Source organism: Corvus cornix, chromosome 3, assembly GCF_000738735.6.
Source record: "Corvus cornix cornix isolate S_Up_H32 chromosome 3, ASM73873v5, whole genome shotgun sequence".
In the NCBI taxonomy this organism is placed as follows: domain Eukaryota; kingdom Metazoa; phylum Chordata; class Aves; order Passeriformes; family Corvidae; genus Corvus; species Corvus cornix.
In genome coordinates, this window is record NC_047056.1 from 89531321 (window position 1) to 89585659 (window position 54339).

A 54339-nucleotide genomic window follows, 5' to 3' on the forward strand; every position below is an offset into this window, starting at 1 on the left:
AGACATTCCCAGGTTTAACATTTCTATAATAATTACTCACTGTGACACCATCCACACGAGAAAGTTTTTAGTGCTCCAGGTTGCATGATGTATTTGAAAGAAGGCTGGGAGTTCAATAATGGTTACTTCTTCCAAAGACGGTGCCTAGAATGACTTTTGGGTTTGTAAGGCAGTTTGAACTTGTACCCAAAGACTGCATTATTTGGAACTCTGTTCTGTGAGTTGGATATACATATTGAACCAGTGCAAACAGCCCACTACGAGTAGTGGGGGATCATAGGAATACAGACTGATATTTTTCACTTGCTACTCTCAAGATTCATTTAGATATCTCAGAGCCTGTGTAAAATCCCATCAAGGGAAATGCATTACTTTTAAATAAATTGAGTGCTAGGAAATTTCCAGCAATAATAAAATTTACTTTACTACTGAATAAGACAGAAACATTCCTGTAAAACATTCTTAAGCAATTCTTTCTGCAGAAGATAACACACATCAACAAAAAACAAACAAAAAACCCTACTGATAGAAAACAGCTGTACATACTGGTTTTCTATATGCTTACAATATTCAGCCTCATATACAGAAATTGTGAACAGAATAGGAAATAATATTATGTATTAACCATATAAAATATAGAAATAAATGTTAACAGGCAATAGATGACTCACCTGATATATTTGTTACTTGGTCCAGAGCCTATGAATTTCCCCACCCTCAAAACTCAGTGTCTGAGTATCAAGCCACCTGATACTGCTTGAACACTACCATGGACTGCTTTCCCCTCAGTAGCTCCTGCCTTAACCCCAAACTCTCACTTCCAAGTATTAGCAATTGTACTGCTATAAATTTGAAGTGTACTTTCCTGGGCATTATTTCACCCATATTGTTTACCTCAGACACTGCTTCTTAGAAGAAAAGGCTGCAGACAATAACTTGCCCCTTAAGCAGCTCACAGAACTGATGATGTTGAATCTCCAGCACTTAAAAAATCAATGACTTCCCTGTCACAGGGTAGTTAAAGATCAGGCTTCTTATAACTCCAAGATACCATGGCTCCATACAGCATCAGCACAGCAACAATATTATTTAAAAAAGAAACAAATTGAGAGTCTAGACACTTTTCTGCATGTCCTTTCAGCTGGATATATATTAAAACAGTATGTGGAAGATATTTACTTACCAATTCTATTCTGTTCTATTCTATTCCTTTCATTTTATTTAGTCTGTGCAATTTTAAGATGTGTTCTTCCTTCCAGGTATAAAAAAATTCTTTTTCTCTTTTACTTTGTTTTTTCAGTTTGTCCAGTATTCAAGGCTGTTGGACTGCAGCTTGTTCACCACCATGAGAACAATTATATTGACAGAGAAGTGCCTCTGACAAAAAAGTATTAATGCTTCTGAAAGTATAGCACTAAGTGCATTGGTATATACCTCAGGCTTCTTTGGGGCTAATAATAATAATAACAACACAGAGATGTGTGATGCTCCCATGATGAGAGCTCTGGGCTCTAAGAGCAACTCACTAGTTCAGCTGCTTTTCTAACCTCCCTGCTTTGTCATTCCAAAACAGTAGCCCAGCAGTGAGCTGCCATGGCAATACACAACATTTTCTGGAAGTAAGTGAAAGACAATGTTACATCCCTGAAGAAAAAAAAAAGGCTTAATCTAAACATGTCAGCAGCTCCGTGCATGGCCAGAGGGCTGCCTGCATTCAATCCTCAACATGAATTTTGTCTTGAGAATTGGTAATGGAAGTTGCTCTCAGCACCATGTTTTAGAAACCCATGGTCACTTTGGGGCTTGAAAGTGGACTGGTTTCATACTTTTACAAACAAACAAAAAAACAAACAAGAATTCTGAAAAACTGTATTTTTTTTAAAAAGCATAAAACCACACAGTGAGATCCCTAGAAATTCCTGTATGAAGCAGGCCTTTTGCTAATATAATGCTTCGTGTATAAACTGAATTGGCCTACAATAAATTTGCACAATTTCATTAAAAGTTATCATATAAAATACAGAGATTACATAACAGAAAAAGATATCTAATTGATGTCGTATTTATATAATCAATACTTTTTTACAGTATAGTTCTAACTTTGTCTGGTTTTAACAGCATAACTTCCAAACATAGCATTTCATAGCTGCATATGCATATTTTTAAATATTTTTGATGTTTTAATCTGTATACACTTGCACTTATGTATGATGCACTTGAGGTTTGTGCAGTGGAAGACATTCTACCCAAAAGGATTTGTGTCAGCTAATCTCATATCTTTAATGGCAGCAGATCTTCTGCTGAAGAAGTTATGTCTTCAGCTTACAGATAACCTGTTCCATTGAAGTGGCTGCAATTAAGGCTTTGCACAGTGTCAGAGCAGTGGCAGCCAACAATATATTGCAGTTCAGCTATGCAAAATCAAGAGCCTGTGCACTAGAAGAAACAGTCCTTCAATCCTCTTATGAATAAATAACTTATATTATTGTGCAGCTAATCATCCATCACCTTGCAAGAAGAAAACATCTGTAATGTTCACTTTTTAAACACTGTCCACATGGAGTTTTCATTTGCTTGGTTAGTTCATGCTTTTTTCAGACATTTCATAACAGTGCAATAGAAGTGAACACTTTTTTGTTTCTGCATAAAGCAGGACTGCAGAGCAAGATTACATCTGCCAGAAATGGTGTGTGTTTGCCTCCATGCAATGCACGGACAAACAAAACCCATCCCAGTCGTGTCACAAGTCTGTACAGGTGTGAGGGGGTGCTGCTTTTCACACAGCACTCTGATTTATCTCACTGCTATGAAGAAAAGCCACAAACAGCAAGGCAGTTTAAGGGTGACCACATCCTCAAACACAGAGAAACACACACCATTCCAGCTGGGAACAACACAAGTGAAATTTCTGCATGTGGCCGTGCTGCTCCCACGGCTCTTGTAGGGCTTGATCCCACCCTCCCTGCTCACATCCCACTGACTGAAACAGGAGTGAGGAAGAGCCTGAGGGGATGAAGATTTTACTCTTTGTGGACATAGGTGAACACTTCATCTTTATATCCTGCATATAAAATTATCATGAAGCCTGAGTAGTTGTGTTTCGTGTGCACAAACAATAGTAGATATTTATATGGACCTGAAGATGAGCCCTTTCAAAGAAAGGTGTTACTATGAAGAGAATCCTACTTAAGACATTGAATATTTTAATAATGTCAGTCTTAGGGAGAAAAGCATTATAGAGTTGACATTATTATGTGGACCAGCCAGAAAAAAGTGTTTCAGGGATGAAAAATTGTCTTGTATTATTCAGTGAGGCAATAAAAGTGACAGCATCAAAAGTCACCCCTTTTTGCTGTGTAATTCTGGATGAGCTTTGTCAGAACACACGATCAGAAAGATATAACAATTTAGCATTGCAAAGAAAAAAAGTGCAGTGGATCTGCTCACATTAGATTGCCTGCAATGAAATGGCAGTAACTATAAGAAGGAAAATTCCAGAGAATTTGAGACACATTTTACGTAGATGTAACTGCAGGATTTTCCCTTTCACCTCTGAACTCAGTGGACATTAAAGGTGCTCAGCACCCTGCAGGAGCAAATCCATTCCTTCCTCTGCTTGCCATGCATCCCTGCCTTGTGGATATTCTCTGCTGCCTCTGTGACTTCTCCCTGCTACCCCTTATTCCTGAAACAAGTTCTGTTTAGGTATGTACTCCAGTGCATGCCACAGGCAGCTCTGCTCACACCTTAACTGCAGGTTTTCTTTTCAACGCATGTACATGTCAAATTTTCTGTTGGTTTTGTCAAAACACAGAAGTACTCCCATTTCAAGTACTTCCATTTACCCTTTCCTGCAATCCCTCTCGGCTGCTGGAGCAAAAACACAGCTGTACTGGTGGACACAGAGTGCTCCAAACGCTCACTGCTAGCTGTACTATTTACACCAAAGACCAAGCAGTGAGCACATGTCCAGGAGGAAGCATGTGCAGGATGATCGCCCTGCTCTGTGCCAATCTTCATCAGCAATTTTACAAGAGATGATTAACTATCCCACACTGCATGATGGACAGGCCTGCTTTCACCCTAGCTTTTGGTTTGTGCATCAAGACACATAATGTTACTTTTTGGGTGTAAATAAAAAATATGGAAAGAAATCCAGATTTCTATGGCTTAACTTAGCACACTTTTGTCAACCTTCACTTTACCAGAAAAATGTAATTAAAATGTGCAATGACATAAAGTTCACAGTGCCAAGAATCATGCAAGCAGAAACCATTTACCCCAGATCTTCCACCTTGCATAAGGGCAGCAAAGTCTCTTAAAACAATTCGTAGCAGGATTATTTTATGTCTTGAGTAGGACCATCTACATGTCCTCTAAAACAATCCCTGTGGCACTGGAAAGAGTGGAGTGAGTGCAGGGTTGGCAATTGGCAGCAGGGAAGTCCTGAGCTGTAACTAATCCGACACAAGCAACTGATTCATTATGTGGCCTTAGGCAAATCCCTTCATTCCTCTGCTTTCATTTAGCCATCTGTAAAGCGAGAACAGCAACATGCACTTTGCAGGGATGCTGTGACCATGGGCTGCACTTGTGTCAGTGACTCCCAGACACACTTTCCAAGGAAACTTTAGCCCACCCGTGCAGAAAGCAAAGCCAGTTTGTTCCCATGGTGCAGGCTCAGCAGAATAAAACCAGAATTGTGTGGAGGAAATTACCAAATTTGAAAGTAGAGAGCAGAGCCTGGAAAACAGAGGCTGAAAAGATATTGCATTCAAAAAGGCACCAGCTTCTCTGGGATTTACTGAGCCTCTGGTGGATCATAAATACCTCTACCTCTGTTTAAAAGTTTTGGCAAAGTCCATGAGGTGAATATTTTACCCAAGGTATAAACATAAAAGCCATTTGATGTGACTATGATTCTGACAAAAGTCAAAAAGGAACTTTTTATGCAGACATTTGAGCCAACATTATCAAATCCATAAACAATATCCATTTTCTGTGTGTCATGTTTCTCTTCTGACTGGTTCTCGCTATAAGCAAAGAGCCTTCATTTTTTACAGAGTACTGAAAAATACAATAGGTATTATCAAGAAGAGAAAAAAACAATTGACATAGTCTATCAAAGCTTGTTGTGCTACTGAGTCTCAACCACAGTAAACAACAAAATGTTGCCACTCAACAATGACAGCAGCTCAAGGAAGATGCACTTACAAGATAAAGTCCAGGCTTCTCCATGATAAACCACCCACTTAAACAGAGAACGGTGTACATGATCATTGCTTGGAGCATATGGCTGGCAAGAAGGTGTTCCTACAGCCACAATATAGGGCAATAATTAGACATGTCTGCCCATTCTCGATCCCTATGTGACAGGACACCTGTGATGTCTTCTGACTGCCATTCTCCGCCAAGCCAATTTTCTCATTAGTTTAGTTAAACACCTTTCCATGACAGAAAATAATTCTGAAACAGCAGCATCAGTGCGTTACACAACCCTCTTGTTACAAAGCCAGCTACGAGCACCATGGACCTAAGAGCAAGGTGCACAGGCTGAACACTGTCATCTATTTTGGCCATTTCCCTGTCCTTAGTGGCTTGATCTTATAAAACTAAAAACTAACAGGCCTCCTATTTTTCTTCTGGTTGTTGTAGGGAATGCCAAAATCATTAGGGTGAATTATTCCAAACAGCTAGCCCACAGTTTATACAGCCTCAACATTTATTCAAAGAAGGAAGAAAAATTTTCAGAAAAATGTTTTACATATAACTGTACAATTACTTGCATGTAATTGTACTGAAAGTGCTCTTTGATGCAACTCATTTTTGTCCTTTTTGGAAGCTTCTTTACAGGCTACTTTGATCCCTTTCAATGGCTTGTGAATGATCTTCTGTACTTACCTGACAGATAATGCTGTGACTCAAGTGATTCCCGTACAATTATGATAATTACACCTATTAATCTGCCAATACCCCTACAGCTCATGCTCCTGCCTTCAGTGTCATTCATCCCATCTATTTACAGAGTCATCACCTTTTTTTTTCCCCACAGCTGAGTCACTAGTCTGAACACAGTGACACTTCAGGTTTCTTTGAAATCTCCTTCTGACATCAACTCTGTACCTGTTATATGATTTTTGAGAGAAGATCCGTTGTGACTTTCTCAGGGTAGATTTATAGAAAACCCTCTGTTTCTTCTTTCAACTAGCATTGATTCATTGGGAAAACAAGGTGGAGGGCATATTCCTCACATGCCTGACTAGGTCATTTACACAGAATAAGCCTTTTCAGGAATCTACCGAATTAAAATTACTTCATTGCAGCAGCAAGTGGCATAACAAATGTCCCAAATCACACAACCATCAGACTGGCATTGCAGCTGCCTAACAACATTAGAAGACACTTACCATTCAAAGCAGGGAAATACCATCTGACAGCATGAAGGTTTAACCAAAGACAAAACTATCCATGTTACAACCAATCACCCTGCATCACACGCTGTGATGTTTGTGTACACAGACCCCTGTCTAAGTTAAACAGCCCTTCTGCTATAATTTTCTCTGCAGTGGGAACTCCATGTTAGATTGTGACAGGAATAAGAGAGACTGTGGGGGAGAGAGATAGCTGTTTTCATTCTCTTTTACTCGATGCATTAAGTGTAGTTTTTATTACTTTGGTTCAATAATTTATAGTAATTGTATGCACTGCCTTTTGCAGGATGTTAGGTCTGAGATCATTCCCTTTCAGTTGCACAGCAAATCCTCCTTAGAGTCCTCAACCCTGACTCTTTGTACTAGTTTGAAAACAAACCAGTGGAAGGCACCAAGTCAGAATAACAATTTAATGGGGAAATTAAAGAAAAGGAAAAAAAACTAAAAGAAAACAATGGTTCAAACTGACAGAGTCAGGATACAACCTGTTAATTAACAGCCACCCTGTTAATCAAGGTAGTGGTAGCAGTCCTCTGAAGCAGTGATCCTGTAGAAAAAAGGGTCTGCTCTTCCTCAGGTCCAGTGGTCGCTGTATAGCTCCTGTCCTCTGGAAATCCAGTGGAAAGGTGTTGTCTCTGGTGTTCAGCATCTCAGATTACATCCAGAATGGGATGCTTGGTTTCTCCCTCTGGGTGGAGCATCTCACAATGGGGTAATGAGTCATGAGACCAAGTGTTGATTAGGCTCATTAACAGAAGATGGTCCGGGGGGAGTTATCTCTGAGTCATGTGGCAGGACAATGATGGGCCATTAACAGCAAGATAGTCTGGGGGGAGGAGGCAAGGAAACACTGCCCCACCTGATCTCAACATCTCATGAGGATGGCAATAGGATACACTGCAACTCAGGACACTCTTTCATCCCTACACAAAGGGCTAAGGATAAGCCAGCTGCTCATCAGGACATCAGGAGGACCCAGAGGGATTTGGGAGTATCACAGAGGAGGATAAGAATAAATCATCAGAGGCCTTTGTGCACAACCATTGGAAACCCAGCAGGCCCAAAACACAGGAAGAGTTCCTTTATCTACCACTGGGGTCTGAGGCAAGCCACTGCAACACATGAGGCCCTTCTAAGAGGTTAAGCAATTTATCTTTCATGTCCATGAAAGTACCTGGGCCTTGGGAATAGTTTCCATCTCCCTCATCAGCTCAAGCCTGCTACACATTAAAGTACATAATATACAGCTAAAGCCATTGCCATAGCCAGGCTGACTCACAGCTCTCTGCCTGCTTTTCCAATTTCAAAACATTAACCATCTTTGAAAAATGTGCAGAAGATGTATTTGACACATATTCAAAAATAAACAGCTGAAGGGATAAAGGGGTGGCTGTGCAGGGACTTCTCATTATAATTCCTACTATAAAGAGCCTAGAAAAAAAGGAAGATTAAATTGTTGAGCAATTGTTTCAAAACTAAGATGCAAAAGGAGGTGAAGAAAGTGGTACTTCAGTTAAAACTGCATGTAGTAGCAGCTATTGTCAGTGCATTAATCACAATCTCTAGTACAGCAACAACTGATGCCTTCGTTTTGTCACAAGGACACACTCAATAGCCAAGTGGTGCTGTACCACCACTAATACTGTGGGATAGATACAGTGGTTCAGGAGACTCTTGATCCTTCCTGGATTCCAGAAGAAAGAGGTTTACTGCTGTAGTGTATTTATGCTAAATTGTGACACCCATGTTGACCAGGGGAAGAGCAGTGTGATTCTACCCACTCTTCTTCCCTTGTCCTTTTGCTCTCAAGTGATGGAAAGAAGAAAAATATTTCCCCATTTTTCCCAGACTGACCAAGCAATTTCTTAAGCAAAAGGCAGGTAGCCCATAGTCACAAGACCCAGATCTTTCCTATGCCTGAGTTGTCTGATGCTGTTCCAAAAGAAGAGTCTTGCAATTCAGGTATGATGCTGATGAAATATTACCATCATTCCTCCTGGAAGTGGATCGATTTATCACAATGTTGCTGGCTTTTATTCCATAAATTCCAGATACTAAGTGAAAATACCATGGTGCTAAATATTTTGCAGTAATACATTAATATACTTACTGATTTAATACTATCTATAAAAAGTTTTTAGGAGAAAACTGGTATTTTTCTACCATCACGATATTCCTGGCAGTTGATAGAAATGCAAAATTAAACAACTGAACTTCCTTTAATTTCACAGACTGTGATTCTTTCATAAAACTTTTAAAGATCAATTATGTCCCATCACTGCAGAAGTCAGGCTGAACTAAGTGATTTATGCATAAATAGCCTTATATAGTCAACTACTGTAAAATGAGCAACTCATCTGTTCAATGTACATGCAAAGACTGTTATTTTTGCACATATTTTACCATTACATTAATCTTTCTGATGCTTCATTTTTTCTGTCATGCAGGCATCTTGTTGTACACGTAGCTCTGTGTGACTTTCATAAAACATGTGTAGTTGAACAAAATAGAAACTGGAATCCAAGAGCAATTGTTTATGGATGGGCCTGTAAAATATCCCAAACACAAAATGAAAACAGTGAATTAATGCTCTTCAAAGTCACCCTCAAAAATTTGCTTTCCTTTCCTGTGGAAAATAGAGGAAGAGTTTGCATTCCGGTAGAACGGATGGGTGTGGCTTTTGAAGAAATGACATTGCAATAGCTTGTTGGGCCTTTCAGATTAAACTGATGGCTTGCCTAAAAACTGAAGGCACTCCTCCTCATCTGGAGCAGGGCTGGCGATACTCAGACAAGACTCTGAAAACTCATTCTCCAACTCAGAGAGGCTGGAAATACTAAATAGCCAATATATGATGATGGAGCTTATGTGTTCTGGTGAGAGCTAAAGAAAATTTTGTCCGCCTTATTTTTGGTCCTACAGTCCTAGCAGTCAGTCATTTTATCACCAGGTACACCTCAATGCTGGTGTAACAGCAGCAGCACCGTGGGCAGTACCCGCAGCTAATGGACAGTGGGGAGGAGCAGGGAGCCCTTCTGGATCTGTCATTTCCCTCCTGCTGCAGGGAAGCTGCCAAGCTCCTAGGCTGCAAAGACAAAGTCAGGAGAAGAAATGAGGGGCAGGCTATGTCCCAGTGGGTGGCACAGCAGAGCTCTGTCCCAGTAGAACAGAAGACTGTTTGTTGTCTACTCAGAGAAGCCACAAACTATCATAGCAAGGTGCTGGAATTCACTGGAACTTTTGTGAGTCTGAGAAATTGTCTACTAAGTCAGAATCCAACCTGAGATCTTCAAAAGTATTTTTGGGCTAGCTTATAAAATACACCTGCACAGCAGTGAAAATGCAGATTCATTAACAATTTCATTTCACATTTTTAACTGAAGAATGAGAATCATATTCATGGTGGATCCCTAATCAGGCAGAAATGCCATTTTATTTTGCTTTTGAAGAGTCCTGAAAGTCTAAACTCAAAACAGTACACAATGCAAATGTTAAAGTAACAAAGAAATTCTGTGACAGAGAAGAATAAGCAATATCTATTTGGGCAATAACTAACAGAGGAAAGAGTCAATGTTCAGAAATCCTTTGTGTAGTCTTGGGTCTTTGATCATCCAATGGAGTAAATGAGTTGAGGTGCATCTTTAAAACCCACCCGTAAAGGATTGACGCACACTGATGCCAGACAAAGCTTGTCACACATCTAAATCTATTATCTACAAGGAGCAGCTCCAGCACTGTCATACCCAACAAAACCTCCCTGGAAAACCAGGAAAGAACAGGTTTTTCTGCCAGCTTTAAGAAAATATGTTTCTCTTTGGGCCTGATGTATTGTTATTTATCCAACAGCGGTATGGCTGAGCCCCTGAGCACTGTGGTCTCTCTGGACCCTAAAGACTGCTTTGTGCCATGTCAGTGGATGTGTCACCACTCTGCTCAGTCTGACTCAGCTCCCCTCTCTTTTGTAACTGCAGGTAGGGAGAACAGAATGTCACTACCTCAGTGTGTTGCAAGAGGTTGTAATCAAAACTGAAACAGAAATAACCATACAGGCTTAAGAGCCCTGTATCCAGCACCCACCAGTGCTTAGGAGGATAATGAGCGACCGGGAAAGGAATTAATCAGAAAACTCTCATCATAAGGACACAGCCTTTTATCAGAGGTACTTCCTCTGCTATGTCCTTGAACTCTCTGAGCACAAGATACTTACTGAATTTCATGTTTTATTGGGCATCCCATAGTTAAATTCAGCTAATGGATGGTACCAATCATTCAACCAGTTGGTCAAGGAAAGATTTTAAATCGTGCTGAAACAGCAATGACTCACAAATCCATACTTTGCAGATTTTATGCAAGTGCTAGAGCATCACAGCTTACAGTTCAAACTCAGAAAATATTGTGAAAAACAAAGAAGAATGGTCTGACTCCACAGCACTCTACAACCTGCAACCTTTTGTATATAAAACACAAAATGCAGCCAAAAAAAGCGCAGTATTTTTCATCCACTTCCCAGTGACATCAGTGAGGTACCTATCCAGGCAGATCATCTAGAACACATACAACTTTCAACACACAAGCAACATAATGCTACTTTCACCTTCCCAGCAGGGTAGACAGAGCTCCTGCTTTGGTAGATTCAGCTGTAAATAATGACTTGCATAGAAGACAAAGGAAAATACAGTATAATCTATTAGATAAGATGTATTAGACCAGGAGGTTTCCCACCCCTCATCAGATGCAGGGGAGTTAAGCGGCCAGTGCTACCCCCTGACAAGACACATATAAACAAGGGTCTGAGGGCAGAGATGGCAGGAAAGGGTAGTAACCCCCTTATTTTCTGAAAGGGCTGAGGTAGGATCATGTGTGAGATGGCCAGTAACACCCCTATGGTAAAAAAAGGTGAAGTCTTCGTGATTATTGTGTTACTTGTGTTACTATATACTAAAGACACAAGCAGCTTTTTTTGTCCCTATTTCTCTGCTATGCTGATCTTCTTCCTGACTTGTTCCTTGCACAATTTTTTTGGTTTTGCTTCAGTTTTGCCTGTCTTTGCGAAGCAGAAGAGCACCAACATCTCCTGTGACTTAGAAAAAACCGTAAAAACACTGATTTGAAAGGACCTCTGGGTCTGCTGCCTGGATACTTCAGGCAGCAAAGGATTTGCATGCTATTCAATTACGGTCCTCTGTGGCTGAAGGGCGCAGCAAGGGAATGCCACTCTCACTGGGTGGTAGCACAACTGCTGAAGCATCTTTTTACAGATTTTAAACATCAGGTCTCTCTTCTATAGGAGCAGTGTTGCAGTAAACAGCACAGGCTGTGCCTTAGCTTTCAACCTTCCGTCTGCTGAGAACAGCTTAGCCTGATGTCTGGAGAGGTTACTCTGAAAGTATATACAACACTGCATTACAGAATTATGTCAAACACATATAATCCTGCAACCATGCATTATATAAGGTAAGCATGTTTGCATGATGTATCCCAAGACACACACCTCTAAAGTCCTATGGAAGCATCCATTAGTACAACCCAACATCTGATACTATAGAACAGAACTTATTTTTGTATTATTTATAGCTTTTTTAAAAAAATTATACAGGTTTATATTATCCTTAAAAATGATTCAGTTATGCACACCAGTGTGAGTCCATATGCATATACCTAAAAGATCACATGTGTATATATGCTATACATATAAAATTACATGCAGTGTAGATATAGATTATATAGATAGATATAGATACACATTCTCTGTAATATGAATGTCTTATTATATTAAAAGAGAACATAACAGCTTGTTTCCAGTGAAATTACAACTAAGGTCCTTAAGCACATCTCTCCAGCTGCCAGTGACTGCTGAGCTCAGATACTGTGACCCAGGAGACATTTCCTCTCATAGAGACAAGATACCACTAAACTGTCGGTTGCTCCCATCTTGCTCCTCAGCAAAGTCTTCCATCAAATTGAAGATCTGGCAGTGTTTTGAAGGTAGCAGTATTTCAAAAGCAGCAGTACCGTGTAAGTGATTCTACTTTCCTCCTTGTTTTCAACCTTACATACCACACACTGATACACAAAGCAAATAATCTACCCCTATATTTGTGAATGTATTTCTCTCACGCCTGCACACATACACACCCAACACAGAGTGGCTGTACAGGAGTTCAGGACAAATGGCTTTTAAAGCATGTAAATACATATGCACTCCTACATGTGCAGATTATCCAGGACTCTGCTACTTATAAGCAGAACAAGTGCAGATGAATGGAGAAAACTGCATAAAGCTGTGTTTGTCACCTATTTTATTTCTTTATAACATTTACAGAGGATTTTGCAAAGCTAATTCTCAAGCGTTACTTGCCATTTTGCAAACATGTTTAACATCTGCTGCATCAGGTAAATGTGTGGCTATTTACCCTTCTGTAGAGATCATGCTGATTACATAAAGGAGCAGGTGTATTTCTTGGGTAGTGCAGCTGAAACAGAAATATTTTGTGCCAGGGAAAACCAGCCATGATGTATGAAATGTGCTGAGGATACAGGATCCAGTGCTTACTAGGAAAGTCTCAACCAATTCCCTTGCAAGGTGTGCAATCCCTGTACATCAGGAGCCTCACCAACTGGTACCTGAATGTGCTGTAATGAAATTATTACACAAATAATTGCAGACTCTGTGCTTTTAATGGGGAGGCCAACAGCACTTTTTTTTCTCAGCAAGAGGGACTAACTAAACCCTTCTATTTCTCTCTCTGTCTCACACAAATGGAAAGACTTTGCCTAGAAGAGCCCCTTATACACTCTTCTTTCTTTTGGGAAACATAGATATCCTAACTCCATGAGTGCAGGCAGCAGGTCAGTACACGGCTGTGCAACTTTGTTACTGCAGTGATTATGAACCATGTCAAAATCTACCACTTTCTGCTCCTGGCCCAGTACCATCATTTTTTGTAGGTGCTCTTTGCCATATTTAATCTCAAATTGCAGCCCACACCCAACACTCTCTGCCCTGCTGTTCTCGGCTGATCAGCATTCAGGTCCCAGGTCACACTCACACCTGCCACTGCAACTTCTTCATTTCAGCTTAGCTTAGCTTTCCTTTCATTCAGACAAAATAGAGCACCTCCAAGCCATATCACACATAGGTAGCCTGCCTTTGGATGAAGTTACCTCACTGTATTTACTACATAATTTGGTAGCTTACTCCTTAATGGGCTCTACTCTGGCGGCAGGCAGATCTAGTCGAAGTATGTTAATTAGAAAGCAGTCAGACCTATGAAATATTGGCCTTGTAATTATCCATTGAAAATTTTCATCTTACTGAACCGCTTTTGAGCCCATCTAAATTGCTTCCCATCAGCCCAGTGGGGTTGCTGGAGAGGTAGGGACTGGTACAGTACAAAGAGGGCAAACCTCACTAACGAAACCCTTCCTGAGAGTAGTATGCAAATGAGATTTGTTTCATCCTTTATAGTCAGCAACTCTAAATGCTATATGGCTGCCCCACTCATTAGAGCAAAGGCATCATGCTGGATAAATACATTGCCCTCTATCCCTGTTGCTTCATTCCTCAGTAAAATTCAAACTCTGGAAGAACTGAGCAGTCAATATTATTCACTGAGCAATGCAGCATAGAGGAACAAGGCTCTTGCAGAGAATACAGAGTCATGCTGCAGCCTTCTCACTTCTGAAAGCCAAAGTGGTTTCCAGATGTTGTGCTTGCAAACTCTGCTCACAATCTGGAAATTAATGAAAGGGCTTTAGAATTGCACAGAAAGGGCAATGAAATACTGCCCTGCTGGCACAGTTCAGCATTTGGTGCTGCTCTGACTTAATAAATTGTGAGAGACCACAGGCTCCTGCCTGATGGAGAACTTCCTTGGTGGGTTTTTAACAGCTCTTTGATCTGAGGCTTCACAGTGTGATGCACAGATTGACTGAAAGACACAATGATGTTACTGAAGTTTGAATGTTGTTTGATTGCTACTGAATTGTACTAGCTCCCCTTGTCTCCTGTGTCACTTAATTTGATCTTTCTTGATCTTCCTCCCTGACATTTCTAATCACATAGCACACTTATGTAAAGGCCAGGGGTGTGGAGGGGGATGCAGGACATGGGATTGTTTTCAGCCTTTTGCAGATCCAGTGGCCTACCACAGTATTTCTCTCTTTTGCAGTGGTGCTTTCCTAGAGTTTTCCTCCATTCTTGCATCACATTTGTACAAGTACATTCAGAGATGAGAATTCAGAAAAAAAATATATAAGAGCACAGACCTTGCAGGAGGTGAGTTTGTCATTATTCTCTTTAATGGCATTGATTTCCTTTTCATTTTCACTGCTGAAGAGAAAGGAAGAACTGTAAATAAGAGAATAACGCTACTGTCATTCTGACATCCTATAATGAACACACAATACACCTTGAATGAAGAACACAGGAAAGCAGTTCTGTAAAATTACCATTTCCAGGGTCATAGGTGATATATTATGGAGTTTTAGTTTTTTCTGGATTATCATGTAATGTAATCATAGAAATATAGAACCAGAATATGCTCAAGGGGTCCTGTAGGACAGCCCCCAGTGAGACACTGAATGTCCTCCTCCGAGGATAGGGGAGTGTGGCATCTCCTACACCTCTCCTGGCATGCGAGGACCGAGGCTCAGGTGCAGAAAACCCAGTTTATCAAAGTGCAGGATGAGCTGCATCTACCCAGCATGTTCTTTCTGTCCCTACAGCAGTCCTGGACCCATGTGGCAGGGGCAAGCTGAGGACACTTTGGCCCAGAACAGACCACTGTTGCACCAAAATAAGTCACCCTAGCCCCCTAATCAACTCTTAGGCAAGCCAGAGGCAGACACCAGGCTGAAAACTATCCCTCCTTGTACCACACACAGTTCCCTGTCTCCAGATCCCCACACATCCAATTTGTTTGCATAAGCTCAACAAAAGACACTCTATGACTATGCATTCTGCATTTACCCTAGAGAGAAACCTTGTCCTAATATCAAAACTAAATATTCTCCTAATGTAAATTAGACTAATTTATTCTGGTCTCTCAGCAGAAAGTAAACCATGGCATAGTTCCAGAGAGATCCTGTTTCATGCTCCTGTCATACTTCAAGATAAAGCCTGACCCTAAGCAATCTGAGGCATATTTTTGACATAGGACTGTCACAATATAATCCAGCAAGAGGGTAAGGACAGAAAGCTTTTCCATTTCTTAATGAGAAAGCTGCCTGGAAACACCTCTTTTTGGGGTGATGCTGAGATACAGGAGAGTAACTTGCAGCAGTCTTACATTGTGGGGTTAGAGACAACCTGACAAGACGACTTCAAAAACTTGATCTAGTGATGAACTGTGCCAAGAAAAAGTAAGTCTGTTTTAATTGAAATATTTCCTGAAATAACTTTTTGGAGATACCTGAGTTCATCAGTGAGTCAGACACAAAAGGAATGAAGCCATTTGCACTTACTCAACCAAAACCCATTAAAAAAAAAAAAGAAAAGCTTTGTTTTTATGAAAGAAAAAGCTGTATTGCAATGGGAGAAATCAGGCTGGGGAGAGGCAGGGGAATAACCACCAGGTTAAGCTAATTAATAGTGGTTTTAAAAATTTAAACATTTTTTAAAGAAAAAAAACAGCCAAAAACCCCCAAACCCTCAAATGCATTTCTTTGCATTGCAGAAGAAGCCCAGAGGATATTGTGAATTCTTCTAGATTTCAGCAGACTATCAGACACAGTGATTTTTTCCCTCTCCCATTTAGCAATCAAATGCTCACATTTTACTTGATCCCAGACACAGTTCTTTAATCCTTCTTACAGAGAAGGCTTTACCAAAACAGACTGTTGTACAGCCAGGTCCTTGGTATTTCTATTGCTGTATTTATCTCTCCATGCATTTCTGAACGAAAATAATCAGAGCATCAGCTTCTTTCTGTCTGCACAGAAACAGGAAAGGTTGCGCTTCACTGCTCAAGACTGCCTTATAGTTCAGTACTTTAAATGAGGCCATTTGAAAAAGAACTAAATGTCTGAAAATGCCATAAACTTCCTCAAAGAGAATGCGTTCTTCTGCAAGTTAAACTTACTTGCAAGGCTGAATTTACAGGTAACTTTAGTATAGACTTGCAACAGAGGGAGGGAGTAAATGCCATGATGCCATGCTGAGAAAGGCCTTTATGTGAGAGAAAAAAATACATATGTGAAATTCTGAAGTACTTGAAAAGCGGTGATCTAAGAGTTAGTGTCTAGAGAGGGAATTTATGTGACACACAGATTTATCTGCCCTTAGGAGGTCAAGTCTTTTATACTGGTGGCTTAACAGTAGGAGTTCAGTTTTCGTGCTAACAGGAGTTTTATGACACTGGCTTTCTGAATATCTCTCTGCCTATCAAGCACTCACAGACAGGAATAAAGATCAATGTATTTTTAACTTACTTACATGGTACATTTGTTACAGATTATGCCATTTTGAATACAGACAAGAAGCCTCAGAGCAGGACTGTGAAACAGACCTTCAGACAGAAGATGAGTTCTGCCTATAGGGAAAATATGCACAAGAAAACTTAAATGAAGAATTGTTGTATGTCAGAAAATAAAAACACAGAAGGAAAACCACAAAGAGAAATGAGTTAACTGTACACCATGAAATGCAAGCTGGGTCTAGTCAAAGACCATCTGAGGAGAACCTAAAGAGCTGATACACCAGACAGTCACTGGCTCTTCAATATTTCCGCTCTGCTTGTGCCAGACAGTGTGATTATGGGCTACTGACCAGGTCTCTGTAGAATAAGCTCTACAAGTAGCTGGGAATTTTTCGACATTTATGTTAGTCATCAAAGAACCAAAAGGGCAGAATGAGGAGAGCAACCACTGAGCAGCAGGAAAGACCAGGTCCAGGGTAGTAAGGCAAGCAGGAGGTGGTGGGAGCTGCAGGAATAGGAGCCTGGTGCTCTGGGCCAAGCTGAGTGTGCAGAACACAAACAAGAAGAGCTTCAAAAGCCTGATCATCCCACAGAAGTCCAAAGTAAAGCAGATATTGTCTGAAGTCACAGCAGCAACCCAAGGAGCTGTGACAGACTAGCTGGGCCTGGAGCAGCAGCCCAGCAAGGTCCAAGGCAGTGTGAGATTGTCATATAGAAAATGGGCTCTAACTCTGTGAGGTCAAGTCTGTAACAGGGATTTGTTTGGATGATTGTAGGTGAGTAAAAGATAGTGCTGACCCTAGTTTTATCAACTTGAAACACTGTCTGCTTCACCAGATGAAGTGGGCTGCACAGAATTTCCAGGTCCAGTGTGAACACACCAGCACAGGGAGGTACCAAGGAAACATCACCATCTTTCCCATGCACTGCAATTCAAACTTGGCTACATTACTCTGAACCCCTTTCCCAAACCAGCTGCACTTACAACATAAGTAACTCACACTTGCAGTTCATATCTATTGGTCGCTTAATCTCTAATGCTTCTCTTAGGGAGTTTCTAGATGTCAAGACTGCCACCCTGCAGATGAGGGACCTGGTACCTGGAAATTGGTGTAATGTGTTTTAGAAGCAAAAGACAAGCAGTCCAGCTCTCCCTCACAGCAGAGTCAATACAGCAGCACAGTATTAGCAGGTAGTTTCAGTGACATGAAATTTAACTGATGTAAAAATGTAACTAAATACTGTAACCGAATAGCTTGTACGTGTCTGCCAAAATCGAACTGCCTCTCACTCCTGTGTGCTCAGACGCGTCACAGGCTCCTGAACAAGAGGAGTACGTCAGCACCACCTCCTGGCAGCCAAAAACTCCAAAGATTTAAGAAATAAAACGGAAGCTAAGATAAAAACTCTCATCTCTTTGTAGGAAAGACAGCAAAATCATGCTGTCCAAGCACTAATGATAATATTTCCAGTTCCCATAATTGTCTTTTGGTACCAGGATATATCCCTATTGTTTGGGAATGATGGTCCAGTCAATGCCTTGAATGAATACAGGGCACCTTGGTAGGGAGAAGGATAAGACAAACACACGAAGATACATATCTTTGACACATTAGCATAAGGTTGAAGTAACCCCAAAAACGCTCCTCACATCAAATGTTGTCATCTGAAAACCAAAGCACTCTGAAACTTTAATGGAATGGCCTGAAAGAGGATTTGGAATGTGCATAAGCAGTCTTTGCAGTGTCTGAGTACATTCGTGCTTTACTTGCTCCTCACAGCAGCTGCAGCTGAGACTGTGGTCTCCTTACAAAAGTCAAAAAGGCAGTGTCAACATTTGTCTTGAGCAGAGGAAAAGCAATTCAAAGACAAGTGCTGGCAGCTTTCTTCAGACAGTGTTGGATCCTGTACTTGAGCATGATGGCCTCACAAAGGGCAGCATGTTGATCATCAGCACTATAAAAGGACAAAGACAGCTCTCTAGCTTTCTTTGCCCACATGACAGTGCAAAATGATGATGTAGGAGGAAAATCACTGATCATAAACTGCTCCCTGACTCTGAAAAACCACATGGAAGAAAAAAGGAAGAAGTACTTGCAATACTAAATGAAATTATATTATTCTTATGCCAGTTCTTCAAGATGTGAGATTACTCAAGCAGAACTACTGGTAATCAGGAGGGCCAACTGGCAAACTGAAACCTGTTTATATCTATGGGAAAGATAAAGGTCCTAAAATAGACAGGAAATAAACCTTATCATTTTTAACTAAAACTGAAAAAATGGTTTTGGGAGAAATCCTGAACTGTCTCAGAAAGAAGCTGCAAACTTCAGCATTTCATGAAAGGTAAACAGTGAACTCTCAGGATCTACACAGAGGGCTTCTAATTTGGAGGTTAGACAATTAATTTTCTCATTCCCAAATTTCAGTGAAAGGTTATCAGGAGTCCTCTTCTTTTCTTGGTTTATATAGCTCCCTTCATTTTCTTGTGGCCAAACGCAACTTCTAATTTACATCAACAGAAGAGCTATTTGCCAGCATTAGCAAGGTCTAGCATCTTTTTTTTTCCTGACACGGAAACAAGAACTATTTTAAGAGTGGATTAACCTATTCATAATTTTCAAATGTTTTTAAGGATAAAATCTGCTCATTCCCTAAAAAAAGTGTCACAGGTGAATTTGGGGGTTTTTTTGAGTGTACAAAGACAGACTTGGTCCCTCTGCTCTTCAGCTTTCAAAGAGTCAGCTGGGTAAACCTCATGGCAGAGCTGCTATGGGCTATCGTGTTACATTCTATTAAACCTGGCAAGAGACATGTTCAAAGCTAAATCCCACAGATCCACCTCCAGAAAGTTAGGCTGTTCAGAGAACAATTCAATATCTAAATTTTCTTGGAATCAGGAGGAGGGAATATTCATAAGTGAGACGAGTCACAAATTCTTTGCCTCACCTACCACTTCCCAAGCATACTAAATACAAGGTATACCATCTTTATCCAAAAATTAACTGAATGAGTCTGTTTTACTACACAGAAACAATCAGAGGGGGTGGCTACACAGCACAAACACCCAAAAAAACCCCAGGTCAGCTTTTGCTAAAGTACAATACATTTTGTACCTTCTGTTAAAGCTCAATATCTCAGAGCAGTATCAAGCTGATTTCTTGACTGGACATCCAGCCCCTATTCCAAGTTTCAGCACCTCCTCTCTTGTTGATACTGAACCTTAAAATTAAGGAGGAGGGGATGGATCATTCCCAGAGCTGTCCATGGCTTCATCTCAGGTGGGCACTTGTTGGTCACAATGAAGACCATAAGGTAGAAAGCACTTGCATTTACCATCTCTACCCAAATTCCTCTCAAATTGTTCAATGTTTTCAAAAGCTGGGAATGCAGTTTTGCTTTGTTCTGTGCAACAAACTCTTATGAAAACCAGAGGTTTTGTGGGACAGAGCTGAGACAACTTTCTTCACTAATATGCTCAAAGCAAACAATCATCTAAAGACATCAGACTCCTCATTGCAGCAGATGCTCCTTTGCTATTTGTGTCTTTAAACATATGATAATGTATAGTATATGTTTGAAGAAGGAATATAAGCATTCATGCTCCCAAGCTAAGGGATAGTTTTTCAAAAGCTATAAAAAGCAGTATGCAAGAATTAGTATTATTCATCAGTCCTATAAAGAAGAATAACTATCTCTGTTAAAAGGCCTAGACAGATGGAAATTAATTCAGAGGAAACTGGTGAACAAAAGCACAGATCCCAAATGCTTTGCTTACACCACTTTGGTAAGTTATAAATAAATAATTTCTTAATGACAAAGAGACAGCTATAAACATAATAGTTATTTTCTCTTAAATGGAGTACAAAGATCAGCTGAGAAGTCTGGCTTAATAAAACATGCTCAACTTTTGCAACCAAATTATATAATTCAAGTTTAAAACTTTTAATTAAAAGTGCTTTATAAATTGCATTCATTATGTATGTTTGCAGTGATATATTTCTTTGCCCTCTAGAGCAATCTGTTCTCCTTAGTTTCTTCTTTTTTTCACTTAATAAATTATCCTCATTTACACAAAAATGTTAACACCAAACTCTTTATTAATAGGATAAATACGGACTTCAGTAACAACAAATTATGTGGTGTCACTGTTAAGTGATCTGCCCCTTCCCAGCCTGAGTTCACTGTTCAACACCAAGCCTGCAAATGGTTTGGCAGCTGCTTTTTTCAGCACAGCACAAGAAATGTTTAAAGCAAAGATTTCAGGAGTTACTCCTTTGGGATGGTCTAGAACGATTTGGGATTTCCTGTGCCTTATTTTGAAACAGGGCAGTGAATGCTTTCCTTCACTGCATTGGTTTTCTTCCCATGGTGCTGCAGCAGATTAGGATGCACAGGAAAGTGAGTGGCAGGGCAGATTGTCTCTGTTTCTCAGCTGACATGAACAACTTGACATTTAAACAAATTTAGGACATGAACCCCCAAATATATTGTGTTTTCTCACAGATTTTGGCTACTATACCAGATGTCCCATCCTTACAGAGACCACACGGAGGCAGCTCAGTGGAAATGGGCAAATTCTGCTTCCATGGTAGAATTACAAGTGGCAGGACATATCCAGAGATAGCAGTGTGTCATGCTTTTCTTATAAAAACTTACTAAATTTTTTTCACAAGAACAAAAATTCAGGGCATGGTCTTGAACCTTCCCAACTCTGGCACTCAGGCAACAAGGAGAAAGCTACCACTTGATGCAAAACCAGGGACAATAAGGACACAGTTGAAGGACTAGGTTAGGACAAGTAATGGCTAAAGATCCAGGAGAAGCTAGTCTAGCCTGAGATTAGCTAAAAAAGAGAAGTGACTTCAGAGGACTGAGGAAAAGATCATGATAGATGTAGCAAAGCAGGATCTCTAACCACCAAAGGATCTTTCTCTTCAAGATGCAGAGCATAATTCTAATTTCCCAAACCTGGTATCAGCTATGGGCTATAAAGCACCTTGGAAAGGGCACTTTTCATTCTGCTTTACTGCTAGTAAACAGGTGATGACAATCTGATACTGCTATCAGTTATTCTGCTGCTGAAGTGACAAAGATCTCTGCAATAGAAGGCTCTGATTCTGTCAACAGACAATTTCTCCTGAGAAAATTTCTGTTATTTCAGTCTGCTTTCTGAAAACCGAAGACTACACAGACATTTCTTCTGAAGAATCAGTCAGGTTGCAAAGTCAAGGATTTAAAAGTTAATAAATTGTTGAATTAGGGATTTATAGACAGCAATCACTTTGTGCAAATTCTCCATTACACAGTTAATAACTACAGGGTCAGAAGAAGCCAAGGTGCAAATGTCAACACATAGTTGGATAAATCCCTTATTCACAGACATATATTTTCCAGAGTCTGGATGCTTATCTTAAGAATGTTTTTTAATACTTTCAGTTGCAGTTGTTGGGTGCTCAGCAGCTTTGAGCATTTAACTTAAATGTGCTCAGTCAAATACTAAAATGTGAGACCTTTCCAGACAATAGCTGTGTGAGAAAAGTCAATGGACAAGCAATGGCCAGGAGTTTTGTGGTGGAGGCCAGGAGAATCTGTCCCTCCAGGGCAGTAGCACTCCCTCATCTAAGAATTTGGTTTTTTCCTTATTTACAGTTCTCTCTACTTCCTTTTCTAGGATTTCCTTTTTCTAGGTGATTTTGCAGCTCAGTGACCTTTAGGATGTTGGCCATGCTTGTGGATAACAAAGGCATGAGAGGGAAGAAGAGGAAGCTGCTTCACTGCTGTTACATGTGAAGACACTCCTGGTGTGAAGGGCTTGAAGCCCTCTGTGGCCAACTTTGAGGAGGTTGTCATCACACTGGCATGCCTTATTTGCTCTACAGACACAATGGATGGTTTATAGCCATTTCACGGGTGTTTACTATCTTCACCCTTATGGAGAACAAGCAGGTTGGAAAGTGATCAAATTGTAGCCTGAGAAGAGAGACAGACACGGTTGTAAAGACCTGCACAAAATCACATGCTTAGTTCCCTTAAGTAGGACCCTCCTTCTCTTGGCAGGACTGTTTCTTTCTGTCCCTGGCCTGACCTCAACAAAAAAAACCCCACAATTTTTCCTTCTTTATAGACATTGATTTTAATACAATTTTGTGGTGTGATGACCCTGGTTGGGTGCTCGGTACCCAGCAAAGCCACTCTGTCACACCCCTCCCCATCTGGACAGGGGAGAGATAAAACGCTGAAACACTCATGGGTGGAGACAAAGACAGGGAGAAATCACCCACCAGTTAGTAGACATGGAAAATGAACTTCCTTGAGAGAAAAACTGAATGTAACCACAAAGATAATGGGTACTATAACTATGTGTTTGTTCATATTTCCTGATGACATCTTTGACATGATGCTTAGCCTGGAATGGAAGACACATAAATATGTATTTCATTTGGCAGCCTAATCCAGATAAACAGTATATCACTTTCATGGATACAGGACTTACAAATGTCTCCAGAGACTAGAAACTTGCAGGCCTTTTGTGTTCATATCACTTCAATCTCTCATATGTTAAATAATTCAACCATCTATTTTCTGATTGCAAAGACCTAGGCTTGACTTGCATTTTTTTCAGCAACATGAGCCTGCAGAGCAAAGAAATGGTAACAGCAGGCTCCTGTGTGGTAAATCACTTTTGTGACAGCATTTTATTCTTGCTGTGAGCATGTGCTACACTAGCACCTATTTATATTTTATTGAATAAGTCAAAGTGTGAATTCCAAAAATAAAACCAAAAATGTTTCATTTATGGGGGAAAAAGTGATTCATATACTTATTTTTGAGGACATGAGTGAGTCAACAGCATGTCTAACCTTTACTAAGGAAGGGTATCTGTGTTATTCAAATATTTTTTCTTTTCTCCAATAAATCAGAGGATGGAAGGACAGGTACCTCTTCTTTGCACAAGAGCTTGATGCAACACAAAAGGTATTGAACCATTAAACATGGATTCATTAACTGTTTTCCCAGGAGAAGCAGGATGACGTATCTTTGTACTATGTTTTACACTGTGCATTAACCCCCATCACACACAGTATTTCTCATAAACACATAGGAGGGTCATTTTAGTTCCACCTTAAGTAGAAGATTGACTTGAAAGTATTTGGAAGAAGAACACTGGTGACACCCTGTCAGTACTAACCACATTTTCAAGATTTCTCTGGTTAGTCTTCCAAATCCATATGAGCTGCTCTAGAGGAGATCTGCAGAAAATACAGCTGGAAGAAACCCTGAGATATCACTCAGCTTGTGCTAAATGGGAGGTTGTCTGACCCTTGCAGGGCAGGCATTGCTGTACAGAATTACGCCCACCAGGCAGACTTTCCCTGAGCACAACCTTCTCCTCACCAAGGAGAGCAATGGGGCCACCACACTGGACGTGATGGACACAGCCATGGTGCCTGTGTCCCCTTCCTGCTGCTCTTGTTCCATCCCGAGCACTGTGTCATCACTGCCTGCCAGCTGCCCATGTTTCTCAAAGACCTGCTCACGTCTCCACACCCTAAAGGAATTTCATACTACAATCCAGCATCAGGGACTCTGTACATTGGAGTTAAGACCAAAGAAGCAATGAACATGTGTGGCCTAATAAATACTTCATAGCTTCACAAACTAACAAAAATTCTTAATTCTAAACCCACATTTCTAGGAAGCCTTAAACACTGACATAAGTAAGTTAACCTTTACTTTTTCAAATGATGGCTATTCTAAATATATAGCATACAAAAGCACAATAGAAAGTGTTATTTTTAATATTTTTATAGGGTGGTGGAAGTTTTTTGCTAGGATGTGTATGTTTAAGATTTAGACCACAATATGTGTTACAGTGTTCAAAGGGCACATTCAGCTTGTGGTTTACCAAAAGCCCTGCTTGGAGATATACTCAATGTTTTCTTCCTTTGACAGCTTTATGCTCATGTTATCAGCATGTTCATCTTCCCTTGGGGTTTTAGCATTCTGAATGTTTATGGTACAGTGTCTTCAAATCAAAATAATGAGACACAAGCAGACACCATCCTATATAAGTCACTGTCAGTAATTGACAGGGACTGCTTACATGCAGACCTTCACGGCTGTAACCCCAGCAAAGATCTTAAACTCTATATTGAACTATAAGTCTAAATTTAGAACCATTATGGAGCCTTCATTAATAATAGCAATACTCAGCAGTTGAGCATAGCAGTGCCTTTTATAGGAGAACCTTGAATGTGCACTGAAAGCACTAAACAAGTCACAAAACACCCTTAAGTAGTTCAGAATTATATTATCCCTCCAAGAGGTCTTTTTATAATTTTTTTTTCAATATCTTCATCTTAATGTTTGAAAGGAAAACTAGGTCTGCTTAGCTTAGTTTTTAGTAGGTTTTGTGGACAATTCTGCTTCTACTCACAAATTTTAAGGCCATATGGAACAACTATGATCATCTAGTCTGGCCTCATGGATAGTACAAATTCTGGCCAGAATATGGACATTTTCCAGTTCTGTAGAGCAGTATTATATCCATATGCTTAATACACACATTATTCACTCTATACACATACGCCATACAGAGTCTAAGTAAACCAGTCCTGTTAGAATGAAATCAGAGTTTCTGGGACCTGTCTGTCTCTTACAAATTCACTTCACAGTTGATCTTCCTCAGCTGAGTACATGTTACTGCCAGCACCCACACCACAGCACAGTGGTTTATGGACTGGACTCTATTCATACACCTCCACAGCTAGACACTGCAGAGGTTTGTTGCAATTAGTATAGCATTCAGCTTGGTGTCTTACTGCCCAGAGTGAATTACATCCTTACTGTGAGCAGAATATTGAGTATTCCACAATAAAAGATGATGGGTGTCTGCAAGGAATATTTTTTAACAATTACCCTGTGCCACGTGCTCCCCATTAGCATAGCAATGAACCACTCTCTTCTGAAATAACATGAAGGAAAACCTGCCACAGAGGTTTTCTCTTCCCTTTTATATTTAACTGGTTTCAAACATGCATGATGTGAGAACAAAACAGACAAAGCCATTATGACAACACATGAGTGCATGCATAAATTCACTGGAAAACAATCGAATGAGGGAAAAAAGTCAAAAATAAACCGCAAAGACAGGTACACTAAAAGGATGCATACATACCACAGCAAACTGAAACTGCTCTTTTTACTGTTTTGCTTGTTCTATAGAGGAATAATTCAATTCATATCCCCTTCAAGGGAGATACATCATGTGTAAATCACTGGGCACTGTATTTTTGGTGTTCAAAAGTGTTTTCTATTAGGATAGGATTTTCCTATTGAAAAACCTTTTCCTGTGAGCCTTTATAACTATTGTTAAAACAGTGGGTGATGACATATCAGTGTAAAGACCCTCTCTGGACAGCAGACTGTGCTTCTAAATTTCTCTCTTTCTCATCTGAACCTAGTGGGATTTAAAAGTAGTAGTGTAACACTAATATTACAGGTATGGGGAGAATGTTCCTGTCAAACTGTTTGCAAATAAAATCCAAGAAATGGAAAGAGAAGATATGAAGGGGGAAAATGCTTCCTACTCACAGGATCTTGCCAACAAATAGAAATGCTTGAGGAAGGTTATTGTACTCGATTGTAGAGATATAAGTGGAATATATCTTGGCAACATTCTTTTGTTCTGTACAACAAAACAGAGTAGCTGTTGTTTACCTGTCCTATCAGAGTCTCATATATGGAGAACAGAAAAAATGCACGTATCAGCTACCAGTTTGCCTTTCAATAAACCCTGAACAAGAAAAGAAACACAACAAGGCACATGTTAAATCAATACTTTCAATGTCCAGCAGAAAGGAAAGACGTTAAATATTTTGTTGTTGAACCAGCTGTAATTATGATAACAAAGAAAGGGACGGGACAGGGAAAAGATGGCACCAAATTTAAGGGACATAGAAACTGGGGACTTTAAAAGAATTTAGAAAAAAAGAAAGAAACTCTGTCAGATTCATGCATCTGCATTATACCAGCAGCCTGAATACATGGCATATAGGTTCACGCAAGGAGGTTTACTCTTACCGGCTCCCACAGCAAAATCTCCTGCAGTTACTGAATCCTTCCTGCCCACTATGTGAAAAGGGGTGTTTTTCTGGGAATACTCTAGTATCCCTTCTCAGCCAATGCTGCTAGTTGTAGACTTCCCCTGTCCCTCAAGGAGAGGGGACAAAAGTTACTCCAAGACTGCAAGCATTTACAGGATCTCTGAAAGTAGCTAGTGCTCAGCATGATTTTAACCACGCCATCTGCCACCTGAGGAATCATGGGTTAAATACATGCATTTAACAACTGTGGACAGAAGGGCTCAGGTAATAGGTCTTGCTTAATGAAAGACTAAAACTTCAAATTATTCCACTCTGTGACATCAGAGTCTTGACAGTTATTTGTCAAGGCTGCCAAGTGCCTTTTCTGACAGGTCTCTTTAGAAGAGACTGGTCTTGAGAGTAATGGGGATTGCACTAACTTTTGAGGAAGGCAGGAGTAGAAGAAAGCAATGAAATTTGCATAAGGGAGTAAAAGCAAGTAACGTGGACTTCAATGCTTCAATCTCTGGGCTTTTCCACGCAGAAGCATGGGGGCTGAGGAGGTGGTTGGATGCATTTGCATTTAAAATGTCACTGCTTTCTTTTTCAGGTAGAGAAAACATTGGTTTTAATTCTCTTTAGAATATATTTACCCAAAAAGCAAATCACCTGTAATACAAGACACATCTTATTACCTCTAATACACGTGCACACAGTTCTTACTCTTATATATCAAAGTCCCTGTCATTGATTTTACTGAGAGCTCCCATGAGGTCAATGAAAGCTGGGAAAATGTGACCATATGTTTCAGTCTTGCCCTTGGTTGGGTAGTTACTGACACCTTCTTTATCCAACATTAAAGCTTCTTCATCACATTTTATGTTTCAACGATATAAGTTATTTTAAAGTAATTGACTGAGATAGTGATCTCTGGAATTAAGATAGGTGTAATTTGCATACACATCTGCTTTACTATAAGTTGCTGGCAGGGAAATGCAGTATCTAAACTTAAGTTGCTTTGGTCATTCCCATGTTATATTTAATATGCTTGCAGTGAGGAATCTGTGGAAAAGGAAGGAAGGAAGGAAGGAAGGCAGGAAGGCAGGAAGGCAGGAAGCTTCAACCTCTAAACAAAAGCAGAATGACACTATCAAAACTTGTACGAAGATCCTTATTTAATTTCTATCTTTTTTATTTGATCTTTTGCATGATAACAACAGTGTAATTACAGCTGAGGTTCCAGACCTATAGAAACATATCGTCATTAAATTGCTTAGGTGGGAGAAGACCTTTGAGTCCAACCATTAACGCAGCACTGTCAAGCCCACCACTAAAACATGTTCCCAAGTGCCACATCTACACATCTTTAAATACCTCCAGGGATGGTGACTATTGTTTCACACCTTCAGCTCAGCCAAAATATATTGCCTGAACTGCATGGTAGGAATCCTTTAAGTGTTGCTTGTGTAAGACTCACTCAAAGTGAATTAAATCCAGCACTGAAAAAAATTCAGGCTGGTCCTACTTTTATCAATGCAATTCAAGCTGGAATTACGCTGCACCCTGGCCATGCTTAGGACTTTTCTATCATAAATGAAGTTAAACATAAAACACATCTTTATAATGCTGGGTAAAACTCTCTAAATTGCTATCCAGCATCAAGTAAAATTGGAATACTCTCTTTACTTCCCCTCCTCCCTGCCAAAAAACCCCCTATGCTTTTGCAGTAAGTTTTCACATAGTTTGACTTTTTTATATTCAAAAACAAAAACTTCCTAATGACTCTATTTTTAGTATCATTAGTGAAAGGTCTGTAACAGGCATCTTGGTGCCAACAAATTTAAATCCTTATTAGCAGGTGCTGTGAAAAACCCAAGTCTCTGCTTTAAGAATCATAAACTTAGAGAAATAACAGGCAGCCACATTAAACAAGCATGTTGCAAACCAAAAAGAGAGGGGGCACAAAGAGAGGTTAGTAATGGTTGTTTCCTGTAACTGGAAGTTTGAAATGCAATATACCTTACTTTGGCAAACCAAGCTAAAAAGGATACGAATGTCAGAGGAAAATAGTAAAAAGGCTGTAGGGAGAAGACTTAGAAAGAAATGAAAGAGTCCAGAAAGGAAATTAAAGGCTCTGAAGAAGGGAGAAGGCCTGAGGGATAAGAAAATTTGAGACCCCATGTTAAAAACAACCATAGCCCCTGGTTAAGCAGAAGGTGAGAGGGCAGAAGACAGTCTGGGACCACCGTTGTCAGGTTAATTGCACATAATCATCTGTGTTACACTGTGCACCAACCACTTGTCGAGTCTTTCCACTGGCTTAAAACATAGATTATAAGCTCTTCAAGAAAGAAACCATCTTTTACTGAAGATTTGGTAATTTTGCAGTTAGCACAATGGAACAATGATTTCTGTTCTGGGTTTCCCACAACACAAGGACAGGTATTAAATGCAGAAATTGTACAGCCCTCTGCAGTCATCCTTTACACTGTGTGGTTAATGCAGTGATTTTCCTCATATGGCCTACAGACTCCGAAGAAATTCATATTTCTAGGTCCACAAAAAGTGACTAAAAGCAGCATTCTATTATAAACAGTCTAATAAGTAGTCTATGCAGGAATCCATAACTCTCCCGGAAAGCACTGGAGCTTTGAAAAATAAAATATATTGAAAAAAATGATGAAAGCTTGAGGCCTTGTATAATTTTGCAATAATCAGTAAAGGAGAAAGAGACTCTGTCTTTCTGGCCAGCACATGGTGCATGCCCTGTTAGGCAGCTGAGGAGCAGAGAAGGTCCTGTAAGCTGCTGCCAGTTTCTCCCAGAGGGTAGCAGAGGGGTATCCCCACAGGTGAGACCATACAGATTGGAGGAAGAACTCTGCCCCAGGTCTTCATAATGTGCATAATCTCTCTCTGGGTTTTTTTGCATGCCTATAATTTGAGACCTTATACTATTTGTCTAATTGTGCATACACTGAAGGTTGTTTCCTTGGCAGAGTGGATGTCCAACTAGGCTTTAGGATGTACCAAGGGCTTAAGAAAGGGAAAAGAGCAGAGATGATTGTGCAGCCTATTATATTTGGCTGACTATCTCTCATTTTAAGAAATGGAACCCTTGGAAAGCTGTTGAAAAGAGCAGGTTGGGTTGTTACACGCTCATTCTTCCCAACACGCTGTGGATTCACACTGCCCATGTTCCTTTCACAGGGTCAGGCAGAGACATCACATTAGGTAAAAGTGATAGTTATATAGCCATTGCAACATGCCTCTCATTTTTGACCTGTTTTCACCACTGATTTTCATTGTTTCTAGCTGTTTTATAAATCCCTTCTGCCTAGTACCACGTTCCCTTGAGATTTTTCCCCCCAGTATATTTTGGGTAATTCTTCATGAACTTTTTTTAACGTTGCTTAATTTTAGTCATTCAGAAGAGGCACAATGTTTTGGTACTTTTTCTTATGTTTCAGGGGGAAAAAACCAAAAAGTGGTCATTTTTAAAAGGTCTAGTTTTCAAATACGAAATATCAGGTGAGAAAACACAACAGAATCCAGCTGCAAGGACTTCTATATACCAGTAAATAATAGAAGATACAGGGACACTCAAAATAGATATTTTGAATAATGACATTATAAAAAAGCAGGTATCTACTCTGAAAGGATCCTTGAGAGACAATATAATCCATTTCTTACCTGTAACTGGGATCAAACATGCCCACACTGCTCCTGGCACATGCTTGTTTAAGCTAACCTTAACAATGCACCACGACTGTGCTCTCAAACCTCCCTAAGCAACCTGTTTCCACAAATATGTACCCCTTTAACATTCGAAAGGTTTAGGGAATTTTATTTTGTTTTACTGTCTCATCCAAACTTGCCTTGCTACACTGAAAGCTCTCCTATCCAGAGAGAACAAAAATTAATATTTGGGAATTGAATAAAACCCTTGTATTCTTAATAAGATAAAAATAGGTACCAAGTTCTCATTCCTTCAGAATTTCATTTATCCTCCACAAACACCCAAAGATTAATAATGACTTGTGATTAATTTCAGCCACTTCTTACAATCCTGGCACAGGTGTTATGATCCAGATAATTTGTTAAACTGCTTTAAGTGTTCTCCCATCTGTCTTTCAACTGGTCTAACCTGAGCTTTCATCCATTTATTGCCTGTCTAAATAGCAGTTTGTCAAGTGATAATCTGAGAAATGGAGCTAAGAAAGATTTAAATATTTCCATATTTTATTTTTCATCTGTCCACAACTTTCTCTCTTCACTGAGTGGAATGGTTTTTTTCCTGTTGTTGTACTTATATAACAGCTATTTTATACTGCACATTCTGGCTTTGTTTATCTTTGCATGTCTTAATTTTTCTGGATTTTTTCTTTTGTTCCTACTTAATTCTTTACAAATCATCCTTAGTAACTTGGTCAAATCTCCACATCTACTCTTATTACACTTAGAATTTGTTTTGAGCTAACCTTTTTCTTACAGTACTTCATATTCTTTCTCTTCATTGAAATTATTAATATCTGAGGATTTACTATAGCTTCTCAGAGAGCTGCCAACTATTCTTAACTCCTTTTTCCATCTCAGACTTGTCTCCTGTGATTAGCAATACCACTGCAGCCATAAATCTGAAACCACATGCAGAAACCTAACACAACCTTTGCACATAGCAGGGAATGAATTTCAGAAGTGAGAAATGACTCACAGAACAAATATGAACTCCTTCTATATATATGAACTGGGGAAAGTGTCCCTTCAGATGGTACATGAATTTGACAGGTTTTGAAATGTGTAATGATGGGTTAATGTTACTGCATTTAATCCCAGCAGTCAATGGTGAAGAAAGCATACTTTAATAAAATATATTGCTACAGTGCAGGAAGCTGCATGAAGAATTAGAACCCACTTAAAAGTTTAAGAGAGCTTTTCTGAAAGGCAAGAGTCAGCGAATCTGAATGGCATGAGCTAACTCAAAAAAAGGTTCTGTTATCTGGACACTATATTCACCAGATCTCAGAGTGACATGCTTTTACTTTAAATAACGAATGTTAATTATTAATTTACTTAACAGATAACAGACAAAGGTATGTCCAACTTACATATTTCATATAAAAGTCTGGGTGTTCCCATGGGTACAGAAATGAGGCTCACTGGAGTCAGTGCAAAGCCTCAAATTTACCTCCATGATCTCTAGATCCACCTTTAATATGTATGAAAAGACAAAGTGAAGTGAAAAGCTCGAAGATAAACATAATCAAAGCATGACTGAAGAGTTCTGCAGTCACGCAGACTTGTTAACCAAGCAGAGGTAAATGGCATTGCTGCTCAGATATAAGGAAATAAATAAAGTCTATCCCATAAGTCAGGTCTGGGAAAAGAATAAATAGGTGGTGATGTAGAAAGATCTATGGACCTGTTTATCCTGTTAGTGTTGAGCCAAGTTATGACTATTGGAGAACAGATCATTCAAGTGACTTTTATACTGCTGCATAATGGACTGATTAAATAGGCTAATAAAACATTTAAGAACATAGAAAAACTACTACAGATTAACAAAAAAGGCTTTTCCCTTTGGGAAAGGGAAAAATGGTCTGAAAAGATATAGAGGACTCTATAGCAAACACCCAGGAAATTATACTTCTCAAGTCACTGACACCCTCAATACAGGAGACTTACAAGTCTGTATATGCTGGTGGCTTGAAAAGAAATCAAAATCCAGAAAGGCAAGCTGAAATTTGTCAAGCATGTTCATAAAAGCATGGAGATTTGCAGGCTGCATGTTAGCATGTGAATATGGTTTTTTCAAAAATTAAATGGCAATATCTTTTCTACTTGAACATTAAAAAGGTGATATTTAGAGCACATCTCATCTTCTGGAGATCATCACAGTTCGAGACAGCAACAGATTTCAAATTCCATAGAATATCAGAATTATTAAGGTTGGAAAAGACCTCAAAGATCACCAAGTCCAACCTTTGACCGAACACCACCTTGTCCACTAAACCATAGCCACTCCATAAACCATGTCCAGTCATTTCTTGAACATTTCCACCACTTCCCTGGGCAGCCCATTCCAATGCTTGACAACTTTTTCCTTTCATAATTTCTGCCTGATGCCCAACCCTCCCCTGGCGCAGCTTGAGGCCATTTCATACCATTGCATCTATTTTCAGATAAAGCAATTTAGTCAACTACCCATCCCAAACAAACAAGGAGTTTAGTGCCATTAACAAATAACTTAATGCAACCCAAAAAGTAAATAGCAACAAAAGACAACTCTGAGAGAATAGAAAATGCATTGCTCCATCCAACAGTAGCTCATCATTACCCCATTAGAGTAACTGCCAAAATGTATTATTCTTCTCTTGAAAGACAACTTATTGTAAAGTGCTAAATTGAACCAGACAACTGAGGCACATGCAGTTTTCCCTTCTGCAAAAAGTTTCATAAACTGCTATCTATAGGGGAGCATTAGACTATTCTAAGCTTGAAGAGAGCACAATGCTAGGAAATGGTAAGAAACAAATAGATATTTCTTGGCATTATTTTCATTCACAAATTCTGTCATGAGGTACTCAGAAAAAACTGACTCAACATTAAAGATACTGAGAGAGAACTTGAGTTTTAGAGAAGTTCAGGACATAAAGGTACTTCAAGGGAAAACACCAAAAGAGTAATGACAGCTAAAAAAGTTTCCTTTTTTTTTTTAGTGTCACAGAGCTTTTTAGCTTCTTGGAGAAAAGAAATAATTTAAAGCCATTTCTGTGGCACCAGATGGTTGCAGTGTGAGGCTTGCACCCAGCAGTTACAGACACTTCCTATCCTGTGGCAGGATAAAGGCCAAGCTCCTTTTACTTGCATAAAGTCTGAACTTAGCATCTAACAACATCTAACAGCAGTTTCTAAGCATATATAAAACATCTACATTCCCACTTTGCCTTAAGCTGTGCTAGAGATACTTCTGAAATAGAGAGATGATCTTTTATGGTACTTGTTGCCCTTGGAAGAGTCAGAGAGGGAACAATTTGGCCCAACTGTGCTTGTATAAGAAAAATGGAAGGACCGAAATGGTTTTTTCCTTTTCAAGAGCAATATGTATTATCCAGTCTGTCCACACGAGAGTCATGGCCTCGTTTTTACTCATCTTTTAGATCTATTTCTTCCAAACAAACACATTTGAATTTAGCTGTTCAAAATGCTTGTGTTCAGCCTTCTGTCTGTAAGTTCCAATGCCAATACTACCAGATTCATGACCCCACAGCTTGGTCATATATTACTGGAAATATTTACAGTACAAAGGGTTATGGTGAAGGATTTGGAAAGATGAGATATTCTAACAGTATGGTGGTACTTGCACAGCCAGTTGTTTATGAACAAATTAGAAAAAGGTCATACCTCCCCTGGGGATGACTCAAGAGGAGCTCAGGGTACTCCCAGAGCACAAAAAGCTGCAGGTTACCTCTTCCCAGCTGACATTTGGCAGCAGAGCACATGCACTTCCAGGCATTTGAATTGCAAAGTGAACAACAGGCATATAAATCACCTAAAATCTCAGCTGTTCACCTGACAATGCAACAAAGAGTAGATGATTAACAGCACTAAGCTATGACTAAGCAAGAAGTGACATGAGATTTACTCCATGTTTTACAGTCAATAGTTCACTTTGGTTTTCATCTCTGCTTTGCTTTGCATTATACTTCGTTAATTGCTTCAGGAAATGGTTAGAGACTACAGGCTGCCTGGAAACTGGGATGTTTTAACAGAATGTACTGAAGCGCATTGATCTGAATAATATGGAATCTACTCTTTCCCGACAGCGCACAGCAACTGAACTTACCTGATTGCACAAGCCTACCACTCTTGCATTAATAGTTTACAGCTGGTGGCTCCAGTTTTCATGTGTTTTATATATATATCATAAATCTTTTAACTGAGAAGCAGCTAGCCAATATGCAGGACTCTGTAACATATTGAAACGCCTCTGTTATTTGAAACTGTGGTTAGCTCCTAGGCATGGGTTTCATTCTAGGCAGAAAAGTGCTTTCTGCTGGAATAAGCTGTTAGAAAAAGCAGTAACAGGTAGCCTTCTTAATTAAAGAAAAACACACCCAACAACATCTTTAGGCAAATCATTATGATTATATGAACACATGCACCTACCAGTAATCTCTACTGAACACAAATTATCCCCCTAAATATAGTGCTGATACAGTACACTGCCAACACCTAGCTCTGTCTTTTAGCATTTACTGAGTTACATTATATCACAATCAGTTGCTTCAGAGAGTATATACAAGAATTTAACTAAAAATTATAAAACCATAGAATGGTTTGGGTTGGCAGGAAGCTTGAAAATCATCTAGTTCCAACCCAAGCCAAAAGCAGGTGTGCAACCCACTAGACCAGGTTGCTCAGAGCCCAATCTAATGTGGCCTTCAGCACTTCCAGGGACAGGGCACCCACAGCTTCTCTGGGCAACCTGTTCCAGTGTTCATCACCCTCATAGTAAAGAATTTTTTTCTAATAGCTAATCTAATTCTGCCCTGTTTCAGTTTGAAGCCATTCTCCTTTGCCCTATCACTACACACCCTTTTTAAAAGCCCCCTTTAGGTGCTGGAAAGCTGCTGTAAGGTCTCCCCAGAGCCTTCTTGTCTCCAGACAGAGCAACCCCAGCTTGTTCAGCCTGTCTCCATAGGAGAGGTTCTCTAACCTTTTTATCACCTTTGTGGTTCTCCTCTGGACTCATTCCAAGAGGTCCACACCCTTCTTATGTTTGGAACCCCAGAGCTGGATGCAGCACTCCAGGAGGGGTCTCACCAGAGCAGTGTAGAGGAGCAGAACCACCTCTTCATCCTGCTGGTCATGCTGCTTTTGATGCAGCCCAGGACACAATTGACATTCTACACTGCAAGTGCACAGTGTTGAGACATGTCCAGCTTCTTGTCAACCAATAGCCCCAAGTCTTTCTCCTCAGAGCTGCTCTTAATCCATTCTCCTCCCAGCCTGTACTTGTGCTTGGAATTGCCCCAGCCCAGGCACAAGACCTTGCACTGGGCCTTGTTGGACTTCATGAGGTCTGCACGGACCCACATCTCAAACCTGCCATGGTCCCTCTTGTGGAAATACTTACAGCTTTTTACCGGCTAGGTTCGTAGTTCAGTGCCTTAGAAAGCCCTGGGCAGCCTAGAGAGGTAGCACGGGCTAACTGGCATTTCAGTAGCTCTAAAAGCAGCAAATAGTAGCTGCAAAGCTGATACCACCAATAGAAGCAAAGAGGGAGAAATATAGTCTTCAGCTTGCCTAATTCCTGCAATTAGAAGCTTTCAAACAGAAACAGAAACACACAGATGTTCACAGAAGGATTGCAAAGCCAAAGAGAGCAGGCCCCCTCTCGGGCCCTTCTTTTATTTGGAGAAGGGGAAAGGGGTGGACTTGGGGCGGACCCGGGGTGACCGGCCAATCAGACACTGCTAAAGAGTCTGAGTTACATTTGGTTTTGCCCGCGCTTGGAACAAAGGAGCACATGGCAAAGGCAAGTCCTGGCTTGTCTTGGGGAGGGGGAAGGGAAGCTCGGAACAGGCAGCAACACCCTCTGGATGTCCTCCCTTCCCTCCAGCCTGTCAACCACACCATGCAGGCTGGTGCAGTTGGCAAACTTGCTGAGGGTCTACTTAATGCCATTGTTCATGTTGCCAGTGTAGTTATATTATGTTTTTCCTTTGTTCCTTAGCCAATGGTCTCAGATCCCCCCACAACTCTGTGCTTGATAAAACACCCCTATGCATTCTTTGCAATCAGACATGAAACAGAGACACAAATTCAGAACTGTCCTCTAGCATTGCAGATTTGTCTGAGACATACATATTTCATGATTGAGGGGGTTGCATCTGTCATATCCATTATTTCTGTGCCACTATATCTAATAAGCATTTCCAGATGATCCAATAAACTAAGTAGCAAAAGTTCTCTAATTATTTGATGCAACCACTGTCCACAGAAGAGGGCAATTTTTGTCCTTGCCATTTCAATCACTTGAAATAGATATGGAAAATTTGAGATTTTAGCTTCTCATTTTGTTTCTGAAGCAGCAAATATCAGCCACCATTAACTATGTGCAATGTACCTGAATACAAATGAGAAAGGAAATTACAAGTAAATCTTATCTATATCAGTGCTACCAGAGAGTACAGTAGTTCAATACCCATATGGAAAAGAACAGCCAGAACAGAGGCTACCACTGCTTTTCAACAAGGTAAAGTCCACATGGTTTAATCTTAAAAAAAAAAAAAAAATCCACTCAAGTTGTAGTGGCAACTTGTAACAATTTGTAGTTAATAGAGATCAATATACATTTATCTACTTCAGTTCTCCATAGATGAAAACTGATGAGAGAACAGTCATTATTAAAGCAGACGTTATGCTGAAGAAAAATGGATTAGGAGTGCAATTTTCAAAGAAGGGCTTTCTGTTTACTTCAGAAAACTTGTGCCTGCAAATGTCCATGAGGCTGTGATGTTTTGCACACAAGCTTGACAAATTTAAATTGGGATGGTCAGGGCAGGGAAAATTGAGCCATGAACTGTTTTTCTCGTCATAAGAAACAGTAACGAGAATTTCAGCATGTCCTGCTAGAAATACAGCTATCAATACACAGCCAAACCCATGCCATGCACTCTGGCAGGAGGATAAGTGGTGCCTGCAGTCCTGCTGGGGGAGGCAGGGCAGCCCCAAATCCCAGCCTGATGGACAAGTGATGCACAGTCTTCTCCCACCTTCCCTCCTCCCTCCTTTCCACTTTCAGTTATTAAAGCTTCAGTTTGCTAGGAGATCAGGCTGCAGTTTCTCTGTAAGTTGCTCTCCCCTCTCTGCAGCTTGTCCAGAATGGATTAGAACAGAAGCAGGGAGGAACAGCTTTTCTGGGCTGCAGCTGGCAGCTGAGCAAAACCACAACTGAGCCTCCCCTCTGCCCAGCTGGATTCATGAACCCTGCATCCCTGGGTGGAAAATGTTCATTGCCAGAATAATCCAAGGGTCTGAGAAACCAGAGTTTTCCCCAGGCACAGGAGTCTACTACAAGTAAATCAGTTTTCTAATAGCAACTTTTTTTGTAAGTTTCAGAAATAGATTTCTCAGTCAAAACACAAGAGTTTTGCTCATCTCATAGATATTTTGAGAGCTTGCAGGTAAGCCTGGAAAAGTTTACAAATACACATTTTTCAATTCCAGTACCTGTGACTTGATATGATTTTTATGTGAGTTTAAACAACCTTTTATATTTCTTAAGGGAACCTTAAAGATGCCTGAATATCCACTCTCCTGGCTAACAAAATCCATGTTTGTTGTTATTTTGCATACCTGATTTCTGACACTGTGGCACAAACCAGTTGCTTCCTTTGGGTATTAGACACTAACAAAGTTTCCTAGTAAGTCTGTGCTGTTCAAAAAACCAAAATAAACCAAAACTCCAGAAGCTTACACGGATTTGTTTTCACTTCTCACTAACCTTGACAAAGAATTCCTTTTCCTGTAGTGAACCCTGCATACCACCAAATTTGAAGATCAAAGGTCTCCTTTATGGTGATAGTGCTGCTTTACTGTTTCATTCCCTGTAAGACTACTCTACAGCAATGGAGACTCTTCTTTACCCACTGGAATAATGGCATTATGTTGGCATAATATTAAACCTTATCAATAAAAAAGTTTGAATGTATACAAAGAAATACTCACTGTCCTTGCCTTCATGCCTCTTACCCTGAAACTATGGACCTATGCCAGGAGAAAGGGGAAATGTTCTGCTCCATATTCCTCTTTCTTATGGATGTAATTCATAACACAGTTAAAAGATATCTAAAACTGACCATAACTTCTACAACAAAACACTGCATGCTGCAGAAGAAAAGGTCTCACATTAAGAAGTATTCTTCATCTGCCTGAAAGTTTTATTCACTTCAGGGTGGGATCCCAGTATGTCTCTAACACTTACTTCAAAAACAACTCAGCTTCGCAGACCAATTCTGCATGAGCAGCATCCAAGGGTTTGTCACGTCTTCATGATTTACATGAGGCTGTCGTTTCACAAACGGGAAGATGGATATTTCTGACTCCAACTAACCCAGAGCTCCCTCTGAGTTTATCCAGAGTCATACACACCCTCCATCGCTGAAGTTTTCACAGGCTACATGCTTTCTCTGTGCCTTTAGTGTTCTTCCACAGATGTAAGCGGGGACTCAACTTGGCACCAAAATCCAGATCTTATTTAATGGTTCTTTTGTGTTGGGAAAGTCAGAAAAAAATCCACTTTAATATTCTCCAGGTGCATCTCCAGGGCAAGAAAAAGAAGAAAATATGCAGGGAAAAAAATTAGGAAATTCATCTGCAATAGGCAAAACTAAATCCAAATCTGTATACACACAGGAAATGAAGCTGCTCTGTAAGAATTTACCACTTTTTTATATATTAGCTCTCCAGAGATAAACTGCCCTTTAAGACATGAATTCTGGGTATCACAGGTAACAATGAGAGAATGAAATTCCAATTACTCTCCTTGGACACTTTGAGAAACACACCATTTCTACTGTTCCTAGCAGCCCTACTTATACACAAGGGGCAGAGAGAATTTGTGATAGAGGGGATCCCCTTCAAGGTCATGTCACCATATGGTTTTGCATTTTTGTTTTCCTTTATTTTGAGGCTATTCTACTTCCAGTCAGTGCAGAACAGGGCATGTCGCTACTTAAAAACAACAAGTAACCTAACACAGCTTTATTACCAGGCTCTGGGAACCTGGGAAACAGATAAATAATGACTCAAGGAAAAAAAAAGCTTTTATCTACTTAATGTAGCAAGTGAGCATATGAACAGAGGCCAGGCGGAGTCTCTGATGAAAAGCAACCAACTCTGAACTTTGGTCCAATGCAGCGATCACAAGAGACTTTCATGGCAACTGCAGCATGTTGAAAAACAAATTAAAAAGGGGACATTACATGGAAGAGAAGCATACAGAAAATATATTTGCCTGTTTGATAGAAATGCAATAATGGAGAAAAAAATGAGTACAGTTCCTCAAGATGCAAAGAAAGGACATCATAAAAACTTCCAGATAAAATGTTAAACTGTAAGAAAACTTACCAGGAAAAAATGTTTATGCTTAACTAGGCCAGAAGTTACTTTATGTTTTTAGCCAACTTTCGTTTTCTGTCACACACTAACACACTCACCTGAGAAGAGTATGTGTTTGTCTACTTACAGTCATTTCATGGATCAGCTGCAGAACACTTCCCCCTGCCAAAAGGGTCCCCTGGGGCCCCAACCAGCTGGAGAGCCACTGGTGCCTGGGTCACTCAACCCAGCATCACTGGTGACACTGGGAGGCAAAGGCCATCCCCTCTTTCCATTACTCCTCCTCCTCCACCCAGGCCACACAGCCACTCACGGAGCTCTGCTAGGAAATGGATTACAGAAACAATCTGGACTGAATAACCGTCTCAGATGAGGTAGGAGAAGCAGTGGTGTAAAGAACTTTACTTCCAATTGTCTGTTGAAAACAGTTTTTTCCTATTTTTCCCCCAGTAGGGCTGTAACAAATGCATAGGCAGACTACAGTTTGAAAAGTAACTTTGTGGATATTATGCTTTTTATGCAGCTTTGCACATACCTGCTGGGAATTCTGCTGTGGCTGTTTTGAACTGTGTCCTTACCAGAAAGGACTATAAGGGAGTGTCTGAGGAATAAGCTATAAAGAACAAGCTAGAGGAATATGTAGAGAACTCTTCTCACCTTTAAATACAAAAGATACAACTGCATTGCATTCTCTTACAGTTAGCAACACTTGCTGAATAATTATATTTTACTGTACCTCATTCTTTTAATATAACTTTTTTAGAGAAATGAAGAAAATGTGGGATTGTAGGCAACTGGCCTCATCTGCTCCAGTATATTCCATAAAGTAGCATAATTTATAATCACCATTTATTATTAACCAGATTACTTTCTGGACAGTAAGAGCAGAACTCGTCCATTTTTATTCTCCATGGCAGAGGATAAAGCAAAGAGGAGTGGCAAGTGTTAGAGCAGCATCTCCAAATGGCCCACCCCCATCTGCTTTGCATGAGGGCAGCTCCAGTACTGCCTTGCAGAGTCTGCAGCCTAACACCAGAACTCTTCCAAAACATTTTTGGGATTTTACCTGTAAACACATGATATTTTTGAACAGTAGAGAGTAGTGAAAGGGGCAAGGAAGAGATTTGTGCCTGGCATGAGAAGAAGCTGCCCCAAGGGCCACCATGCCAGGCTCAGTCAGAAGAGGACACCTCCAGCATTCACAGAAATAATTTACAGTTCTCATTCGCTTCTTTTCTTCCCTCATAAATAACAGGCACACCAGTGCTGAGACACTCCTAGCCTGCTTAAAAACTGCTGGCATTTCATAGCTAAAGGAATCACATGATGAAATGGGTCATTAAATAAAGCAGATGCTTCTATTGTAGCACATTAACTTCTGTGTTATTCTGGAAAAAACGCTTATGCTTGGGCTGAGTGCATGCTCCATTCCTCCAAAGCCAGCCACTGAGCTTAAACCATTTGTCAAGCATTAAGGGAGTCAGATACACAGTATCAGAGGTCACTGACTGCCTCATATATTCATTTGCTATAATTTTCTTTTTTTTAAGCAACCAAGTCACTTTTTTACAGTAACCTGCAGTTGTTACCTGGCTCCTTTTTCTATAATGTCAGATAGCACTTATGGCATCTGTCAACATCTGCAGCTGCTCCCAGGGTAATCCGGAAGGTGACCCTCAAGGAATAATGGTCCTGGTCAAGGAACAGCTTAGGTTTGGGGACTTTGGGTTTTAGGTTTAAAGTAAACATACTGTACTTGTATCTGTCATCCCAGCTGATTTTTCTAATACACAGAGAAACACCTTGTGGGATTCACAGAGCAGGTGGCACACAGGGGCATCTGGGTAATAGGACTGGTGCTTTTATTTTCCAGAAAAGACACAGAAAATATCTTGAGAAGGACAAGAGATCACAACACAAAGTATAAAGGGAGATAAAGGCATGCTCACTTGTTTACACAGCATGCTCAGTGGTAAAATCAGATCCTTTTAGCTTCTAATCAGATGGATGCTTGGAGCTTACCTCTTTGTTTCTGCTTGAGGAAACTGTGCTAAAGCAGAGGTGAATATTCTTCCATTTAATATGTGCTTTCAGCTTCTGGAAATACAACCTTTAGCATTTCAACTGTTCATATCAAAAGTCATTTTGATGTAAGATCAGCATTGCTCAGCATTGTTTCATTGGAAGCATTGTTTTTCCCCAGTACTGAAACACATTTTTCATACCAAAGGAAAAAAAATAATGCAACAAAGGTAGAAAGAGAGTAACTCCACAGAACAGCTGTGCAGTGGGATTCTTCAGACTAACCTTATTAAAAGGATTTTGTATTGGGATGTCCACCCTTTTCTTTTTCAGGTTTTTTAGAATGTGCCTCTAGATTTTGGCATTGCAATGGGACAGACATCTGTTGCACCACAGGAGCAAGTCACAGGTGTGCCACAGTCCAAGGAAGAGACTTAAAAATAAAGGTGCAGCAGCTTCATACACTACAGAATTGCCCTACATCCTAGGGTATCCTCACCAGGTGTTGTCAGGGCCACATGTACATCTCCTTCTCCCTTGGCATGGACACTACAGAGACAAGTTGGAAAAGCCACTGTCGGGTGAGAACATAACTCCCCACCACCACCCTCTTTGCACCAGGGAGGTCTGGGTAGTGAGGGAAAACTTTCCTTGTGAAAAGGAAGAAGATCAACACAGAAAAATAACTGCAGAAGACAGAAGTCTAGCTTCTTTTAAGCATCAGTAAGCCAGGAACAGATTTCCCTCTCCACTACAGTAATTTGGTTTTCATTCTGCCTCCCAGACCCATGTCCTCACTGCAGCATTGCCTCTCACAGCTGCCCAGGCAGCGGACAGGATGGAATGCCTCATGCCACCCGTGCTGTGAACACATCTCAGCATTTTCCACCAGCTGCTATGTCTTCTCTTGCAATAACCTCAGCACAAAATACACTGTTTAAGGTTGCCCAAGCCATCAAGTGTGGAGCTACCGAGCTGCCTGTCAGTGATACAGGCAATCCAGTCCTATAGGATAGAGTAGCTGTGGATAGGCAGGATGGAAAGGGGCTGGCATTGAGAGGAGGGGCCAGCCCAGGAGCACCTTTGGACAGCTTCATCTGGTCTCGGCACCGGGACAGAGGATGAGGGAGTTGCAGGGAGAGGAAGGGCTGCCAGGGCTGCCCCTCTCATTCACATCCCAGGGGTCAATGCAGCAGCTCTCCAGGCTCTGCCAGGAACTGAGTTTGGAAACAAGGTTGTTCTCATATCCCTGATTTTCTAGGCACATGCCTCCTTTACCTGTGCATCAAACTATGCTTCTTGACCTTTTTTGGCCCCTTTTGTCTCCATTAACTTAATAAATCACGCACAGTGGGGTACAGGAGGGAAGGGGAACTGCATGATCCTCTTCACCCAGGCTGAGCAGCATTAGGTTAGACAAGTCTGCTTCTCCTGTGTCTCTCCTCAGCTGAGGTGGAACTAACTAAAAACCATGGGTTGGTACTTTTTAAACCCTTCTAGCAGAGGCACAGAGTTCCTGTGCTCATACCCTTCCACAGCAAAACAAATTATACCTTAACCCTCACAGATAAATACCTATTTCTCCCCAATACCAAAAACTTTAGTGACTAACCAGAACCTTAAGCTTACTCCAACAAGGAGATTTAGTAACTGCTACTTTGGACTATTGAAATGTAAATTAAAATCTCTTAGCACAGTGCTCTAGCAATTTAATTTCAGGCTGTGCAAAGCTGTGGAGGAATGCCAGGAAAAAAAATCTCCCTTCCCTTGTAGAAAAAAAACCAGATTAAAATATGGAAGCTGGTTTGAAGTCTATTGTGCTGTCATTCACCACATGCTACCTGTGCCAAATAAAGGGCTGGGAGTCAGGCAGTCAACAGTAAGTCTCAGAAACATCAGTGAACTTTACATGCAGTAAAGTTTACCCTTTGTACTGGGTACTGAAAACACTTGACTGCATGGTCCTCAGAGATGGAGCTGAAGAGAGCCAGTGCTTTACCCCTGTGAGACACCAACCATCCTACCATCTGCACTAGAATAAAATGGGTAAGGCTTACTGCAGAAAGGTTATGGGGGTGGGAAAAGAAACTACTTTGTCTACAGCTGCTGAAATTGTCTGATCCAGGGGCTCGGACTGTGCAGTGGGAATCTGGGTGCTGAGGTAAGTGTTCATCTGCTAAACACTATGATATGAGGTGAGAGAAGTAACACTAAACTATAACCAAACTACTTCCCAAAAGGAAAGGAAAGAATCAGTCTTTTCCCCTCAAAACAGTAGAATTGAAAAGGGGAGGAAGCCTGGAGGGGCGAAATGCTCTTTAGAAGCCACTAGAGGTAAATAAAGAAGAATTTGAAAGACCAAATATTTGTCCCATCTTCTGCCCATCCCATGCTGTTGCCAGCATGCCGGGACATTTCTGTGGAATCAGAGGGAGCACTCGGGGCAAAAATGTGATCTCATCACTCTATGGCAGCCCTGCACATCAGGCTGTCCAAGCCCCTTTTCTCAAAACCACTACTAAACAAATACTCCCCAAGTGTAACGTTAAGAATGAGAGGCTACTCCCAGCACACCCAACTCCACTATCCCACTAACCTAGAAATGTGGGAGACACCATCATTTGCTAAGGCTACAAATGTCAACACACTGGTCCACTCTAGGGAGAAAAAAAATACAACCCCAAACTGAAACAAAACAGACTGTTAGCCTCTCGGTCTCTTACTTGTTTTGGGGGACCCCACCGCCACTTGTGTAAGAGACATCAGAGCTACTTTATCCCATCCCATGCAAGTCAGATTTGCCAGTCACAGTCACAAGAGGACTGAGCTATGTACAATGCCCTGTGCTAATTCCTTCCAGACCAGCTTAGGAAATGTCATAAAAAGACCACAGCTGAAGGGAGAAAGCAAACCTCTATATCCTGACTGCCTACATTAGTAAAATTAGAGAAAGGTACTATACTACATCCCAAAAAGAAAAAGATGTGCAACACAGTGTTCATTTGACACTACTGACTGTACCAGAACAAAATCCTTTCTCCAGAAATTAGGATCAAATAGAGAGAATTGCTCAGGAGTCTCAGTCTTGTCATTCCTCAAACTCACTCCAACACTCTGTGACCATGAACATGCTCCATTTCCCACCTAACTTTATTGTAAGTCACTCTTCATTGCTTTTTGGGTCCCAAAGGCCCAAAAAAGGCACTCAGGGAGAAAGCTCCAGAATCAGCAGTGCAACCTATTGCTTTACATAGTGCAAAGGATGTACGCATGCAAGGAAAGACTCAGTCCTTACCTGTAACAATAACCTGGTAGTCCTTCTGCAGCAGAGGGTATATGGTTCCTGAAGACAGCAGGGCTCAGCCCGTGCCCTGCAGCAAGCTGACCAGAAATTTTGGAGAGTCTTGAAAGCAAGATCATTAGATGTGCATTTCACCATTGCCACCTTCAACAGCAAAAATAAGTCTGTAATCACAATAAGTTTGTCTTACTGTGGTGCAAATTGAATATGCTGGAAGTACAGGGCAAAACAAATAATCTGATTTATCACAACAGACACCAGTCCCCATTTATAAAAACTTGAATTTGTGCTGTACAGTTGTTCTACAGAAAGCCTCGGTAAGTCATTCACTATCCAAGAGTTACATTGAGTTATCACAGGAGCAGCCATTACTCACAGTGACAGTCTCAGCACAACAAGCCCCTGTCGAGAGCACGTGAGTTTCTGCCTACACGAAACAGATGAACCTAATGGATATACACCTGGCTGAGCAGCCACAAGCCTGACTGCACACAGGGGCACAAATGCACCAGAAGTGCATCTCGCCAACAGCAGTTATTCCCTGCATAAGAAAACTGACATTTTGTTGCTGTTCTTTAGACAAGCATGTGGGGTTTTTTTTATTTTGGGGGGTTTTGTTTCTTTGTTTTTGTTGAGTGGGTGGGAAATAAAAATAACTCCTACTTAACAGTCACCAGGCACATCTGGCAACACATGGGGAGCAGGAGGTAGGGAGTAACCTTTCAAAAGTGATGGGAGGAAGCTTGGCTTTTTTGTTCTCCATCAGACCTGATCTGCCTTGCACACTGGGGCACAGAGACAACCAAAGGTCTGGCTATGAAGCCTTCTTGGGGAAGAAAGGGGCTGCACCGGTTCTGGTGCAGGTTAGATCACTCTTGGGGGCTGTTCTAATCCAAACCTATAACCTTATTTAACTGACTCCACAGACCCACCTATTTTATCAAAAATCTTGAAAGGTGAGTTTTCTAAAGCTGCTACCTGAGGGAGATCAGAATTTTTTCCACGGCTATGTCTCTTGATTAAGAGATATTTCCTGGCTGTGAGAAGACATCGCTGTATTTGAGCTGATCCCAAATTAGTTTTGTTAAAACCTATGACCAAGCCTTACAGTGAAAAGATTCATTCCCTAACCAAGAATAGTAAAGAGCAAACAAAATGCACACCAGCTATTTTATATATTTTATATATGTCAAAGTTGCTTCATTGTAATTTTATAACTATTTCCTCCTTCTTCTAAAAAAAGTAATGGCAGCCAGTGTCTGAAAGCAGAATATTCATCTTCTGAGTTTTTTTACACCAGTTTTAGGGTTTTGTATCTTCACTGCATATTAGATGGGGAAGAAAACCCCAGTAAATAGCTACTGAGATTGATTTCTGGAAATGTTATTTAATCTCTGGGGTTTTTTCAGCTCTTAATGCAACATAGCCAGTAGGGAACAGTCACATTTTGTGTTAGTTTATCTGATTCAGGAGAAAAAGTCAGTTCCTAGTGCCGTGAATTTAGCAGGGGATTAGATAAATTACTCCAGTCTGAGTCATCATACCTGTCCTCCATCAGTCTCTGCACACCTTTCAAGCAGGGAGCTGCATGAAATAATCCTGCACCCCTGCACCCCAGTTTCTGCAGTGCCTCCACCCCAGAGCAGGGTGCAGCTGCAGCCACTGGTAACTGCTCCAATCCCATGGTGAGTTCTGCTCTCGCAGAGACAGGAGGAAACAAGGGGCTGAGAAAGTTCTCCTCACCACAGGCACCAAGGAAACATTGCCACTGACAATAAGGAGGAAAAATATGTCTACCTGGACTCATTTGTTTGGAGCTTTGTTTAAAAGGAGCACAAGGCAGATGGGGACAGAATAAGTCTGCACTAAGAAATGTAGTGGGATAGCAAATAAGATGACAACACTGACCTCTGCTCTTCAGGGAGCACAACTACATTCTTACCTAACAGTGTGTCCCTCTAATGATAATATACTGTCAACAGTTCAAAATCACATTAATATAAAAAACAAGTTCTTACCTTCAGTTTAAATGACAAAGCTCTCTATTAAACTGAAATCCTTACTATCTTCTTCCCTGGATATGTATATCTAATTTGCAACTACATTATTTGGGGGATTTAAGCTATAAATGACCCCACCTGATGTTGCAGTACTTTTACCCCCAGAAGGGTGGGAGGGTGAGAAGCAGGTTTGCTTCTGAACCATTGCCAAACACCACAGCACAGCAACTTCAGTACCTGATCAGGCAAAACCTCTTTTAAAAGGCAATAGTTATTTACACAGACAGTGAAGAGCCGAGAGATCAGAGCTCTGTTGTGTGGCACAGCCACAAGAAATTACACCGTGTCTCTTTGCTCAAAGATGAAGAGCAGCACTTACAGAAACCACAGCAAAACTGTGGTTTCTGTAAGTCATCCTCTATCCATCACAACATCTGCAGCTACCTTTGCAAGGCAGGCGAGACAATGATAAATATGGCATGAGGGCACTGAAGTGTGTCTTTTTCCTGAACCACAAATAAAGCTGACTGCAGGATCTGCCTCCCCAGAAATATACATCGAGGAGAAATCCAGGGAAACAAAGGGAGCTGGTTAATTGAGTGATGCCCACATCACACAACAGACATGATCCTACAGAATGGAGCATGCAGTCCCAATCTGGCACTGTTTACAAACACGATGCAACTGGCACCATTTCAATATTGTTGTAACAGGTGAGAACACATACAGCCTGGGGAGGAAATAGCATTTTTATTGACTGACAGATTGTGGTACTACATTACATTGAACATCCCAATAAATATGAAGTGAGCCTTGCCTAAAATATGGCACTGCACCTTGCAAAGGTTAGCAGTGCAGTGGTCATTTTATCAAGGTTGAGGTTGTCTTGCAAAGCTTTGCTTTGTTGGTTATGAAGGTAAATAAATAAGTGAATTCAAATTGTATCTCAAATCTTAGGTCTGCCTACCTAGAGCAGGTACAGATATGCTTTTATCAGCTTAATTGGGCTGTTTGAGGAAATAGGGTAACAAAAGCAGAATCTCTATCAGTATCTCTGCTGCAGGGCTCAGCAGACACACGCTGCCAGCACAGCTGCTGCTTCCACGATCAATCACCCCCACCACAAGCTGCATGAGTGTATGTACACACAGTCAATGTGTGTCTGCAGGTACATATCCTCACTCTCAAGTCTGGTTCCAGCTGTGGCCTTCAACTCTTTCTGGAGCACAAACAGAACTCTTTCTGGAGCACAAACAGTCCTCAGCAGCTGCTGGCAGTACCAGCAGTCACCCCACTGCCACTTCCCTTCAGGCCGCGCCTCTGGCCTGCCTAGAACCAGGCTGAGGAAATACAAAGTGGATAAAAAGTTCTTAGGCACAAATTTGACACTTAAGATTTTTCAGAGATCTGAATTACATCTCTGCTAATTATACAGCTAGTTTTTCTCACTCTGACAACTTCATGACTGACATTTCTTTGCCTCAGATTTCTGCACTGATGTTCCACCCCTACAGCAACCAGTGCTCAAGTACTCATTGAGTATCATTACTCATCAAATACCATAGCGAGTAAATGTTCTGTGTTGCTACAACCAAGGCTTGAAGGCTCCATTGTTCCATGAGAGATTTTATCACATAAAGAGCTTCAAGGGACTGTGTAGACTGGCCAGATAAGTCTGGATGGAATGACTTTCTTGTCTTGCAAAAAGATTTCAAAGGTCTCAGGTCTGGGTTTTTTTCATGCACCTTGATGAAAAGTGATTTGGAAAAAAACTAGAGGTCATATATTTTTCAGAAATTACTTCTATACCTGTCAGAACATGTATCCCAAATTAGAAAGATGTGAATTAAATCCCCCTTCTGGTTCTTTCAGAACACGAATTTCCTTCAAAAACCATTCCCTCTGAGAAAGACATTTCACAAATAAGTTTAAAAAAATAAATTTGCAAGTTTCTTATGTTTCTGACATTAAAATTTTGCTCTGGACTATCGGACAAAGAGGAAAATCATAGCAACTCACATTTAGGTTAGAAACATCTATATTTAAACTAATCTTTCACTGAAAGAAGACAGCCTCAAGTGCAGACAGAGCTGACCATTTCATCACCTGCCTCTGCTCATGTATGATGGTGGGTGGCCTAAAACCTGTCCATTCCTGTCCCTCAAACAGCAGCACAAGAAGAAAGCTCTTAAAAGCCTCGACCTCCCCTCCCATGCCACTTGTGCCTTCCGTGAATCCAAAGTCTGGCTGTTCCTCCCCTGAACGACAATGCTGATATCAGCTTCTACAGCTGAGCAGCTCAGAGCCAGCCTTGGCTCCTAACCGGCCAGGCAGACCTTGAGTCTGCCAGGAATTTTGCTGAAACACTAATGAATGAAAAACTGGAGATATTTCTCCTGCTTGTTATGTCAGCAGCATGCACGTGGGCCCTGCAAACACTAAGGAGCAATAAGAAAACATCAGCAGAGTATTCACACATCTGTCACTCCACCTCTTTAGACACTGCAAGCTACTGGTGCTAGCAAAAGTTTCACAGGCTCTCCTGGGTTCATAAATCTTGGGGCCTATGTAACCCTAAGTATCCCTTAAACTCTACCTTACGTTTGGACAGACCCAGCACGGCATTTCTTTCATGAAATGCACGTTACACAGAGCCACAGGTAAGACTCCTTGGATGAAGCACAGTTGGAACGTGTTCTGGGGAAGTAAATATTTCACCACTAATTATGACGCTGCTCAGGAACAAGGACGGAGAACATCAATATTTAGACAACTAAAGAAAACATATTTGCTACACACGAACACCCTTGTTCAGCTATAGCCAGTAATTTCTCCAGAGCTTGGGGCTTTGGTAGCAAATGGATGAGTGGAGAGTGGGATCAGAAAATAAATCACTGCCTGGGAAGCTCCTCTCTTAAGCAGAATACACTGATATTTCTTACAGGAGAGAAAAATGCTTACTTGGCTTCACCTATGACACAGGTAAGCCTGGTGGGAGCAAACAGCAGAAGGAATACCCTGCCTCAGGTGTCACGCTGTGCCGTGCAGCTCACACTCCATCCATGGTCATCATTGCTCTTCGTTTTCAGAAGCCTGCACATTCTAGAAGAAACAGGCTGTTTCCACTAATAAAACCCCTACAATGTGTTAAACTGATGGAAAGCATGAAAATGTGCATGGAAAAGTAGGGGGGAGGATTCCCAAAAGTGGTTTTCAGTTTTAATTTCTTCCATAGTCTGAAGAAAAGCTAACCCATATTATCTCTGCAGTTGCGTCAGCCAGTTTATGTTCTTAAAATTCATGGAAATAATAATTTTCAAAACAGCATTTAAAGGCCACATTGTATTCCAAGCCTTTTTTTAATTACGAGACAGAAAAATCAGCAGATCAAGCTAGAAGGAGCCAAAACTCACAGAAGTTTTAAGATATCTCCAGCATATCCAGAAGGATTTGGTCCAGAGTTTGCCTTGTAGTCTAATACCCTAAAGGCTTCTGGCAATGACAGAGTACAGTTTCTCTTTTTTCATAGTGAGAGTCACATGAATTGATAAATATTGCCTCATTTGAAAGCTGGGTGCTTAGTCCCTGGTTCTAATAACACTCGGCAGACTTACGACTGATTAATTGACAGGCATTTGGGATACCTAGGGATGAGTATCAACAACAAAGTGAAATGTCAGCAAGTGAGTGAAATATATTGCAAGGCTTGTGTGGATTATGAGAAGCTGTATTCTCAAACAAGAGAATGAAGTCAAGGGATAAGCAAGTGTAGAATCAGAGCATGCAGCAGGATAGTGATAATTAAGTCCAGAGAGATCATTTTATAAACATAGATTTTATGGCTTTACTCAGATGCTCATCTTTTTTTGTATAACTATTGAATGAGTGCTTCGGTGGCTCGATGCCACGTTTATTCCACAGGGTCCCTCGTGGAGACGCTCAGGCAGTGCTCTGCCAGCACCTACACGTGCCCACGATCTCACCTTCGCAGGCGGTCGCGAACAGCCCCTCACACACAGTCTGTGCACGAACCGGAGACAGGGAGGCGAGAGGGGTTCTCTGCATGCGATTCCAAGGTGTTCAATGGCTACACACCCGAAGGGAACAGAGGTAAGAAGAACACAAGACCAAAAGCCCACACCAGCTTTATCCCGAAAACTCCCAAAGGCGGGCAGAGCATCCAAAACCAATGGTCTGAGGGCCAGGGGGCAGAGGCAAGGGTGAGTGACATAACAGGGGCCAGTGGGAAAAGGGATGGGAGGGGGGACAGGGCCAGTGACCAGCAGAATCTAGACAAAGGAAGAACTTTCTGGCACGGTGTTGTAGGGGGAGATCACTTTTAGGGCAACTTGGGGGGTGTAAAGTGGACTTAGCCACCGCAACATACAACCAGTAGGTTTATTCAAAGATCATGTTGGTAATCAACTCAAGTAAAAGTGGCAACATGAGGAGAAAAGGGGCTGCATAGTGGAATGGTTAGGTTGAAGAAAAGCAAAATTACAGTCTCCCTGCTGCCTGCTAATGATTAACGACCTCAAATGTGATCCATAGAGGGCTCCAAAAGAAGCTGTCTTTTGAAGTTCAAGAAGTTTCACATCTGTTATGTTCATTTACAGACATAATTGTGACCAAATTCGTATCTAAAAAAACATTTTGTCTGTCATTTTGGGCTCAATTTGCAATCCTTTTCAGTAAATATATATATATATATATCAGCAAGTAAGCGATAATCGATAATGTCCCTTAGGTTAAAATTGTGATGTCAGTGTCACCCAGAAAACAAGATGTGTTAATTGCCCAGCTGCAGTGCCATGAAAATAAACACATCTATTTATGGGAATTACCTGTTCTTACGTACCTGTTACTGGGTGTCCCATAAGCAACATTTTACTTTTATAATGAGGCTAGCCCAAAAAGAAAATTAAACAAAATAAAATGTTTCATATTTCACCACAGAGTTTTGCTGGAACAACTGTGCGTGGCTTTGGGAGGGGGCAGGAGAAAAGCATGGTGATAATTGCTGCGAATATCCAGTGTTAAACCACCATTCCTTGAGATGCCTGGTTTCCCAGCTGTTCCCCAGGCACAATACTGTGCGATCAGTGCTCCACACTGCATGTATAAATGAAATTATGGGCTTCCAATTTGCAGCCTCCAAACCCCTAAGGAGTCCATGGAGTGATTTTAAGATGTCCAAGACAGGGGATTACAAAAGCAAGCTCCTATGCTCTCTATATAGTTTGGGAAGGAAGTTTTTTGGTCCACAAATTGCTAGAAATTGAAATTCTCTAAGTAAAGTCTTTAAACAGGCTAATGGGAATGATAACTACAATCACAAGGCGTGACCTGTCGTCTCATAAGACCGGCACAAGCGACTGTGCCATCAGAGGCTCCCTCAGCCTTTCTGCTGCAAACACCAAGCCAGAACCTGAGAAGCCTTTGTAAAAGACATTCCGTTAAAAGGTGTGCCCAAAACTTATAATTTCAAGAGATGAGAATTTCCCTACCTCCATAACTTTTCAATAATAATAATAATAGACAGAGGCATACACAGTTTGCACAAAGCACTTCAGTCTTTGGGTTTCGTAAGCTTAGAATCAACTGGAAAATTGAAAAGAAGATTCAGTGTAGTGAGAGCTTACAACTAGAACTATCATAAATTACAATGAGAATACATGTGTATTCATTTTAAAAATTGTAAAGTCTGATCTCACATTTAAGCTATTGTTTCATTATAACGGCTTTTAACTACCTATAATTACATATTGGTTACTATTGTTCAGACCATTTTATATGAACACATAAGGCAAATGCTCAGAAATAAATCCCAGACACTGATTATTTTTAATAGTGCAATGCTTCTTCTGTTGTAATTACTTGGGTACAATGACTATTAACCTATTCAGCATTCCTAGAGAAATTTAAGTCAAAAGCAATCTGATTTACTTTAAGGTAAGGGCTTCCCATCTCTGCTTTCTCTCCCCCTTCTCTGCTCAAATAAATATAAATGCATGTTAGCTACACAGAGAATCAATGAAATTATATTAAATTTTCAATTCAGCCAAGTGTCTGCAAATTCAACTAATTATTTATATTTTCAGTCCTGTTGGTGCTGCGGTTGTTGTAAAGATCAACAGGCCATCTCTTTAATGTAACCAGTATCTGAGGTTTTTACATGTCTGTTTCATTAAATTTGAAACATTTTGTGGCCTAGTTAAGTGGTGTAGACAGTTTTCTAATATTTACTGGAAATTGTGAAAAACTATTTGGTCTCCTGAAATGCATTTTATAAAGTAGTATATTTTCAGTAGGTGCCAATAGTTTAGTACACATGCTTTAAAAATATTTGGATGTTTGGAAAACCATTACTGACTGAGTTTACTTCCCATAGGACTTCTGTGAAAAGCTTTGGTGGAGGTTGGAGAGCAGCAGGTTCTTTCAGACTCCACACAGCAGGCCCTGCTCCAGGAAACTGTGCAAAGTACCCCCAAAATAACATCATTCTCCCTATTCCAACTGTAAGAAAGCAATTAGCTTGATGTTAGCAAATCCTGACTGGGACAAGAAAAGCCCACCCAGAGACAATGGGCAATGAATTTCAATCTGTAATATGGCAAACATTGGTGGAAATACTTCAAAATCAACATGAATCCTCAAGGAAAAGTGTTTGCTGCAAAGACCTGCCTTCTGCGGTTGCTACACACCCCGCAACATTTATCAGAGGAGTGCAGGTAACAACCTCACTTCTCCTTGGCAGACATGCTGCCTCTGTGAACTCAGCTTAAAAATGTACGTTACTCATTTCCACTTTAAAAGTGTCCATTATTAGCAAAAATGACATATTGGTAGAGAGAGAAACTGATCTGCAAAATTATTTTCAGGGATTTCAGCAGAGCAATTAGGGGAATTTCTGGACTACAAAGACTGTACTGTGTAACATGAGATTTCATCTTG

The 54339-nt window shown here is 40.6% G+C and overlaps 1 long non-coding RNA gene across 2 annotated transcripts; it reads right to left on the reverse strand.

Moving 5' to 3' along the window:
- Positions 1-7227: 7227 nt before the first annotated feature.
- LOC109144624 lies at positions 7228-46470 on the reverse strand. 2 transcript variants are annotated; one of them, XR_002045509.3, is made up of 3 exons: positions 38927-46470; positions 14700-14763; positions 7228-8977 (listed from the first exon to the last, which is right to left on the reverse strand). It is a non-coding gene; the product is annotated as an uncharacterized LOC109144624 (long non-coding RNA). The 2 variants fall into 2 exon arrangements; XR_005604314.1 differs by lacking the exon at positions 38927-46470 and adding an exon at positions 16867-16956.
- Between the last annotated feature and the right edge of the window lie 7869 nt (positions 46471-54339).